Source organism: Salvelinus namaycush, chromosome 2 (genome assembly GCF_016432855.1).
Source record: "Salvelinus namaycush isolate Seneca chromosome 2, SaNama_1.0, whole genome shotgun sequence".
In the NCBI taxonomy this organism is placed as follows: Eukaryota; Metazoa; Chordata; class Actinopteri; order Salmoniformes; family Salmonidae; genus Salvelinus; species Salvelinus namaycush.
In genome coordinates this window covers 55,458,062-55,530,150 of record NC_052308.1, presented here as the reverse complement: position 1 = coordinate 55,530,150, position 72,089 = coordinate 55,458,062, and the positions used below count along the sequence as shown (strand labels likewise).

General features: G+C 43.0%; 1 protein-coding gene across 1 annotated transcript; it reads right to left on the bottom strand.

The window, feature by feature from the left end:
- Positions 1-17,203: 17,203 nt before the first annotated feature.
- Positions 17,204-59,634, bottom strand: angpt4 (angiopoietin 4). Its single transcript, XM_038971427.1, has 9 exons — positions 59,104-59,634; positions 29,440-29,595; positions 27,865-27,986; positions 24,703-24,935; positions 23,534-23,646; positions 23,243-23,344; positions 22,782-22,948; positions 21,001-21,131; positions 17,204-18,330 (listed from the first exon to the last, which is right to left on the bottom strand). Exons 1-9 carry the CDS (start codon positions 59,419-59,421, stop codon positions 18,170-18,172), a joined length of 1,503 nt encoding a protein of 500 aa, XP_038827355.1. The 5' UTR covers positions 59,422-59,634; the 3' UTR covers positions 17,204-18,169.
- Positions 59,635-72,089: the final 12,455 nt, after the last annotated feature.

Here is a 72,089-nt window from a genome sequence, read left to right as displayed (position 1 = left end):
ATCAAGGTTAGTCAAAAATTATATATCTTTTGCTGGTTTGTTACGATCGCTAACTTTTGCTGCTGGGAAATGGCTTGTGTTTCTGGCTATTGTGGTAAGCTAATATAACGCTATATTGTGTTTTCGCTGTAAAACACTTAAGAAATCGGAAATATTGGCTGGAATCACAAGATGCCTGTCTTTCATTTGCTGTACACCATGTATTTTTCAGAAATGTTTTATGATGAGTATTTAGGTATTTGACGTTGGTGTCTGTAATTATTATGGCTGCTTTCGGTGCAATTTCTGATTGTAGCTGCAATGTAAACTATGATTTATACCTCAAATATGCACATTTTTCGAACAAAACATAGATTTATTGAATAACATGTTATAAGACTGTCATCTGATGAAGTTGTTTGTTGGTTAGTTTGGTTGGTTCTTGGTTAGTTAGGTTGGCTTTGTGCATGCTACCTGTGCTGTGAAAAATGTCTGTCCTTTTTTGTATTTGGTGGTGAGCTAACATAAATATACATGCTGTTTTCGCTGTAAAACATTTTAAAAATCGGACATGTTGGCTGGATTCACAAGATGTGTACCTTTCATTTGCTGTATTGGACTTGTTAATGTGTGAAAGTTAAATATTTCAAAAAAATATATTTTGAATTTCGCGCTCTGCCTTTTCAGTGGAATGTGGGAGGAGTTCCGCTGGCGGAACGCCAGAGCAGTACAGGGTAAAAGAGGATCAGCGATGGCTAGAAGTTTGGTGACTTCGACCGCCGAACGCCGCCCGAACAAGGAGAGGGACCAACTTCGGCGGAAGTCGTGACAGTACCCCCCCCCCCCCGATCCGGACGAAGACGGTGGAACTCCTGCAGCATAGATGGGTCCAACACGTCCTCGACCGGAACCCAGCACCTCTCCTCCTGGCCGTACCCCTCCCACTCCACGAGATACTGAAGGCCCTTCACCCGGCTCCTCGAATCCAGTATGGAGCGAACGGAGTACACCGGGGTCCCCCCGTTGTCCAGAGGGGGCGGAGGAACCTCCCGCACCTCAGACTCCTGGAGCGGGCCAGCCACCACCGGCCTGAGGAGAGACACATGGAACGAGGGGTTAATACGGTAATCGGGTGGAAGCTGTAACCTATAACAATCATCGTTCACTCTCCTCAGGACTTTAAATGGCACCACAAACCGCGGACCCAGATTCCTGCAGGGAAGGCGGAGGGGCAGGTTTCGGGTCGAGAGCCAGACCCGTCCCCCGTCTCACTGCGGTGGCGATCTGCATTCCTCTTTTGGTGCGTCACGGCCTGCTGAAGGTGGACACGGACGGCTTCCCATGTCTCCTCCGCACGCCTGAACCAGTCGTCCACTGCAGGAACCTCGGTCTGACCCTGATGCCAAGGTGCCAGAACCGGCTGGTACCCCAGTACACACTGGAAGGGAGAAAGATTAGTGGAGGAGTGGCGGAGCGAGTTCTGTGCCATCTCGGCCCAGGGCACGAACGCCGCCCACTCCCCCGGCTGGTCCTGGCAATACCTCTGGGTAGGTGCCTCGGAGCCTTACACTTGAGGAGGAAACATAAACCCTCACGTCCTTAGCCAAGGTAGGCCACCAGTACCTCCCGCTCAAACAGCGCACTGTCCGACCGATCCCAGGATGACCAGAGGAGGGTGACGTGTGGGCCCAATAGATCAACCGGTCACGAACAGCAGACGGGACGTACAGACGCCCAGCGGGACACTGGACGGGAGCGGGCTCTGCACGTAACGCCTGCTCAATGTCCGTGTCCAGCTCCCACACTGCCGGCGCCACCAGGCAGGAGGCAGGGAGTATGGGAGTGGGATCCATGGGCCGCTCCTTTGTGTCATACAGCTGGGACAATGCGTCTGCCTTAACGTTCTGGGAGCCTGGTCTGTAGGAAAGGGTAAACACAAAACGGGTGAAAAACATTGCCTGGTGAGGGTTCAGTCTCCTCGCTGCCCGGATGTACTCCAGTTTGCGGTGGTCAGTCCAGATGAGAAAAGGGTGTCTAGCCCCCTCAAGCCAATGCAAAAGGGTTTTCTAATGATCAATTAGCCTTTTAAAATGATCAACTTGGATTAGCTAACACAACATGCCATTGGAGCACAGATGGTTGCTGATAATGGGCCTCTGTACGCCTATGTAGAGATTCAATTAAAAATCTGCAATAGAATAGTCGTTTACAACATTAACAATGTCTACACTGTATTTCTGATCAATTTGATGTTATTTTAAATGGACAAATAATGTGATTTTCTTTCAAAAACAAGGACATTTCTAAGTGACCTCAAACTTTTGAACAGTAGTGTATATATATTTGTTTTCAGAACATTAACTGTGTGTAGGTAGATATGTGTGTGTAGGTGGATGTGGAAAGGTAGATATAAATGATTTGTTGTAAGTTGGGGGGGGTTCCCACCTAGCTCAAATTGGGGGGGTGTTCAAACCTAGGTTGGCTATGAGTCAATTCTTTAGTAAAGGTTGAGTAGTCTATTGTTCAGCTAAAAGCCCATCCTAGAAACATTGTTAGCAGAATTCACAGCCTGCTATGCTTGTGAAAAAACGAAGAATAGTTTTTCCCCTTTCCACTCGCTAAAGACTCCAATAGATAAAGTGTTTTTAGCAACAATCGGCCCCAACCCCAGTTAATACATTTGGGCACAGTCGATAGCGTGCTGGACTTCGGGCTAGAATGTTGAGGGTTCAAAACCTGCTCCCTGTTTGTTTCATTACATCATTATGCCGGTCTCAGAGCAAATAGCCTGGATTGTTACTCCCATCTCGTCTCTCGCCCTCTTCCATGCGTCATTCTCCGCCTGAGTGGCTAGCTTGTGGGCGTGCTGGCAGGATATGGCAGCATCTTCGGTTGTGCGTCAAGAATTCAGCATAGAAAGTTTGTATGAAGGTCTGGTTATTCACAGGCAAATAATAATATGCTCTAAACCTCTCTGGTGACAAACAAACTTTGCTGCCCTGTTTTTAATCATCCACATGGCTGGGAGAACCTCCTCAGATTAATGCAGATGAAGGGAGTTAGATATGCATAGGAAGTGTAGTGTACTGTTTATTTTCTGTATACAGTTGAAGTCGTATACACCTTAGCCAAATACATTTAAACTCAGTTTTTCAGAATTCCTGACATTTAATCCCAGTAAAAATTCCCTGTCTTAGGTCAGTTAGGATCACCACTTTATTTTAGAATGTGAAATGTCAGAATAATAGTAGAGAGAATGATTTATTTCAGCTTTTATTTCTTTCATCACCTTACCAGTGGGTCAAAAGTTTACATACACTCAATTAGTATTTTGTAGCATTGTCTTTAAATTGTTTAACTTAGGTCAAACGTTTCGGGTATGTAACGGCATTCCTTCTCCTCTTCATACGAAGAGGAGGAGTAGTGATTCGACCAAAGTGCAGCGGGTTGTGAATACATAATGATTTATTAAAGACAAGACAAAAAACGAACTATACTTGACTAACTAACAAAATAACAAAACGGAGTGTAGACTGACCTAAACCATGAGAACTTACAATTAACACAAAGCACGTAGGAACAGGTACAGACTATAACAAACGAACGAACAAACGCTACAGTCCCGTGTGGTGCGCAGACACAGACACGGACGACAATCACCCACAAACAAACAGTGAGAACAACCTACCTTAATATGACTCTCAATCAGAGGAAACGTCAAACACCTGCCTCTAATTGAGAGCCATACCAGGCAACCCCAAAACCAACATAGAAACAGAAAACATAGACTGCCCACCCAAAACTCACGCCCTGACCAATAAACACATACCAAACAACAGAAAACAGGTCAGGAACATGACAGAACCCCCCCCTCAAGGTGCGAACTCCGGGCGCACCCCTACAACTCAAGGGGAGGGTCTGGGTGGGCATCTGTCCGCGGTGGCGGCTCCGGCGGTGGACGAGGACACCACTCCACCACTGTCTTTGTCCCCCTCCTTAGCGTCCTTTGAGTGGCGACCCTCGCCCCCGACCATGGTCCAGGAACCTTCACTAAGGCCCCTCCTACATAGAGGAGACAGCTCAGGACAGAGAGGTAGCTCAGGACAGAGAGGTAGCTCAGGACAGAGAGGTAGCTCCGGACAGAGAGGTAGCTCCGGACAGAGAGGTAGCTCCGGACAGAGAGGTAGCTTAGGACAGAGGGACAACTCTGTACTAATGGCAGCTCCGGACTGAGTGGCAGCTCCGGACTGGGTGGCAGCTCCGGACTGAGTGGCAGCTCCGGACTGAGTGGCAGCTCCGGACTGAGTGGCAGCTCCGGACTGAGTGGCAGCTCATGACTGAGTGGCAGCTCATGACTGGAGGGCAGCTCATGACTGGAGGGCAGCTCATGACTGGAGGGCAGCTCATGACTGGAGGGCAGCTCATGACTGGAGGGCAGCTCATGACTGTAGGGCAGCTCATGACTGGAGGGCAGCTCATGACTGAAGGGCAGCTCATGACTGAAGGGCAGCTCATGACTGAAGGGCAGCTCATGACTGTAGGGCAGCTCATGACTGTAGGGCAGCTCATGACTGTCTGGCGGCTCTGGCAGCTCCTGACTGGCTGGCGGCTCTGGCAGCTCCTGACTGGCTGGCGGCTCTGGCAGCTCCTGACTGACGGACGGCTCTAATGGCTCGGGACAGACGGGCGGCTCTAATGGCTCGTGGCAGACGGATGGCTCAGAAGGCGCTGGGCAGACGGATGGCTCAGAAGGCGCTGGGCAGACGGATGGCTCAGAAGGCGCTGGGCAGACGGATGGCTCCGAAGGCGCTGGGCAGACAGATGGCTCAGACGGCGCTGGGCAGACAGATGGCTCAGACGGTGCTGGGCAGACGAGCAGTGCAGGCGGCGTTGGGCAGACAGCCGACTCTGACCTGCTGAGGCGCACAGTAGGCCTGGTGCGTGGTGCCGGAACTGGTGGTACCGGACTGGAGACACGCACCTCAAGGCTAGTGCGGGGAGCAGGAACAGGGCACACTGGACTCTCGATGCGCACTATAGGACTGGTGCGTGGTACCGGAACTGGAGGTACCGGGCTGAGGGCACGCACCTCAGGGCGAGTACGTGGAGAAGGAACAGTGCGTACAGGGCTCTGAGGACGCACATGAGGCTTGATGCGTGGTGCAGGCACTGGTGGTACTGAGCTGGGGCGGGAAGGTGGCGCCGGATATACCGGACCGTGTAGGCGTACTGGCTCCCTTGAGCACTGAACCTGCCCAACCTTACCTGGTTGTATGCTCCCCGTCGCCTGACCAGTGCGGGGAGGTGGAATAACCCGCACCGGGCTATGTAGGCGAACCGGGGACACCATGCGTAAGGCTGGTGCCATGTAAGCCGGCCCGAGGAGACGTACTGGTGGCCAGATATGTAGGGCCGGCTTCATGACATTTGGCTCAATGCCCAATCTAGCCCTACCAGTGCGGGGAGGTGGAATAACCCGCACCGGGCTATGAACACGTACAGGAGACACCGTGCGCTCTACTGCGTAACACGGTGTCTGCCCGTACTCCCGCTCTCCACGGTTAGCCTGGGAAGTGGGCGCAGGTCTCCTACCTGCCCTCGGCCCACTACCTCTTAGCCCCCCCCCCAAGAAATTTTTGGGTAGTACTCACGGGCTTTTCGGGCTTCCGTGCTAGACGCGTCCCCTCATAACGCCGGTTCCTCTCTCCGGTTTCCTCCGCTCTCCGAGCTGCCTCCAGCTGTTCCCATGGGAGGCGATCCTTTCCAGCCAGGATCTCCTCCCATGTGTAGCAACCCTTACCGTCCAAAACATCCTCCCATGTCCATTCCTCCTTCTTGCGCTGTCGTTGCTGTCCGTTAACCCGCTGCTTGATCTGGGTTTGGTGGGTGATTCTGTAACGGCATTCCTCCTCCTCTTCATACGAAGAGGAGGAGTAGTGATTCGACCAAAGTGCAGCGGGTTGTGAATACATAATGATTTATTAAAGACAAGACAAAAAACGAACTATACTTGACTTACTAACAAAATAACAAAACGGAGTGTAGACTGACCTAAACCATGAGAACTTACAATTAACACGAAGCACGTAGGAACAGGTACAGACTATAACAAACGAACGAACAAACGCTACAGTCCCGTGTGGTGCGCAGACACAGACACGGACGACAATCACCCACAAACAAACAGTGAGAACAACCTACCTTAATATGACTCTCAATCAGAGGAAACGTCAAACACCTGCCTCTAATTGAGAGCCATACCAGGCAACCCCAAAACCAACATAGAAACAGAAAACATAGACTGCCCACCCAAAACTCACGCCCTGACCAATAAACACATACCAAACAACAGAAAACAGGTCAGGAACGTGACAGGGTAGCCTTCCACAAGCTTTCCACAATAAGTTGGGTGAATTTTGGCCCATTCCTCCTGACAGAGCTGGTGTAACTGAGTCAGGTTTGTAGGCCTCCTTGCTCGCACACGCTTTTTCAGTTCTGGCCACAAATTTTCTATGGGATTGAGGTCAGGGCTTTTGTCACGTTCCTGACCTGTTTTCCCTTGTTTTTGTATTTATTTAGTATGGTCAGGGCGTGAGTTGAGTGGGTTGTCGATGTGTGATTTTTATGTTGGGATTTTGTGTGTTCGGCCTGGTATGATTCTCAATCAGAGGCAGCTGTCAATTGTTGTCCCTGATTGAGAATCATACTTAGGCAGCCTGGGTTTCACGTGTGTTTTGTGGGTGTTTGTTCTTGTGTCAGTGTTTCGCCACACGGGACTGTCACGGTAATTATTTTGTTATTTTGTATCGCATATTGTTTTGTTATATATTAAATCACTATGGACACTAACCACTCTGCGTATTGGTCCGATCCTTCTCGCCTCTCCTCGCCCGAGGAGGAGGAAGAAAATGACTATCGTTACAGAAACACCCACCACCAAAGGACCAAGCGGAGTGGAAAAGGGCAGCGACAGCAGCAGCAGAAACAGACACAGGACTCCTGGACGTGGGAGGAGATCCTGGACGGCAAGGGACCCTGGGCTCAGCCAGGGGAATATCGCCGTCCCAAGGCGGAGTTGGAGGCAGCGAAGGCAGAGAGGCGCTGGTATGAGGAGGCAGCGCGGCGACGCGGTTGGGAGCCCGAGAGTCACACCCAAAAATTTCTTGGGGGGGGGCACACGCGGAGTGTGGCAAAGCCGGGTAGGAGACCTGAGCCAACTCCCCGTGCTTACCGTGGAGTGAGAGGGCGTCGTACTGGTCAGACACCGTGTTATGTGGTGGAGCGCACGGTGTCCCCAGTACGCGTGCTTAGCCCAGTGCGGGCTATTCCACCTCGCCGCACTGGTAGGGCTAGGTTGGGCATCGAGCCGGGTGTCATGAAGCCGGCCCAACGCATCTGGTCTCCAGTGCGTCTCCTCGGGCCGGCGTACATGGCACCAGCCTTACAAATGGTGTCCCCGGTTCGCCAGCATAGCCCAGTGCGGGCTATTCCACCTCGCCGCACTGGCAGGGCTACGGGGACCATTCAACCTGGTAAGGTTGGGCAGGCTCGGTGCTTAAGAGCGCGTGTACTCCTTCACGGTCCGGTATATCCGGTGCCACCTCCACGTACCAGTCCTCCGGTGGCAGCCCCCCGCACCAGGCTGTCTCTCCGTCTCCTCCCTACAGGTGTACCTGCCTGCCCAGCGCTGTCTGAATTGCCTGCCTGCCCAGCGCTGTCTGAGCTGCCTGCCTGCCCAGCGCTGTCTGAGCTGCCTGCCTGCCTAGCGCTGTCTGAGCTGCCCGTCTGTCCCGAGTCGTCAGAGCTGCCCATCTGTCCCGAGCCGTCAGAGCTGCCCGTCTGTCCCGAGCCGTCAGAGCTGCCCGTCTGTCCCGAGCCGTCAGAGCTGCCCGTCTGTCCCGAGCCATCAGAGCTGCCCGTCTGTCCCGAGCCGCTAGAGCCGTCCGCCAGACAGGAGCAGCCAGAGCCGTCCGCCAGACAGGAGCAGCGAGAGCCGTCCGCCAGATAGGAGCAGCCAGAGCCGTCCGCCAGACAGGAGCAGCCAGAGCCGTCCGCCAGACAGGAGCAGCCAGAGCCGTCCGCCAGACAGGAGCAGCCAGAGCCGTCCGCCAGACAGGAGCAGTCAGAGCCGTCTGCCAGACATGACCAGCCAGAGCCGTCAGCCAGCCATGACCAGCCAGAGCCGTCAGCCAGCCATGACCATCCAGAGCCGTCAGCCAGCCATGACCAGCCAGAGCCGTCAGCCAGCCATGACCAGCCAGAGCCGTCAGCCAGCCAGGAGCTGCCAGAGCCAGCCAGCCAGGAGCTGCCAGAGCCGCCAGCCAGCCAGGAGCTGCCAGAGCCGCCAGCCAGCCAGGAGCTGCCAGAGCCGCCAGCCAGCCAGGAGCTGCCAGAGCCGCCAGCCAGCCAGGATCTGCCAGAGCCGCCCGCCAGCCAGGATCTGCCAGAACCGCCCGCCAGCCAGGATCTGCCCCTCAGTCCGGTGCTACCCCTTGGTTTAGTGGGGTTGATATGGAGGGTGGTTGTGGTTAGGAGGCCACAGGGGGCGATTAAGGAGGCGGGAAAAAACATTGTTTAAGTGGGGTCCATGTCCCGCGCCACAGCGGACAGACGCCCACCCAGACCCTCCCCTAGAGTTTAGGAGGTGCGCCCGAAGAAAATGACTATCGTTACAGCTTTGTGATGGCCACTCCAATACCTTGACTTTGTTGTCCTTAAGCCATTTTGCCACAACTTTGGAAGTATGCTTGGGGTCATTGTCCATTTGGAAGACCCATTTGCGACCAAGCGTTAACTTCCTGACTAATGTCTTGAGATGTTGCTTCAATATATCCACATAATTTTCCTTCCTCATGTTGCCATCTATTTTGTGAAGTGCACCAGTCCCTCCTGTAGCAAAGCACCCGCACAACATGATGCTGCCACCCCCGTGCTTCATGGTTGGGATGGTGTTCTTCGGCTTGCAAGCCTCCCCCTTTTTCCTCCAAACATAACGATGGTCATTATGGCCAAACAGTTCTATTTTTGTTTCATCAGACCAGAGGATATTTCTCCAAAAAGTACGATCTTTGTCCTCATGTGCAGTTGCAAACCGTAGTCTGGCTTTTTTATGGCGGTTTTGGAGCAGTGGCTTCTTCCTTGCTGAGCGGCTTTTCAGGTTATGTCAATATAAGACTCATTTTACTGTGGATATAGATACTTTTGTACCTGTTCCCTCCAGCATCTTCACAAGGTCATTTGCTGTTGTTCTGGGATTGATTTGCACTTTTCACACCAAAGTACGTTAATCTCTAGGAGACAGAGCGCGTCTCCTTCCTGAGCGGTATGACGGCTGCATAGTCCCATGGTGTTTCTACTTGCGTACTATTGTTTGTACAGATGAACGTTGTACCTTCAGGCGCTTGGAAATTGCTCCCAAGGATGAACCAGACTTGTGGAGGTCTACAATTTTCTTCTGAGGTCTTGGCTGGTTTCTTTTGATCTTCCTATGATGTCAATCAAAGAGGCACTGCGTTTCAAGGTATGTCTTGAAATACATTCACAGGTACACCTCCAATTGACTCAAATGATGTAAATTAGCCTATCAGAAGCTTCTAAAGCCATCACATAATTTTCTGGAATTTTCCAATCTCTTTAAAGGCACAGTCAACTTAGTGTATGTAAACTTCTGACCCACTGGAATTGTGATACAGTGAATTATAGGTGAAATAATCTGTCTGTACCTCCAAGTCCTGCGGCATAAGCTCGCAAACTTTTAAAGGAGGAACCACTGTAGATGCCTGCGCAGTGGAGCTCCCCAGCTAGCACAGTGGATCTGGAGAGTCGGGACACTCGGCTCATGTGGCCCGAGTCTGGGCCGCCTTCGGCAGTATTACTTATAGCTAGGATGCGGGGATTGAGCTTGGGCCAATTCCGGTGAGAGTTATCTGGCCCAAATGCTACTCTCGGGCAGATGATTACACAGGCTGCTTTATATAATTAACATTTCATTATTTATTTATTTTTCCATATTTTCCTCATTGTCTCTTTGGTAAAAAAAATACAATTAACATATAAATGAAATTTTTTAACAGTCCTGTGTAGTATTTTAGTATTTTGATACTTTGTGCAAGGCAATTGATAAGCATTAAAAACTTTGTTAATAGAACCTCCTGAGTGGCGCAGCGGTCAAAGACACTGCTTCGCAGTGCAAACTGTGTTGCTACAGATGCTGGTTTGAGACCCGTGCCGGCTGCGATCGGGAGGCCCATGAGGCGACCCACAATTGTCCCAGCGTAGTCCGAGTTAGGGGAGGGTTTTGCCATACGAGATGTCCTTGTCCAATTGCTCTGTAGCGGCTCCTGTGGTGGGCTAAGTGCATGCATGCTGACACAGTCACCAGGTGTATGGTGTTTCCTCTGACACAAACAGTTTTTTGTGGATGGGTATAATTTGTATGTATAAAATGTATAATAGTAATTTAAAATGTAAAATTACTAAATTGTATACATTTATTTAAATTTGCATCGGGCCGCATCTGGGGGGATTCTGTTAAGATGCCGGCAAAATCAGCTGAATTCCGATAGACGGAAACGGGCGGATGTACTTGGGCCGATTCTGGGCAGTCATTCATTTTGATTCCAGGCCTAGTCTGACACCCGATTCTGGGCCGATTCCTCATTGATAGCTGGGTCATATGATATTGAGTTGCAGTGATTTGTTTACATAGCCAGCTAACTGGTTGCTTGTTTTGTCCTGTTTCTACCTATGCAATTCATTTGGAAACTGTCCCAGCTTCGTAACTAATCTAATAGCTAACATGGGCGAACTCTGTAGTTGGTCTGGAGGCAACATTGTGCTTCGTTCGCGATGCTGTCACACTTGGGGTGCGTTCGTAAATTCAATCTGGAGTGCCAGAGTGCGCTCAGAGTGTCTCTGGGCGTTCCTAAATTCAAAGCGTTGTTATATTGTCCATTCGTAAATTCAGGGTGTTTCGCTCTCGGAGCATTCAGAACACACACTGGATGCTCTGGTCGAGGAGTACGGTTGATCTGGCCTCACCGTTCTGGCCTCACAACGGCAGTCAAGCACGCAAGCTAACTGGCTAACGTTGGCTAGCTTGCTAGCTACTTCCAGACACAAATGGGAAAACACCTCACTCTGACCATTTTACTCGCCCTAGCAGAGCTGGTTAGGCTGTTTTCATGTTATCCAGAGCGTCGGTGACTGTAACTATGCTGCTGGCAACAATTTCATTACGCTTTTTTTGCCGACGTTTACTGACACCGGCCCTATTCAATGGATGTTGAGCTTTCGTAAATTCGTCACTTATTCTGCGCTCTGGCACACTCAGATGACAGTGTGCTGAAATCTGATTAGATAGCCAGAGGGAATTTACGAACGCAACCATTATCGTCTCACTCCCTCCATACAAAGACAACCAGCAAACTATGCCCATCGATGAAGAATTATTATAGATGAAGAATTATTCTAAACCAGTTTGGCTAAGGGTGTGTTGACTTCTTACCATCTATGAAAAGTAATCTGATCATGAGTCTTGAGGTGTGTGTACACTTTATATCCTTTATAGTTATAATCTGACCCATCTATGAACATATTCATAAATTTTTTGTGTAATCTATCCTGTCTGATTATTCATCAGACTGACATACATATGCACACCATGAACTGAGAAACAATCTGGCCACTAAGGGGTTCATAAAATAACTTTCATTGATTGATTGAAAGTGCTGTATAGCATCATGATGATACTGTTTACTGTGTGTGTGTGTGTGTGTGTGTGTGTGTGTGTGTGTGTGTGTGTGTGTGTGTGTGTGTGTGTGTGTGTGTGTGTGTGTGTGTGTTAGTGTGTGTGTGTGTGTGTGTGTGTGGAATAGGAGGCGTGTAACTGTATCACACAATTATTATGGACACCTCTCAGAGGTGATTATTAGGAAGTGGGTATGTGTATGGTTGAGAAAATAGAGGAAGGAAGAGAGAGACAGTGTGAGAGGGAGAGAGATTATGTTCCTGACCACAATTGTATCCTATTTGTTGCTCCTCTCCTTTCTTTCTCTCCCTGTTCCTCTAGCTCAGTGAAAGCGAGGGAAGTGATGTGGAGAGTCAGGGCTCAGCAGCAAAAGACAGGGAGGAAGAGGAGTTAGAGATGATTGGAGGGATAGAGATGTGGAGTGAAGTGGAGGGAGGAATGGAGGGAGAGGGAAAGAGGAGAATGAAGAGGAGGGAGAGGAGAGTGGAGGGAAAGGAATATAGAGAGGAAGAGGAACATGGAGAGGAGGAATCCGAGGTAGAAGCGGAGGAAAAGGGAGAGGGAGAGGGAGAGGAAGAGGGAGAGTAGGAAGCAGAGGGAGAGGAAGAGGGAGAGCACACCAGAGAGGGGAGCCTACGTTTCCATGGATGGTGGTGTCATATTAAAGAAGAGGTTGTGCTCTTTAAAACTAAGTTAACTTGTAATTGTAATTTGTTCTTTATTTTGAGATATGTCTGTTTGTTTGAAATGTGTGAGAAATTGAGCTTTATCTTGAAAATTCTCAGTAATCTACAGCTGCATTCTAGAATTATATTGGGATCTAAAAGGTCAAGCTAGAGACACCAAACTAACTTTCACATGTTCAAGCTATTCTAACTTCCAACTCTTCAAAACTTTTATCCACTATAACCATACAAATTTGCATAAATGTGCAGAAAATAACTCACCAACAGTAATTCTTGAACCGTTGAAGTTTGAGAAACCAAACCAACTTTCATATGTTTAGGCAGAATTAAAAATGAGACGGACGATTCAATCTAATGCTACTAAAATGACTTGTTCTTTGTCAATAGTCCTTTGTTAAATTATCTAACACATGAAAGAAGTTAATCAATTGGGACAACAACAGCACTGGACAGATACAATCAATGGAGCGTAAGTACTTCCACATGGATGATATCCCCTCCATCTACACATTGGAGAGCTACATAATAGAGAGACCTGGTATTGTTCAAGTTCTGAGCGAGAAGATGACGGGATCCGTGAAATAAAGGCTCTGCCAACATGGAATTGCAATCATCGATAAGATGCATTTTCCTTGTTTCAATGATAACAAAGCCCTTTAGTGTCAATCAAAATGTTCATCACTAATGACCATTGCAAATGATCTTGACTTACAAAATATAAATGAAAATAAAAAATGTATGATGCTTTTGTTTTTATAGTTATAACACACAAGTTAAAAAGCAAACATTCAATGTCATAATACTGTTTTTATTAGCAAAGGCAGTCATCTTCACCGCAACAAAGAGCATAGAAACAATTATTTTCCAATTTAAAAGCGATATCAATATTTGACTGAGATGTTACAAGTAAACATTTTATAGCTGCAGAGAGAGATAGAATTTGTGTGTTAGGGAGATTTTTGAGTCTTAACTGTGTTTTCAACAGGGAATGTTTCATATGGTTCTGTTTGTGTTGGCTTGTACAAAATAATTTAGTACGAACAAATGGAACCACTTTTTAAGACAGAGGAATACATTACATGTCTTTACAACCCTGCTGAGCTCTTTGCAATCAACCATGCCATAATCCTCCTTAATATGACATATTGTTGGCAGGTTCAAATGTTACAGTTCAAATAAAGATTTATCATGTGCACTTATGAGAAAACAACTCACTGGAATATTGCTGTACAAAGAGACAATTTACAGTATAATACCTTTTATTCAGTGCTCCTTGTTTTTTATAGGCCTATGTTTCCAAATATTTTACTTCTGTACTGATGGTGAAGAGAATACTGCATCAGCACAATGGCGTAAGAGGCCTAATAATTAAGTTCCATACATTAGCACAGCTGACATTAACATGAGTTCACATTTATGTTTTTGCTTTTCATTCAAATCAATGACAATATTAACAATACAAAAGTGATAACATAGCTGTCAAATGTTACAATAAAATAATGTAAGGGCTGCCTCACTGTCACACTGCAATTAAAACTTATTTCGGAAGTTTGGAAGTTTGGATGACAGAGGTGCCCAAAGTAAACTGCCTGTTACTCAGGCCCAGAAGCTAGGATATGCATATGCATGGTGGTATTGGATCGAAAACACTCTAAAGTTTCTAAAACTGTTCAAATAATGTCTGTGGGTATAACAGAACTGATTTGGCAGGCGAAACCCCGAGGACAATCCATCCAGGAATATTTTTTTTTGAGGTCATTGGATTTTCCAATGCTTTTCTATGGGAAAGCCTAATTATTAGGACCCAGACTGCAGTTCCTATGGCTTCCAGTTCCTATGGCTTCAACAGTCTTTAGAAATTGTTCAATGTCTTTTTTGAAAAAATGAAGAAGTATTCATATTCTTTCTAAGTGTCACTCAGGTGGACTCTAGTGTTTTGGTGCGCGTTCCTCATTGTTTTTCTCCGGTATTGAAAACAGTTTATTCCGTCTTAAATTTTATCGATTATTTACAAATTAGGGTACCTGAGGTTGGATTAGAAACGTTGTTTGAAATGTTTGGATCATGTTTACAGGTAACTTATTAGATCCTTTGTAGGCATGTTGGGTGAGTTGGAACAGGTCTATTTCTGAATCAAACGCGCCAAATAAACTGACATTTTTGGGAAATAAAGAAGGACTTTATCAAAGATAATGGCCATTCATTGTGAAACTGGGACCTTTGGGATTGCAAAAAGATGAAGATCTTCAAAGGTAAGCAATTTATTTTATCGCTATTTCTGACTTTTGTGATGCATCTGCTTGGTTGGAAAATGTTTTTCATGCTTTTGTATGCGGGGCGCTGTCCTCAGATAATCGCATGGTATGCTTTCACTGTAAAGCCTTTTTGAAATCTGACAAAGCGGCTGGATTAACAAGAAGTTAAGCTTTTAAATGATGTAAGACACTTGTATCTTCATGAATGTTTAATATCACGAATTTAGTATTTTTGAATTTCGCGCTCTGCAATTTACCGGATGTTGTCAAATCGATCCCGGTAACAGGATTCTAGCCGTAAGGGATCCCTAAGAGGTTTTAAGAGTTGAAGAGTTATGGGGCTAATTAATGTTGCACAAAATTGGCAAACATATGGAAAAACTGGCACAACATAGACACTCCCTGCAAGAAAGTAACGTGTTTCAACTGTAACTCAATGCGAAAATGTACCTCACCCTAGTTGTAGAAACAAAGCTTTGGCCATTTACTGTATCTGATACTAACTACTCATAAAGTGCATCATCTCAAAAGTTAAGTTGGAATAATTCACTTAGGGGCCAATTCAGACTTTTACACCTTTCCTACGCACGCCTTTCATACGCACTTCTCAGTATTTGGTATTCAGACTTACCTAATTCAGTCACGTAACGCGCTCTGCAGATGTGGCTACCTTGCGTGCTCTGAATACATTTCATTCAACCACTGAAAACCCTCAAACTTGCAGGCCAAAAGATTTTCTTGTGGACTTTCAGTCAATAGGTTTTTCAATACATGTATCTTAAGCCAACCCTTTAAAGCTGCTATATGCAACTTTTTGGGTGACCTGGCCAAGTTCACATAGATATGTGATTTATAGATCTGTTATTGTCATTGAAAGCAAGTCTAAGAAGCGGTATATCTGTTCTATGTGCTCTATTTCTATGCTTCCCATTCTGAAGTTTCGTTTTTGCGTCTTTTAATTTCAGTTTTGTACACCAGCTGCATACAGCTGACAATACAATATTTTTGGTTATGGAAGATACATTTCACAGCAGTTTAAATGGTACAATGATTCTCTACACTATACTTGCTCGTCACCGAGCTTAGCACTTTAGGTCTGAACACCTCCCTCTGCAACTGGATCCTGGACTTCCTGATGGGCCGACCTCAGGTGGTGAGGGTAGGCAACATCACCTCCGCCACGCTGACCCTTAATACAGGGGCCCCACAGGGATGTGTGCTTAGTCCCCTCCTGTACTCCCTGTTCATCCACGACTGTGTGACCACGCACAACTCCAACACCATTATCACGTTCCCTGACGACACGGCAGTGGTAGGCCTGATCACCGGCGATGATGAGTCAGCCTACAGGGAGGAGGTCAGTGACTTGGCAGTGTGATGCCGGAGCAACAACCTCTCGCTCAATGTCAGCAAGACCAAGGAGCTGATCGTGGACTACAGGAAAAGAGGGTGACGTGAGCACGTCCCCATCCACATCGATGGGGCGGCAGTGGAGCAGGTAGACAGTTCCTCGGTGTCCAAATCACTAAAGACTTAAATACTTAAAATGGTCCAAACACACACACACACACACACACACACACACACACACACACACACACACACACACATAGAGAGAGTCTTGAAGAAGGCGCGACAGTGCCTCTTCCCCCTCAGAAGGTTGAAAAGTTTGGCATGGGCCCTCAAATCCTGAAAAGGTTCAACAGCTGTACCATTGAGAACATATTGACTGGCTGCATCACTGCTTGGTATGGCAATAGCACAGCCCTCGATTGCATGGAGCTACAGAGGGTTGTGTGGACAGAAATAGGTGATCAGACCCTTTGCTATGAGATACGAAATTGAACTCAGGTGCATCCTATTTCCATTGATAATCCTTGAGAAGTTTCTACAACTTGATTGGACTCCACCTGTGATAAATTCAATTGATTGGACATTATTTGGAAAGGCTATATAAGGTCCCACAGTTGACAGTGCATGTCAGAGCAAAAACCAAGCCATGAGGTCGAAGGAATTGTCTGTAGAGCTCCGAGACAGGATTGTGTCAAGGCACAGATCTGGGGAAGGGTACCAAAAAATGTATGCAGCATTGAAGGTCCCCAAGAACACAGTGACCTCAATCATTCTTAAATGGAAGAAGTTTGGAACCACCAAGACTCTTCCTAGAGCTGGCCACCCAGCCAAACTGAGCAATCGGGGAAGAAGGGCCTTGGTCAGGGAGGTGATTAAGAACCCGATGGTCACTCTGACAGAGCTCCGGAGTTCCTCTGTGGAGATGTGAGAACCTTCCAGAAGGACAACGATCTCTGCAGCATTCCACCAATCAGGCCTTTATGGTAGAGTGGGCAGACGGAAGCCACTCCTCAGTAAAAGGCACATGACAGCCGGCTTGTAGTTTGCCAAAGGCAACTGAGACTCTCAGAACATGAGAAACAAGATTCTAGATGCTTTTTCCACTTGGAACTGGTAGGGTCGCTAAACTTTATTAATGGTTTCCTCATGCATAAATGTGGTTGAATTATTAGGGAATTAAGTCAAGGTCAGAATACAGAGTATCTGTAGACACACCTCCGCCACACCTCCATTTATTTCATCTCCACTCCAAACTAATAGTGGGTGAATAGCATTCTATACTCATGCTTAAATTCAAGGTCAGAATATGCATATAGAGAAAAGTACATAAAAAGGGAATTACGTTCCTTTTATGCACACTTAACTCATGTGTGACTGTAGAGATATCCTTAATAGAAAAAACAAGCTTAGAGAAATATTAACAGATTCACACGAAATGGCAGAGCAATGAACCCAAACTTTAAACATACAATCCAGTTAGGCAAAACAATTAAGTCAAAGTTTAGATCACATTTACAGTACGCAAATACAATTTTGCAAAAAAAAGTAGGAACGTTGAAATATTTCATAAGCAGGCCTCACAGTATGATCTGTCCATATCACATCTTGTCAATCATAAAATATTCTGGCACATTCTGGCCAAAATGTCCTCCATTTCTTTGTCTTGGTGTCTTTATCTGTGGTTTATTTAAAATAGTCCTCTTGGCTCATGGATATGAAACATTCCTATATATTCATTTGACATTGTCTTGATGATGACGGCTTCAGAATGTTCTGGAATAAACACTGAGGGTGTGAGGGAGCTGTGTAGATGTGTATTTTTGACATCACTAGTACATTGTGGTAAAGCAAGACATCAGAGGACTGCGAATCTGGCACATTATAGTATATATTAAAAAGAGCTGAGGCCAGATCTACACTGCATAAAGATGCCAAGTGATGGAGACTATCAGTCTGGTCTCTTCTGCTGACTCCCAACGTTTTCGCTTGTACTAAATAACACCCAGTCATCCAGTGACTGATTGATTGTTTATTATTAAAAACGTACATTTACACCTGTTTGTCTTTGTCCTGGAGACAATGAGGCAAAGAAATGTCTGTCCCTTTCCCATTCACAGCCCTTCTCCTCTCCAAATGACTGTCCGGTCTTAGAAGTCGGATGGTCGGATCATCATGGCTGTCGAACTAAGTGAATAACTCGGTCCCCGAAAGTGATGCCACTTTATGCCGTTTAGCTTGCGGATGTTGTGGCCCACTGTGTAGTAAATGCCATTGAGGTTGGACAGGCCACAAGCGTCAAACCACCAACCTAAAGAACAGAAAGAGTGGTTGGGTTATAGCAGGATGGACTCAGGGAGATATGTCTTTGTGTTAGCAAAATGGTTACAGCAATTAAAGTGAAACCGACACTTGTGAACAGCTTGCCACACAGTCCTTAAGCCTCAATTAAGATTTTTTTCCCCCTTTTCCAACCAAATTCTTTCTCTCTCACCAAATGTGGTGTTTTGACTCATGGTAGTGGTGTGCTAACCTGCTGTGCATACGGTTCTTATTCCATTTCAAAGCAAACATGGATCCTGTTATGAGAACCACACTCACGCCTCAGAGAGATACTGCAAATTCATCTCTGATTAATCTAATATCACTTCACTGCTGTTTGCTTTGGCTGGCATGTGTCAAGAGGTTGTATCCATAAGTGGTTTGATTATGGATGACTATAGTTTCAAACATTTTAAAAGGGGTTCCAGCTGTGCTGGAGCAATTAACTTAAACAACTTTCAGAATCAATCAAAGTTCAAGTATTAAAAAGCTATTTATCTTGGAGTTTGTATGACTGAGGCGGGATGTGTTTTACATAGCACTTAAGAGATAGGAGCTGGAATGCTTGTATCTGGTGAAGATCACAGAAATTGCGTTAATGCCTTGTCTTGTTGTCTTTAGCTCTGGGCCTAGAGTCAAGACCCACTGGGCAAAAACTGATTTAATTAACGTTGTTTCCATATCATTAAAACCAAAAAATGTATATGGGATGACGTTGAATCAACGTGGAAAACTGATTGGATTTGCAATAATTCATCAACGTAAGAGAACTTCTGATTTTTTTCACCCAACTTTAAACCTAAATCCAACGACAGGGTGAACTTTTTGGTTGATTTCACATTGAATTGAAATTAGTTGACAACTCAACCCAAAGTAAATTAAAACTAGAAGTTAAAATGACGTCTGTGCCCAGTGGGGAGTCAAGAAGAGAGTAAGCCATTCAGATTGAAACTGCTGTATGGAGTACAATGAGTTTATCAGGGTGTTACACAAAAAGCACAGGAATCTCAGAGTAAAATAAAATGATCTGTGACCCTTTAAATCAGTATTTGACCAATACTATAGTACCACAAACAAACTAATAATTATATACAAACATGTAGACCTGAAAAACATATTTTTAGTATGTAGGGATTTACAGTGGGTCCGAAATGATTGACAGCCTTGATAAAGATGACGCCTTAATAAAGATGAGCAAGAATTACTGTATAAAATAAATAATTCAAATACTGAGCTACAGTATATTGTACGCTCAATAAAATTGGGAAATATATTATTTTATACTAACTAATACAATTGCTCCGAAAAATAGATTTTGTTTAAGTAAAAAATATATATATACAAAAAATGTAGGGGTTAAAATGAACATCCCTGTTTTAATAACTTTCAATAACTATCCTGGCGAGGATAACGGCACTTAGCCTTTTTCTAAAATGTTTTATGAGATTGGAGGACATATTGGGCCAAAAGAGCTCTGTTTTCATGCCATCTTACAGTAGCACCGGTTCCAATCCAAGTGCCAATGCCGTTTAGCAAACTCCAGCCGTTTACATTTGTTGAATAACATGAAAATAAAGCTCTTTGGCCATGCACACAAGTGGTTGGTTTTGGTGTCGAAAGGAGGAATCATATGCAGAAAAGAACCACATACCTACTGTAAAATATGGTGATGGATTTTTGATGTTATGGGGCTATTTTGCTTCCACTGATCCTTGGGCCCTTGTTAAGGTCAACAGCATCATGAACTTTAAAAAACCTGGTTACCTCTGCCAGGAGGCTGAAACTTGGCCGCAAGTGGATCTATCAGCAAGACAATAACCCCAAGCACATATCAAAATCCACAAAGAAATGGTTAATTGACAACAAAATCAACATTTTGCATGTCTCCGGACTTGAAAGCCATTGAAAACCTGTGGTTTGAATTGAAGAGGGCAGTCCATAAGCACAGACAAAGAAATATCAAGGATCTGGAATGATTCTGTATGGAGGCATAGTCTAATATCACTCCAAACGTGTTCTCCAATATCATAAAACATTTTATAAAAAGGCTCACTGCCATTAGCTGGTGAGGTATTGAAAATAGGGGTGTTGATAATTTTGTCCACAGTTTTTGAGAAGAAAAAAATAATCCTTGGTAAACAAAATCAATTTTTATGAGCAATTGAATTAGTATAAAATAATATAATTGTAATGTTTTGGAAATACAATATAGCTCAGTATTTCTATTATTTATTATACACTGTCATTTTTGCTAATCTTTATGATGGGTGTCAATACTTTCAGAGCCCACTGTATATGTCACACCAAGGTACTTAACAATTAAAACAACTGATTAACTTTACTTGAGCTTATACTGTGTTTTTCTTGTCATAACACTGCTGCAAGGTCAACATAATACATGTCACAACACGTCATAAAAAACTGATGGCATGTTATGACATGTTGACACCCACGTAATTTGATGAAAACAAAAACATTATATATTTATGTCATGACTTGAAAGGCATTAGCTATGTTATTAATTTACCAGAGTTAGAAGTCATACTAGCAGCATGCCTCAAGTCAGCTAGCTGTAAGAAAAGGGGTTACTGCTTGTATGTCACTTTCACATAACATAATGCCCTAAATTCCCTCATGGAGGAGAAGTTTTAACCCTTACCCCCAGTCAGCATGAGGGCACACTTGCACAGGCAGTTGTCGTTGTCGGCGTCGCGGGTGCTGAAGCTGGTGCCATGCGATACCAGGCTGCTCTGCTCTCCTGCTGTTCCACTGTAGCCCCACAGGAACAGCCTGCAGATGGGAAAGTCAGCTTGACTGGGACTGATGGATTTCTGATGCCAAAATCACATTTTGAATTCATTCCATACAAGAAAATAGCTATGAGATAATATTGTGAGGAAAGTTGAAGCTGTAGACTTTTTTTCAAAGTAATTTTACATGGCTTTCAGATATACAATAAGCACTGTATTATTGTCCTTGTAATGGAAAGGCGATATATGATTAATAACAACATTGATATTTATTCCTATATCATTGGATCCAGGATTATTCATGTGCAATGAGTTTTGTTGTGGTGACAAAGACATAGTAAACTTGAACTGTGTACATATTTGCATAGTTCTTGCCAGAAATCCTGTGACTGTTCCCCATTTCTATACTGGCAGCCTAGCTCTAGCTTATATGCTTTATTTGTTGTGGTCCTTTGAGTCAGATAAAGAAATGACCACATCGACATTGTGACTCAGTGTTACTCGTGGTTCAGGCATTTGTCACCACACACCTCATCACAAACTCCTGACCTTGAACAAAGTGAAGCAGACAAACTTCAAGGCTTTGCTTGCCACTTCCCACACACTTCGCCTGTCAGCCAGCCAGATCAAGTCCCTACGATCCGTCTCGTACGACCATAGCCTTAGGAAGTAGTTTGGGAGTGGGAGGTCATGCCATTTCTTTCCGGGGATGCAGGAGAAAAAAATGCCTGCACTGAAGAAGTCTAAATCTGAAGAAGTCTATATTGGTCCGCTAATACAGGACTACTAAAGGCATAGTACACTACTTTTGTAAAAACATTTAAACCAAATGTATTTGAGTGTTTACTTGTGGAATATAAAAACCCTAGCATTGAAAGCCCCACGTTGGGCACTACCTTTGGGGCTCCTGAGTGGCGCAGCAGTCTAAGGCACTGCATCTCAGTGCTTGAGGCATCACCACAGACACCCTGGTTCAATTACAGGCTGTATCACAACCGGCCATGATTGGGAGTCCCATAGGGCGGCGCACAATTGGCCCAGTGTCGTCCGGGTTTTGCCAGTGTAGGCTGTCATTGTAAATAAGAATTTGTCCTTAACTGACTTGCCTAGTTAAATACCATCTGAGCCACATCCTCAAAAACCACTTGATGTCTCAATGTACTCAATTACTGTAGTGTGCATAGTTTTTCTTCATGGTGATGGAAAGTCTACGGGTACAAACCTAGATGACCAGCCTATGTACAACACAGTAATGTACATTTACATGAAGTCGTTTGTAAGGATGGTAAATTAATACTGCACAAAAGTGGTTGTTTTCCATGTTATTTGATCAAGAAAAATATTTAATTTGATGTGGATGTTTTGTGTCTATGCCCATAACTTTTCACCTTTTGATGTGTTTGAGGACAGGGTGTTGTTATTTCTGTATTCCATTAGAATTACAATTGCAGAGCAAGGGACAGGGCAACAACTTTTACAATTCCAACTATTGAATCCTGCAAGATACTGTTCTATCGGTCTGCTAATACTAGTAAAGGCCAAGTGCACTACTTATGTGAAAAAATTATATTATCTTTAATTGTTATATATTTTTTGATAAATATTGCTGTGTTCAGCCATGAAAAATATGTTTAGAAAGAGCTACGTTTTCCATATGGACATGGTGAAGTCATAAGGTAGAGTACTGTACCTGTATTGTTGTTTCTCACTGGCCAGTTGGAACTTGTCGTAGTGGGAGTAGGGTGTGTTCCCCTCCCAGTCTCTCAGCTCCACTCTCAGGGCATACTGGGTCTGACTGGTCATCTGAAACGCCAGCTCATTCCCAAGCCAGTGCTCTCCCGCAGGGTCCCCAAAACCCTACAGACAAACATCGGATGATCACACCATTACACAAGGGCATCTTACATCTATATTTTAAGTTCAAGTAGTCCATGTTTGATGCTTTGTCAGCTCTTGGCATCTGAACTGGTCTGCCAATGGATGAATAGGTGTCCAAGCTGTCCAATGGATGAATGGGAAAACATTTTACACAGGGACAAGAACATTATTCTCAGCACCTGCACAACAAATCTAACACAGGTAGGTACAGTACAGTAACATCCCTAACGTCAGCTGTGAATTCCAAAGTTGGAGGATGTCAGGAGTACCCACCATTTTGTATTCCTTCCATGTTCTCTGGAAGTCCACACTGCCGTTGACCCTGCGCTGGAACAATGTCCAGCCTCCACCACTAGTCTCCATGTCACAAAACACCTGGTGAAACAATAACTAAAATCTAGTCATTGCACTCAGCAACGACAGAGGCACCACTCAAAAAACTTTGATCTATCAGCTGCACTTGGAAAAACTTGACAAGAGAAACTTGACAACTTAAGAGTTGGATTGAAACATGCAGTATACTCAGGATGGATCGCGAGGATGATGACAGTGTTATTTATTCACCTGGGTGGGTTCTGTCATGTTACTGATGTATATGTAGTAGACTCCACTGATGTTGTGTCCTGCTTTATAGGCTTCTGCACAATCACAAAACCTCTGGTCTCTCAGCAATTTCCCTGCACACACACACACACACACACACACACACACACACACACACACACACACACACACACACACACACACACACATTTTGAAACAAAGCCACAAGTAAGTGTTTTGTTTAAAATCTACAAAGGGTAGACAACCATCTTATGACAATAATTGAAAGCAGTCTCATTTGAGTTGGGAATGTCTTCAGAAACAGATGCTGACATGTCCTACTCAGGCAAGATGTTGATTGGGAAGTTCAAATGGGAGTTATCAAAGTGTGTGGTTCTGAAGCATGTGAAGTGAATCCAAGACTTGACTCAACACGGCCAAAAACATCATGAAGACAGCTCCCAACCACCTCTCTCTCTATCTCCTTCTCTCGTTCTCTGTATCATTAACGACTGGATGTCATTAAGACCGCACAATTTTCCAGAATGTTAGTTTCATCTGAATTTATGAATGTGCAATGGTCCCCAAACTTGTACACATTGTGGCCCACCCAAAGTCTTTACATTTTCATGTTGACCCATCAAACAAACAAGCCACGTCTTTAGCTCCAACCCAGCCTTAAGCTGTGACTCTAGAGAGGAACTGGCTCGGATCCATCAGTGGATTCTATTTCCCCAGAAGGGACGTAGGTGTTGATGTTTGATAATGTTTGATCTTTTCATTGCCGTGAAAGTGTGCACTAATGGTGGTTTACAGCATGTCTACTGACTGTCCGTCTGTAGACAGTTGTCACAATGACATTATGAACATTCTATCTATCTGGAGTTAGACACTGGAGTGTACTGGATTTGAATTGACACTTCAACAGAGTGCCGGAGTCTGGTTGAGTTATAACACTCGACTCCCGGACCACCGCTGCAATGTGGTTTGAGCCTTGGTTCGGTCGTTGTCTGTGGCCTTCCTTCCCGTCATTCCTGATTTATTGTCTGTTCCCCTAACTTCATACTGTTCTGTCGAAAAACCAATTAAAACAACAAAAGGTTGTTCGACTCTGATCTCTTCAGCCGAGTGTGGACTTATCAGAAAGCAACTGCATTTGACAAAACCTGAGCTTCTGAATGTGTTCCTACCTGTACCGGTAGACACCATGTTGATGAGCGTGTGAACCGACTCCATGAGCTGCTGATGCTGCCTTTGCAGGGCTGAGTTGTTGGTGCTGGCCACCCTCAGCTGTCTCTCTAGAGCCTCGATGGCTGTCATCTGGGTCCTCACCAATCCTTGTAGCCTATTCTTCTCCTCCCTCATGTCCTCCAGCTCGTCCCGCTGCTGTGACTCCAACACCTGCACCTTGTTCTCCAAATGACTGAGAAGATAGTTGAAAAGTATATTTCGTAGTATTTTGATTATCAAGCCTTCTTTTGTCGCTTGTTCTCTAAATTGCTCAGCAAAAGGGGCCGGGGGATTATTTGGATAGTCCATCTGTAGATGCTCTACAAACTATCAGCAACATGTGAACTGCATGTCTATTGACTTTCAATGATATACTATGTGCTTTGATAAAGCATTCTACCTCCCTACTGTACCTGCCCTACGTTGATTAATCATTAATCTACAGTTTTGGTGTAAACTTGAACCCTTGCTTTACCAGAATAACCACATTTAAGGTGATAATCACAATGATAGAATAACAAATTGTCACGCCCTGATCTTAGAAATCCTTATATATTCTCTATGTTTGGTTAGGTCAGGGTGTGACTCGGGTGGGAAAGTCTATGTTTTCTATTTCTTTGTTTTTGGCCGAGTGTGGTTCCCAATCAGAGGCAGTCTATCTGATTGGGGATCATATATAAGTTGTCATTTTCCTTTTGGGTTTTGTGGGATCTTGTTTTCTGTTTAGTGTCTGTGCCTGACAGAACTGTTCACTTTTGTTTTTTTGTCTTTGTTATTTTGTTTTGGTGTCATCAATAAAAAGACGATGTAGGCCTACCACGCTGCGCCTTGGTCCACTCTTCATTCTACACACGAGAGCCGTTACACAAATAAGTATTTGAACAGGCCCCGTAGTCTCTTGACAACCAAGCTAACTAATTAACTTTCACTGCTTCCATCTGTAAGTAACTCCAAAAAAACACTAACCATCGAGTAGATAAACCCATGCTCTAGGGTCGTAGCTGAAAATAGATGTGGACTCTGGTTGACTAAACATTGAAACAAGCTAAATGTATGTAACTTGATGAGAGGATAGCAAAGTGAAGATAGCACTAGATGAACAACACTGCAACTGAATGTTTGGCCAAAGCACACATCTGGTGATTCTAAATTTAGCTCAAAGAGTGGATGAAACAGTGTATGTCAGAGGTTTTATAAAGATGTAACCTGCTTCAACTACATCTTTCACAACTGCTGTTGGAGTGAAACAAGGCTGACCTTGAATTGTGCTTCTAAAACAACATATTTACATGGGCAGGTTGTTACGTCCTGAGCTGTTTCACCTGTCTTTGTGCTTGTTTCCACCCCCCTCCAGGTGTCGCCCATCTTCCCCATAATTCCCTGTGTATTTATACCTGTGTTCTCTGTTTGTCTGTTGCCAGTTTGTTTTGTTCGTAGAACCTACCAGCGTTTTGTTCCCCTGTTCCTTGCTCCTGTTTTCTAGTTTCCCGTTTCTGACCGTTCTGCCTGCCCTGACCCTGAGCCTGCCTGTCGTCCTCTACATTTGCCACACTACTCTGGATTACTGACCTCTGCCTGACCTGACCTGTCGTTTGCCTGCCCCTGTTTAAATAATAAACTTTTGTTTCTTCAACACTGTCTGCACCTGGGTCATACCTTAAAATGTGATACAGGCATAATGTAACTAAATGCATAGCTCTGTAAACCTGTTGACATTCATACATAGACATCACATTGACGTTACACATACTGTATATGAAAATATCTCAAACAGGGGTAAGATCCTAGCAGGGTAATTATGAGTTTGGTTGAAACTGCACACAGATATTATTGTTGTAATCCCTACATGTAACAATTTGTACATTCACTGTAATTACACCGGAACAATGTAAAAATGATGTAAATACCAAAAACCATGTAAATATTAGTTATAGCAACACTAAGTGACTTGGGCATTCAAAACCCTTACATTGGCACAGTGAGATCTGAGTTGAGGTACCCATTGTATCATTATCCTATACCGCATACCATATGAGTGATTTCATAGCTTTACAGTAGTGGATGTCAGAGCCAAACTAAATTTGTGCAAAATTATAAATTCAACATGCTGACCATTGCAAAGCAACATAAATTGTGAAAATTATGATTATTCCTAATGCAAATTTATGAGCAGTGAATTATTTTTATGTTGCTGTGGCCTGCTGCTGTTGATTATGGGCACCAGTTCAGTTGTAATGGTGATCAAGAAGCTGAGAAAGGATCCCCTTATAGTCAATTTCCGTAGGATGTAGTGGCCCATTATATTTGTCTACAGTACCCCATATGGACTGCGGTGTACCCAAAACAGAGTGCAAAACAAGATTCAGCTGTGAGCCCCATGTTCTCATTTAAGACAAATTACATCAGTCTATCTGTTACATCCAGAACTTTTATGGGAAATCTATCTGTCACATTTCTCAATGAAAACTGTACCCAACTACCTCATCCCCATATTGTTATTTATTTTTTTGCTCCTTTGCACCCCAGTATCTCTACTTGCACATCATCATCTATACATCTATCACTTCAGTGTTAATGCTAACTTGTAATTATTTCGCCACTATGGCCTATTTATTGCCTTACCACCCTAACCTTACTACATTTACACACACTGTACATAGATTTTTCTCATGTGTATTTGACTGTACGTTTATCCCATGTGTAACTCTGTGTTTTTGTTTTTGTCACACTGCTTTGCTTTATCTTGGCCAGGTCGCAGTTGTAAATGAGAACTTGTTCTCAACTGGCCTACCTGGTTAAATAAAGGTGAAATAAAAAAAAATTCTAATAGTTTTGCCAGGGGTTTACTTTTGAGAGTTTTGTTTATATTGTAGTTATTAAGCATTTTTTCGAATTTCTCATTACATACATTTTGCTGCAACGTCCACTGTCCAAGATTCCTCAGTACAGGAATAATGTTATGGTTTCAAATATGGTTCTTTGCACTGATATGTCTTTTCAACATACATTATTTTCAGCTCAAAGCTGCAGAAATATGTAACAGCTATTTCAGTTGAGATTGTACCACATGTCTTAATGAGGAAATATCAAACTTATGCAGATATCAAAATGTTATACTCTACCTGTTCTTGTCTTGCAGTTTAGTGATTTTAGAAGTCTGTACCAATAATTCCTTTTCCAGTTTGTTTGTAGATAATGAGTTCTCCAACAACTTGATCTCAATTCTTGATGTCTGGTTCATAACCTACACATAATGACAATAAATGGTAACACTTTACTTAGAGTGGTGATATGTAGCATTCATAAAGCCTCGTCTCACTGCATCGTCAATTATTTCCAAGGTAATGTACAGAACGTCATCCTTTATCATCCTTAATGATTACTATGTCACCAAACGTGTTACCAAATAAACAGATTCCACCAACTTGTGAGCAATGTTTAAAAAAATTACATTCCACAGTTTTATTCTGTTGACCAGAGAGACAAAATAGCATTATGAGGCTATGCAGAACTTTTACCTCTGATGGTGTTCTTGAGCCAAAAGGGGTCCTATAATTGGACAGAAATATTTACCAGAAATGACCTTATTGGACAGAGAGCGGTAATCTTCCCTAAACAAATGAGCAAACATTTTGCCTAAAACTAAGGATTGGTGTGGTTTCATGAGATAATAAATTGATTTATATTATACTGAACTAAAATATAAACGCAACATGCAACAATTTCAAAGATTTTACTGCGTTACAGTTCATATGATAAATCAATCAATTGAAATAAATTAATTAGAACCCAATCTATGGATTTCGCATTGACTGGAAATACAGATATGCATCTGCTCACAGATACCTTCACAATGGGTCTCAGGATTTCGTAACGGTATTTTTGTGCATTCAAATTGCCATCAATAAAATGCAATTGTGTTCATTGTCCGTAGCTTATGCCCGCCTGCCTGCCTGCCCATACCATAACCCCACCATGTGGCACTCTGTTCACAACGTTGACATCAGCAAACCGCTCTCCCACACGACGCCATAAACAAGATCTGTTGTTGTGAGGCCGGTTGGATGTACTGCAAAATTCTCTAAAACAATGTTTGGTAGAGAAATTAATATTAAATTATCTGGCAATAGCTCTGGTGGAAATTCCTGCAGTCAGCATGCCAATCTGTGGCAACGTGTTGTGTGACAAAATCGCACATCTTAGAGCCTTTTATTGTCTTTTATTAGCCTTTTATTGTCCCCAGCACAAGGTGCACCTGTGTAATGATCATGCAGTTTAATCAGCTTCTTGATATGCCCCACCTGTCAGGTGGATGGATTATCTTGGCAAAGGAGAAATGCTTATTAACAGGGATGTAAACAAATTTGTGCACAACATTTTAGAGAAATAAACTTTGTGTGTATCAAACATTTCTGGGATCTTTTATTTCAGCTCATGAAATATGGGACCAACACTTTACATGTTGTGTTTATATTTTTGTGTAGTGTATATCATTTGAACCAAACAGCAGACATTCAAGCCTAATATTAACGTCTATTAGCAACTTAAGTTCCATAGTGTGTCTCTTAGGATATATTTTTGTAGAGTATAAGTTTTTGTTTCATGCATATCCTCGTTGTTAATTCGTTTTATAGAACATCTCATTTAAGAAGCATCTTTGAGATTATGATCACATATAACTCAGATGTAGCCATTACCTTAGCCTCGACAGCGTTTAACTTGTGGGTCTGTTCTGCAGTCTGAGTCAACAGGTTAGTTCCGATTTCCAGCATGGTAGCAGTCTGGTTGTGTACTGCATGGTCTTGAATATGCCCCATCTCCATCTTGATGTTTTCCTGGATATACTTTTCTAGCTGCAGACACACAAAAACAAATGTTTAACTTCTAGAGCCCCAGGTTTTTGTATTCTACAGTAGATTCATTTCAGTTTACCTTCCAACCTTGTGCAGTAATTGTTCCATATTTTGGAGGGTAAGTATGGAAACAAATTATGCATAAATTAGGAAAAGGTTGTTGTGAAAAATGTATATTTTAAAATATTTTTTATCTCTCACATACAGTGACAGATGATCTGAAATCTCAACATTTCCAGTCATTGAGTTCAGTCAGAGTGGCACAAATTTCTACATTGCTTTAAATAACCACAATGCCTGAGCACCCCAGGGTGAGGACAGGCTGTTTGTTATAAGAGACATACTGCATCCCTCTTTGGAGTCATCCTATGACCTGGGCTCTTTGGGAACATGCACTGGTGCCAGCAAAGGTGCGGAGAAGTGGCCTCTAACTCAAACTCAGCACAAATAAATACTCGTTCCCCACGATATCAGAAAACACTGAGAAACAGAGGGAGCAGATACATTTATCTTAACTGTAACAAACACAGGAATCCCTGGGGTATATTTCTAATGTGGTCAGTAGAACATTAGAGTGATAGCGTTTTAAAGTTATTCACAGGCATCAGTGTGCCCTTGGTTTGTTGACAAGACAAAAACGACAAGAGGAAGTAGATGGAATATGGCCAATTTTCCTCGTCAAGGTTCCCTTGACACTCTAATTACTTTTGCAATGGCTAATAACTCCACCTGATTCAGCCATGGCAGGGACCGGAGGTTTAGTGGGGGGAAATTAATTGACATAAACAAGAAACAAAAAGGTCACGTTTTTTTGTTGGTTCCCCAAAGACACAGTGTGCTTTTACTGGTTAATTGACCCTTGCTTCCTGCCTTTGGATTAAAATTACACAAGACCTGCCCATAATATGAGTTTGGGAACACAGCTACACTTTCTAAGGGTCTGTTAAACTGCTGTTAATTTAAACCAGATGTCTCGTTCTTTCTGATCCTAGTACCTCGGAGTGACTGTGTGACCAAACAGCCCTAATAAAAAAGGGAACTGGCACTGATAAAGAACTAGGTACCAACTGCATAGAAGTGTGTCTGGAACTATTGCAGGGGAGTCATTTAAGCTAAACCTAGGGTATGGCAGTGTGACAGGGAATTTCCCTCCAAGGAATTGTAATAAAATTGAAGCTCATTTACTGCATTTCTACACAATTTAAAAACTTTGAGAACAGCAAAAACAAGCAAAATTGACTCCAGCCATTATCACCTTGTTGATGTAGCTTCATTCACCTCAGTCAATAGGGGACTTAACATTCTACAAACCCATGTCATACAAGAATTATCTGCTACGCACTAGCTCAGCATCTGCTCTGTTTTGAGAGAAGCTGCAGCTGAAGTTTCCTGCAGCTGAGTCGATGGGCTCTCCATAAAGCCAGCCAGCCAGCCATACAAACAGCCTTCCCTCCCGCTCCCAGGTGTTTGCATGGTCCTAAAGTCAGTGGTGCTAATACCGCTAAATTATATTTGTCTATTTATCAAGATTGTAATGATTTTAGTAGCCTATTTTAAACTGTTGGTGTTGCTAGGGTATGGTGACTGCCCTGCCACACCCAATTGACGACCCATATTTTATTAGCACTTACTTGTAACCTTCAAGCTGTTGTGAAGGCTGGTATCACATACAATAAATCTCCATCCCAGCATTAGTGAGACATTACAGGTCAATCATACACAGTCATACCAAATGGTCTCATTGCATGACAAGTGAACACATCAAGATGATCACTCAAAGAATGCACACATTAGTTGAAAATCACTGCCACACTGCCAAAAACCTGCATATTCAAAACGTCCAATTTAGCAAGTAAGTGAGTGGTTAGCGAATGGTTAGGGGTGGGTTAGGGATTAGTTAGTGATTTAGGGTAAAGCATGGAAACTAGTTAAGGTTAGGATTAGAGATAGGCCTAGATTAGATTTTTTTTAACCGTTAGGGTACATCAAAAAATGTAAACAGGCATGGATTCATACCACCATCACGCATACCTGGGTTCAAATAAAGAGTGTTTGCTCGAGCGTGTCTGGGGTGCCAGATGGGTGAGTTTGTACTTTTTTTGACTATTCGATTGGTTCCATTGTACAAGGCAAACTCAATCAAGCACAGGTAAAGTATTTTAAAGATTTCTAATACTATTTGAAGCCAGGTTTGTCGTGAACTGTGAAACACCGTTGTAAATACTCTCAGAATTAATTTGCTATAATTCATTGTATGATTATTACATTTGAAAAGACAATTCCTGAAATTGGGGACACAGGGTAACCGAAACAAAAGTTCTCCAACTTAAGACATTTTGCAATTGAGTCCAAAGCTAAAACACATACAGTGTCCTTGGCCAGTCGCACATGTTTCTCTGTAATCCCCCCAAATCCTTAATATCTTTGGGGTTTGCCTCTGTCTAGGTTGCTGCCTGAAGTCAACCACTCCACTCGGCTGAAAAATAACTTCCTGCTCCTGGGCTCTTGACTGCTTTCCAGTAGAACTATTAGTAGTAAAACCATTTTAATCCTCCATCACTTCACTCTCATATGACAAGCCCAAACAAGGACTGAAGCAATGGCCTGAGGTTCTGTTGCTAAATTCATTTCCAGTGGCATGGAGGAAGGCCTCCGTTAAACTAGGAAAGTTAGATAGATTTGAATAATTAATTTCCTAATAAAGATAAGAAAGTGTGGTAAGAAGGGGTTTCCTTAAACCTCAGATTAATTGGGATAAGAGTGGATATTCCAATAACTTGATTAAAAACTAATGTTGCATTATGTGTTCACTGGTATTCATGAAGACATGGTGGAATCGAGGGAAGTATTTTAGACACTTAGTCGTTAGAGTCATTCAAATTTCAGGTAGGCTGATTTGATTTTGTAGACTATGACTGTATCAATTTAAAATATATTAAAGCCTCCAGCTTTGACATTAAACCCCTTGTCTGCATCATCTAATTGCAATACCACACATTATACCTTCAGCTACAATGACATATTTTGTTATAAGTAATAAGCCCAGACAGCAAACGTCTGCGGGGCATATCTGGTTGTTTTGTGACACAAATGGGTCAGTGCACATCATATGGCTCAGATATTGTCTGAATGTGGGATATTCACACTTTCCTATGGGCCAGATCTGGCTTGAGGTAAGTGGCCCGAACAGCTTCCTGTAGTTGCTGGCCCACTTTTGGAATGAATGTGAGCTGCATTTATCTTGCTGGGAAAGTTCTGGCCTTTTCATGGCCAAGATCTGGTTTGGTTATAACTGTGAGCTTAAGCCATTGCATTAGTTTGTGGAGCTAACGCAACTATTCTGGTCTCAGGCAAGGTTACTCAACACGTTACAAGGACATCAATGGCAAAAGTGCATAAAGATGGCTGAATACAGATATGACGTCATTGTGTTAGCACTATGTGTTAAGACGATTGTTATGAATGATACTGCAACACTCAAAGGTCTTATGGCTGATTTCATAAAGGTGTTATTTTTTCCTCTCTTTTTATGTCTCATAGAGAGAAAATGGATAGGTTTAAAAGATAAGCTGGTTCTACATGATATGGGATAAAGATGTTACTATAGAATACGGACAGAGCCATCTTGGGTGCTGCACAAACATATTCCAATTGATAAACACAGCATGAAGCATTCTTATCGCTGAAAGTCCACAATGTGGATGTTTTGGTATCATCTGGGAGATGCATGGAAAACTCCCCTGAACATTGCTCAGTTTAACCTTTAACCTCAATACAAACCAAATGTGTTTATGTTGGACGGATCGGAAATATTGTCCGCCTTCAAATGTCACTCTAAAAGAGTGTTCTGCAACAACATTATGTAAATGTTATTGTTATGTATAATGGTTTCTAAAATATTGTTTAATTTGTGTTCATAGGACAGCATAGTTTTTACAGAGAGTCATGTTGTTGAATGTTCAAGTGTCCCTCTTTTTCATCACTCAGTTAGAAAAGCACTTTCAGCATCTTTTGTATGCTGGTTTGAATCTAATTGTATGAAGTTGTGGGAGTTTTGTGGAGGCCTAATTTGGGCTAAACTTATTTTAATTTTATATGATTATCTAAACTCTAGTACATTATCCTCCACCACACACTGAAAATCAAACAATGACCAACCACTGAAGCTACAACCTTCAAAATTAGTTTAGCAACTCTTATTTTGGGTATTTCTTATTACCATGGATGTTTGAGTAAAGAAGGGCAAAAAATTTACTCCACACCAGGTGGCAGTTGGCAGGCACAAGATACAATGATGTACTGATGATTGAGAAGAGCTAGCGTGTTTACAAAGCTTTAGGGTCTTATGTATGGAAGTGGGCTATGCTAATATTGACCTAAACATACCTTCCATTTTACGTGGTGCCAAGCAACATCTAATCCCTGATGAAAAGTGACCACTGTGGATTCTTCATTACCCACAATCCTCTAGCTGAAAACTTCCCACAATAACAGGTAATCAAAAACATATTGTTATGTAGAATATTATCTGTTTAGTGTACACAGCATTCAAGTCCATTCCTATCGCATTGTACTGTTCTGTTGCTGCAACCTAAAATATATAATGACTATGACTGTTCTGTGTAAGCCTCGCAACACTCTCTGAGTATGTGGGAGGGTCAGGGGGAGGTTGCTAATCCCCTACAAACAAGCTGCAACAAACATCTCACTCATCCAGGGCCAAATCAGGACCAGATGGACAAAGTCAACAATGGGTACTGCAAGCAAGCTAAAGGTCTTGTTTTATGCCCTTTCTCTAGCTCTGTCAACATGTACAGTGCATTCGGAAAGTATTCAGACACCTTGACTTTTTCCACATTCTAAAATTGATTAAATCGTTTTTTCCCCTTCACCAATCTACACACAATGCCCCATAATGACAAAGCAGAAACAGATTTTTTGAAATATTTGCAAATGTATTACAAATATCACATTTACATAAGTATTCAGACCCTTTACTCAGTACTTTGTTGAAGCACCTTTGGCAGCGATTACAGCCTCGAGTCGTCTTGGGTATGAACCTACAAGCTTGGCACACCTATATGTGGGGAGTTTCTCCCATTCTTCTCTGCAGATCCTCTCAAGCTCTGTCAGGTTGGATGGGGAGCGTCGATGCACCGATATTTTCAGGTCTCTCCAGAGATGTTCAATTGGGTTAAAGTCCGGGCTCTGGCTGGGCCAGACAAGGACATTCATAGATTTGTCCCAAAGCCACTCCTGCATTGTCTTGGCTGTGTGCTTAGGGTCGGTGTCCTGTTGGAAGGTGAACATTCGCCCCAGTCGGAGGTCCTGAGCACTCTGGAGCAGGTTTTCATCAAGGATCTCTATGTACTTTAACCCGTTCATCTTTCCCTCGACCCTGATTAGTTGCCCAGTCCCTGCCGCTGAAAATCATGCTCAAAGCATGATGCTGCCACCACCATGCTTCACCGTAGGGATGGTGCCAGGTTTCCTCCATGCTTGGCATTCAGGACAAAGTGTTCAATTTTGGTTTCATAAGACAATAGAATCTTGTTTCTCATGGTCTGAGTCCTTAGGTACCTTTTGGCAAAGTCTCAGTGGGCTGTCATGTGCCTTTTACTGAGGAGTGGCTTCCGTCTGGCCACTCTACCATAAAGACCTGATTGCTGGAGTACTGCAGAGATGGTTGTTCTTCTGGAAGGTTCTCCCATGTCAGCAGAGGAACTCTGGAGCTCTGTCAGAGTGACCATTGGGTTCTTGGTCACCTCCCCGACCAAGGCCCTTCTCCCCTGATTGCTCAGTTTGGCTGGGCAGCCAGCTCTAGGAAGAGTCTTGGTGGTTCCAAACTTCTTCCATTTAAGATTGATGGAGGCCACTGTGTTCTTAGGGACCTTCAATGATGCCGAAATGTTTTGGTTCCCTTCCCCAGATCTGTGCCTCGACACAATCCCGTCTCGGAGTTCTACGGACAATTCCTTCGACCTCATGGCTTGGTGTTTGCTCTGACATGCACTGTCAACTGTGGGACCTGTGTGTGCCTTTCCAAATCATGTCCAATCAATTGAATTTACCACAGGTGGACTCCAATATAGTTGTAGAAACATTTCAAGAGGGATCAATGGAAACTGAATGCACCTGAGCTCAATTTCGAGTCTCATAGCAAAGTGTCCGAATACTTAATAAGGTATTTCAGTTTTTATTTTTAATACATTTGCAAAAATGTCTAAAAACCCTGTTTTTCGCTTTGTTATTATGGGGTATTGTGTGTAGATTGATGAGGGGAAAAAAGTAATTTCAGAATAAGGCTGTAATGTAACAAAATGTGGAAAAGTCAAGGGGTCTGAATTCTTTCCGAATGTACCGTATATAGTGCATTGCCTTGTGCCCTCTATGTCTCTTGCCTACAGTGCCTTGTTTCAAAGACCAGTGTAATAATACATAAATCTCAGACCCCCTTTGTCCTCCTCAGCTTCCATTCATGGCAAATGTTACCCGAAGAGGGAAGTAGGTGATGGTTGCGTGAGAAAGGCATTATTTGCTATGGTGCAGGGCCATAACCCGCATACTATACTATATGAATGCCTGGTTGGGGGCAGGGGTGGGTATGTTACTTTCTAAATGTAATCCATTACAGTTACTAGTTACTGTCCAAAATTGAAACCAGTAACGTAACTTTTGGATTACCCAAACTCAGTAACATAATCTGACTACTTTCAGTTACTTTTGGATTACTTTACTCAAGAGGCATTAGAAGAAGACAAAGAGGATCCATCAAACGTATTTGGTGTGTCATCATAGTAGTCTCTGACTTGTTGTCAGACTTGCTCAGGTGGAACAAACTTAAACTTCCACCTTTTTATAATAATTAATTGAATGTCATTGAGAAAACAGACAGGTGTCAAAGTATTTTTTTGCAAAAACATCCTTGCCAAATTTAAAAGTAATCAAAGAAGTAATCATCTAGTTTTTTGAAAGTATCTGTAATCTGATTACAAATACTTTTGCTGGTAACGTAACTGATTACAGTAAAAACATTTTTAACTCAGATTACATGTAACTGATTACAGTTACGTAATCAGATTACATGTAATCAGTTAGACTCAAACCCTGGTTGGGAGGATATGGTTTTAAGATGACCATAGGGGATGATACTGTGTATATGCATATGGAGTTCAAACCCAAAACACATATAAGGTCCTGTTTATCAATCTTGTTAATCAAAGACCTATTATTTCAAGCCATTTGATTTGGCACACAGATTACCTCATTTTTGAAACACGGGATTTGACGTTACATGTAGCCCTACTTATTTTATTAACTATGATAATAAATAGCCCCCACATGACTATTAATACTAGCTATTAACAAACTCCGTTGTCAATGTGTTTTCACAGATGGCATTTGACGGACATCTAAGATTAACAACATTTTGTAACTCAGGTACTGTTGAGTCTGTCCATCTACAGATGTAGGATCTGTCACGACTTCCGCCGAAGTTGGCTCCCCTGCCTGTTCGGGCGGTGCTCGGCGGTCGTCGTCACCGTCCTACTAGCCGCCACCGATCCCTTTTTCGTTTGTCTGTTTGTTTTGTCTTATTAGTTTCACCTGTGTTTCTGTTGTTTGGTTTAATGAGCTTCCCTATTTTTAGTAGGTGGACCCGCCCTTGTTTTGTGCGGGATTGTCTTTATGTTACGTGTGTGCGTTTTAGGTAGAGGTGGATTTATTTTCTTATACTTGGCACCCTGTGTTTTTTGGGTTGTCACGTTGTTGTCCGCGCCCTGTATTGTTGGGCTTATCATTTTGTGTGCCGAAGTAAAGAGCACTTTTCCCCAGTGGAACTCTCTGCGTCTGATTCCTTCACCCACCTAGTCCCGCGTGACAGGATCTTAATTTTATCACTATTTTGTTACTGAGAATTTCCCTGCAAGGCAAGAAATGCGAAGTACTAGTGCATTTGATTTTTAAAAAGGCTTCTAAAGTTTGTAATTTTCACTTTGAAATGTCAGACTTGACAAACGAAAAATGTATCAAGCCATACAGACATTTCCATTAATTATAATCCACATAATAATTCACATTTCCTGCTGTAGCAAACTGGCTCAAATTAAGATCCAACATCTCTACGCTGTTTTACCTTGCCTTGTGTCTTGAACTCATGTAACATGCTCAATTAGCCTGGATAGCATCTCAGGTAAGTACACTTTCCCCCAGAGTGGCACTACATTACACACTGAACTAGAAATCATGTTGACAACAAGGAACAGGACAAAGTCAACCTAGATCTGTCTATCTAATTAAAATCAGGGTAACACTTTATTTGGATCGTCCATCTGTAGACTATCTGTCTATCTACAGACTATCAGTAACATTTCAATTAACATTTCTATTAACCCTAACCCTTAACCTTAACCCTTATCCTAACCCTAAACTTAACCATTACCCTTAGTCTAAACCAAACCCTAACCATAACCTTAGCAAGCAGTTGCTTATCAACAGATAGTTTGTTGATAGTATGACCGTATGTAGAGCATCTACAGATGGGCTATCCGGACTACACAAATAAAGTGTGGCCAACATCAGCCATGGGGTTTCATTGTCCAACTCTCTGTTGTCCTGCTGAGGAGACCTTGCCATGGATGGTAGAGCTTGAACAAGGCTTGTTGGTTCTCTGTGATAAAAAGGGAATGTTTTAGGCACTTGGCCTGGCTCCAGGGTATGGAGAGGGAGGTCTCTAGGGACCCCTGCATGGGGTCTCTGGAGACCCTGCATGGTTGTGAGCAGACTGGCGCTCTGCCACATGAACTGTGAATCTCCCCCCGTTCCCAACCCCTCAACCCCCCCAACTCCGATGTCGCCACTGCAACACTCCCCATCTGATCATACTATTTCTATGGCTACGGAAAGCTCCTTGCCTGCCAATAAGCCTCATAGAAATAAGTTATTTTCATCAAAAAGAGGCTGACTTTTTAGCTCTGCCGCTGATAACACACGTCCATGTTAGAGACAAATACTTGGCCTTTTGGACATAGATAAATCTCACATCTTACAGCATGTGCATGTTCGACAGCACTTTCATCATATAATATGACAGTATATCTTAAAAGGGAGCCTAACATTGAAGCCACATGCACATCATACTCTGGAATGTGTCCACAATTCATTCATTGTGTAATTCAACATGATCGGAAGGACTGGAGTCCAGTTCTTGGTCTGAGAATCTTCCTTACAGAATGGAATATGTTAATGAGCCATAATGTTGCCATATAGAGCTCTTCCAATGGCTTGCCATGCAGCATTTAAAAAGCTTGTTCAGTTAAAATTGCCATGACTAATGGCTTTATCATTCTGGGACCCTCTCAGAGTTGAAGGCGCTTCAAAGAGTTGTGAAAGGATATAGGTGAAGCGTAAAATGATTCCCAAAATTCAAAGAAACAGTCAGAGACATAATATACTGTATAAAAAGGTTAAAAAAATCCAGCGAATGTAAAAGATGGTCTGAAAATATGACCCACCATCAGAGGATGTAGTCATAAAATCATCCATCACGTTCATTGATAAATATGCAGTAAAATAAGAGGAAAGAAAGTTTTAAAGTAAATATTGCATTTTTGAAATATTTTATTGTAATTTTGTTCAAGTTAACACATGTTGATCTACTCTGAATTGTAGAGAATCATCCATATTATACAATTGCTGACTGGTATATCTGTTATAACAATTGCATGGATTAGATGGGATAGACTTAAAGGCTATATTGAATGTTTTCCACGTCATGCATATGGTTGCAATATGTATGTTCATATTGGCACATTGTGTATTGATGCATGAACATTTTACTGTCTGACATAGATTCTTGAGCAATTCTTGAACATTTCTGATAGAGAAGTAACAGTTCAGTTACATCTTTTTAAACTGACTTGTTATAAGCATTTATATGAACCCATACAATGTCTTATTAGGCTTATCGGGTTAATAATATTTGAATAGACTGAAAATAGCTGTTATTTAGTCGGGATCATTATGAAATAGGAGTGAGACATTACAAGGGGTTTCTTACATGCTTATAAGAAGTTTTACATTTACTGTACCTGTCTGCTTTAAGGTAAAGTGTTACCAAAATATCTATTTAAAAAATATGTACGGACATAAAGGCATGACACATCCTCTTCTCCATTGTTCGTATCTGTTTAGGCGCACCTCTTTATTACAAAGAGTGTCACTAACAAATCAACATTCATAGGAAAAACAGTTTGTGAAAATTTTATGACGAGACACACTGAGGACACCATCACTACAATCTCGGTTTGTTTAGAGGAGAAACTAAGAGCAAAGCAAACAGTACCCCAAAACGGTTTCATTTTTTCCCTTCACTTTGAATAACTTATGAGGTGGAGGGTTAAGACCATATTTGACTGAACCAGATTCCAGCATTAATTATCATTATCAAAGTTACAAGTCAGCTTGAAGCAAACCATGTTTACTTAGCAATTGAAATCATGCTCCGGCCAATCGCAAGGCGGGGGCTGACCCTGTGCAAAGGGAAAGTGCAGTGCTATAGTGCAAGTGCAAAGATTCCTCTCCATAAGCTAACATAAACAAACACACAATGCTTAATAGACACTGCTAAGGCGAAGGCTAAGACTGAGTAAACTTCAATGGAAGAGAGCTTAAAGAGTGAAAAGAGTGAGGGGTAGTTAGAGTTTATGAGAAACACCATCATCTTTGAAAAGATGAGTACAGATCCAGAAATGGTCTGAACTACAACATAGTATTTGTGGTAAATAAATCAGAGGATACCATGCTATGGTAGCCTGGCAGAGTGAAAACTGTAAAGACCGACGCTGGAGTAGAGAAGCAGGTACGGGGAGTCAAACATTTAATCGGAACAGACATGAAACAAGACAGGAACAGCGTCAGCACACGGGTATACAAGGACAAATGACAATCAATGCTGAATCGGGGAACAGAGCGGGGGAACAGACAGATAAAGGGGAGGTAATGACAGAGGTGATTGAGTCCAGGTGAGTCCAATAATTGCTTATGCGCATGACAGGGAAGGCAGGTGTGCGTAATGATGGTGGCAGGAGTACGTAATGCTGCGCACTCGAGCGCCAGGGGGAAGAGCGGGAGCAGGCGTGACAGAAAACAACTGTTTGCAAACTATTGGATTATGTTAAAACCTGTGTTATTTTTAGTCTGATTAAACTCATATTACTGTTACATAATGTCAGATCCTTGTGAAGATGTCAACAGCTCATATATTTCTTTGAATCATGATGATAAAGACATCTTATAAGCAATACATGAAGTTTATTTCTAAAACGTTACATCCACACATTTTTCACATCTGTGTTTTTTAACCAGAAATGATTGCTTATGGGTACTTTAATGTGTGTGTAAAATATTACCGTTCTCCAATTTTTATTCATATATTTTAGGTGTGTATAATATACAGTGCCAGTCCAAAGTTTGGACACACCTACTCATTCAAGGATTTTTCTTTATTTTTACAATTTTCTTGTAACGCCTGTCGTCGGAAGGAGTGGACCAAAGCGCAGCGTGAAAAGTGTTCATGATTTTTTATTTATCAAAACACTCGAACAAAATAACAAAGTGAAAAAACAAATAGAGAACAAAAGGCTCTCTGTGGCCAGGGCATGACAGTATCCCCCCCCCCCCCCCCCCCCCAAAGGTGCGGACTCCGGCCGCAAAACCTGACTCTAAAGGGGAGGGTCCGGGTGGGCATCCCTTCACGGCGGCGGCTCCGGTACGGGACATAGATCCCTCTCTGCCCGCAGATCCCTCCGCTTTGGTGGCGGCCCTGGTGCATGGACCTTTACTGGAGGAACCGGGCCGCAGATCATCGCCGGAGGAACCATAGCACCGATCATCACTGGAGGCTTCGTGCCATGGATCATCACTGGAGGCTTCGTGCATTGGATCATCACTGGAGGCTTCGTGCCATGGATCATCACTGGAGGCTTCGTGCCATGGATCATCACTGGATGCTTCTTGCCATGGATCATCACTGGAGGCTTTGTACGTGGAGCCGGAACAGGTCTCACCGGACTGAGGAGACGTACTGGAAGCCTGGTACGTGGAGCTGCCACAACGCATCCTGTCTGGATACCCACTTTAGATCGGTGAGAGTGGAGAGCTGGCACAGGACGCACTGGGCTATGACGGCGCACTGGAGGCATAGTGCGTAGAGCCAGCGCAGGACACACTGGACCGTGGAGGCGCACCGGAGGTCTGGAGCGCAGAGCTGGCACAACTCGTCCTGGCTGGATACCCCCTGTAGCCCGGCAAGTGCGGGGAGCTGGAACAGGCCGCACTGGGCTGTGCTGGCGAACCGGGGACACCGTGCGTAGAGCTGGCGCAGGATAACCTGGGCTGAAGAGACGCACCGGAGGCCAGGAACGCTGAGCCGGCACAATCCGTCCTGGCTGAATGCCCACTCTAGCACGACCACTGCGGGGAGCTTGCACAGAGCGCACCGGGCTGTGGATGCGCACTGAAGGCATGGTGCGCAGAACCGGATAGCACAGTGCTTGACCGGTCACTCGCTCCCCACGGTAAGCACGAGGAGTTGGCTCAGGTCTGAACCCTGACTCTGCCAATGTCCCCGTGGACCCCAGGATCTCCTCCCATGTCCACTCATCCTTTTTACCACGCTGCTTGGTCCTTTGGTGGTGGGTAGTTCTGTAATGCCTGACAGCTGCCTCTGATTGGGAACCACACAAACATAGAAATAAAGAAACTAGAATGCCCACCCTAGTCACACCCTGGCCTAACCAAAATAGAGAATAAAAGCCTCTCTATGGTCAGGGCGTGACATTTCTACATTGTAGAATATTAGTGAAGACATCAACACTATGAAATAACACATATGGAATGATATAGTAACCAAATCAAAATTGAGATTATTCAAAGGAGCCACCCTTTGCCTTGACAGCTTTGCACACTCTTGGCATTCTTGTGAGACGCAGAGTAGGTGAACGGATGATCTTCGCATGTGTGGTTCCCACCGTGATGCATTGAGAAGGAGGTGTGATGGTGTGGGGGTGCTTTGCTGGTGACACTGTCAGTGATTTATTTAGAATTCAAGAACGACTTAACCAGCATGGTACTACAGCATTCTGCAACGATACGCCATCCCATCTGGTTTACACATAGTGGAACTATCATTTGTCTTTCAACAGGACAATGAACCAAAACACACCTCCAGGCTGTGTACGGGCTATTTGACCAAGAAGGAGAGTGATGGAGTGGTGCATCAGATGACCTGGCCTCCACAATCACCTGACCTCAACCCCCTGGAAGCCTGTGTTTCAGACATAAGGAAGGGATGGTTGCAAATGTTTTACTTTTAAACTCAGAAAAAACAGAGATGCTAGTTCTAGGTCCCAATAAACAAAGAGAGCTGCTGTTTGATCTGACAATTAATCTTGATTGTTGTCGAGTCGTCTCAAATATAACTGTGAAGGACCTCGGCGTTACTCTGGACCCTGATCTCTCTTTTGACAAACATATTGTGGCAGACCAGGGGGTTGGGTCAAAACGTTTACACAGATCAGACACGGACAGAGTAGGATTAGCTCAGTTTCAAAGGTGTTTATTAAAATAATAGTCCAAAAGAAAATAGGTCTCCCCAAGAGACCCTCTATGGGATACCGTCTTATGGGCTCCGGGTCTTGCTGTATCCTGTGGCGATCAAAAAATGAACTCCCTCCTGTTACCTCTGGTACCATCCCCAACTATACGGGAGTCCTTTCCTCCCCCAGTCTCTCCCCCATGTGCTTCCCTTCTGGCAGCTTCATGTGAGTTGTACAGCTGGTGAGCAATCAGCCCTTGATTACTCACCAATCCCCAATCAGCCCCAATTAGTCCTGGCCGGAGAGCCCGTCGAGACCTGGCACGTCCAGCAGATGGAGCCATCGCCTCGTGATGTATACTCCGTCTGTTACCAGGCCTCGATGAGTCTCCCCCTGGTGGCTGACCTGCTGTACGCCACAATATCAAGAATATTTCAAGGACAGCTTTTTTCCATCTCCATAACATTGCGAGAATCAGAAACATTTTGTCCAAAAATGATGCAGAAAAACGAATCTGTCATTTCTAGATTAGACTACCGCAATGCTCTACTCCCCGGCTACCCAGATAAAGCACTAAATAAACTTCAGTTAGTGCTAAACACAGCTAGAACCCAAAAAATGGGATCACATTACTCCAGTGCTAGCCTCTCTACATTGGCTTCCTGTTAAGGCAAAGGCTGATTTCAAGGTTTTACTGCTAACCTACAAAGCATTACATGGGCTTTCTCCAACCTATCTCTCCGATTTGGTCCTGCCATACATACCTACACGTACGCTACAGTCACAAGATGCAGGCCTCCTTATTGTCCCTAGAATTTCTAATCAAACAGCTGGAGGCAGGGCTTTCTCCTATAGAGCTCAATTTTTATGGAATGGTCTGCCTATCCATGTGAAAGACGCAGACTCGGTCTCAACCTTCAAGTCTTTATTGAAGACCCATCTCTTCAGTAGGTCCTATGAGTGTAGTCTGGCCCAGGGGTGCGAAGGTGAATGGCAAGGCACTGGAGTGACAAACTGCCCTTGCTGTCTCTGCCAGGCCGGCTCCCCTCTCTCCACTGGGATTCTCTGCCTCTGACCCTATTACGGGGGCTGAGTCAATGGCTTACTAGTGCTCTTCCATGCCGTCCCTAGGAGGGGTGCGTCACTTGAGTGGGTTGAGTCACAGACATGATCTTCCTGTCCGGTTTTGCGCCCCCTCGGGCTCGTGCGGTGGAGGAGATATTCATGGGCTATACTCAGCCTTGTCTCAGGGTAGTAAGTTGGTGGTCTGTTGATATCGCTCTAGTGGTGTGGGGCCTGTGCTTTGGCAAAGTGGGTGGGGTTATATCCTGCTTGGTTGGCCCTGTCTGGGGGTATCGTCGGACAGGGCCACAGTGTCCCCCGACCCAACCCCGGTCTCAATCTCCAGTCTCCAGTATCTATGCTGCAATAGTCTATAAGCCGGGGGACTAGGGTCAGTCTGTTATACTTGATATAATTCTTCTGTCTTATCTGGTGTCCTGTGTGAATTTAAATATGCTCCCTCTAATTCTCTCTCTCTCCCACTCTCCCTTCCCTTCCCTCCCGGAGGACCTGAGCCATAGGATCATGCCTCAGGAATACTTGGCCTGATGACTCCTGGCTGTCCCCAGTCCACCCGGTCGTACTGCTGCTCCAGTTTGAACTCTTCTGCCTGCGGCTAGGGAACCCTGACCTGTTCACCGGATGTGCTACCTTGTCCCGAACCTGCTGTCTCTCTCTCTCTATTGCACCTGCTGTCTCGACCTTTGAATCCTCGGCTATGAAATGCCAACTGAAATTTACTTCTGAGGTACTGACCTGTTGCACCCTTTACAACCACTGTTTTTATTATTTGACCCTGCTGGTTATGACCCTGCTGGTTATCTATGAACGTTTGAACATCTCGAAGAACGATCTGGCCTTAAATGGCCATGTACTCTTATAATCTCCACCCAGCACAGTCAGAAGAAAACTGGCCACCCCTCAGAGCCTGGTTCCTCTCTAGGTTTCTTCCTAGGTTCCTGCCTTTCTAGGGAGTTTTTCCTAGCCACCATGCTTCTACATCTGCATTGCTTGCTGTTTGGGGTTTTAGGCTGGGTTTCTGTATAGCACTTTGACATCTGCTGATGTAAAAGGACTTTATGAATACATTTGATTGATTGATTGATTGGTTGATTGATTGATTGATCAGATGATCTGGCCTCCACAATCACCCGACCTCAACCCAATTGAGATGGTTAGGGATGAGTTGGACCGGAGAGTGAAGGAAAAGCAGCCAAGAAGTGCTCAGCATATGTGGGAACTCCTTCAGGACTGTTGGAAAAGCATTCCAGGTGAAGCTGGTTGAGAGAATGCCAAGAGTGTGCTAAGCTGTCATCAAGGCAAAGGGTGGCTACTTTGAACAATATAAAATCTAAAATACACTGCTCAAAAAAATAAAGGGAACACTTAAACAACACAATGTAACTCCAAGTCAATCACACTTCTGTGAAATCAAACTGTTCACTTAGGAAGCAACACTGATTGACAATACATTTCACATGCTGTTGTGCAAATGGAATAGACAAAAGGTGGAAATTATAGGCAATTAGCAAGACACCCCCAATAAAGGAATGGTTCTGCAGGTGGTGACCACAGACCACTTCTCAGATCCTATGCTTCCTGGCTGATGTTTTGGTCACTTTTGAATGCTGGCGGTGCTTTCACTCTAGTGGTAGCATGAGACGGAGTCTACAACCCACACAAGTGGCTCAGGTAGTGCAGTTCATCCAGGATGGCACATCAATGCGAGCTGTGGCAAAAAGGTTTGCTGTGTCTGTCAGCGTAGTGTCCAAAGCATGGAGGCGCTGACAGGAGACAGGCCAGTACATCAGGAGACGTGGAGGAGGCCGTAGGAGGGCAACAACCCAGCAGCAGGACCGCTACCTCCGCCTTTGTGCAAGGAGGTGCACTGCCAGAGCCCTGCAAAATGACCTCCAGCAGGCCACAAATGTGCATGTGTGCAGCAAACCTTTTTGCCACAGCTCGCATTGATGTGCCATCCTGGATGAACTGCACTACCTGAGCCACTTGTGTGGGTTGTAGACTCCGTCTCATGCTACCACTAGAGTGAAAGCACCGCCAGCATTCAAAAGTGACCAAAACATCAGCCAGGAAGCATAGGAACTGAGAAGTGGTCTGTGGTCACCACCTGCAGAACCATTCCTTTATTGGGGGTGTCTTGCTAATTGCCTATAATTTCCACCTTTTGTCTATTCCATTTGCACAACAGCATGTGACATTTATTGTCAATCAGTGTTGCTTCCTAAGTGGACAGTTTGATTTCACAGAAGTGTGATTGACTTGGAGTTACATTGTGTTGTTTAAGTGTTCCCTTTATTTTTTTGAGCAGTGTATATTTGATTTATTTAACAGTTTTTGGTTACTACATGATTCCATATGTGTTATTTCCTAGTTTTGATGTCTTCACTATTATTCTACAATGTAGAAGCCCTTGAATGAGTAGGTGTGTTCAAACTTTTGACTGGTTCTGTATATATATTATTTTGCAAAATACTATACAAAACATTAAGAACACCTGCTTTTTCCATGACATAGACTGACCAGGTGAATCCAGGTGAAAGCTATGATCCTTATTGATGTAACTTGCATATTTGACTCTCTGTGGTAGTCTCACCTAGCTATCTTAAGATTAATGCACTGTAGTTGTAAGTCGCCCTTTATAAGAGCATCTGCTAAATGACTAAAATGGCAAATGTAAATGTTTTATGTACAAAGCTCATATTACTGTTTTGACAATTTTTTTATATTGATGTCACAAATATATAGTTTTCTTTTTTTACATTTGACTGTGTTAAACCTAGTAGTACTACTTATTTCTCTGAGAGTGAGGCAGATATTTTGGTTTTGCAAAAGAAACATGATCATTAGTCTCTCTAAAATAAAACCATCAAGTGATAGATTCAAACAAATACATGTCTGTCATTGAACAAGCCCATGCCATAATTAGATAGTGACAAAACAAACCAACCTTTTTCATTAGTTCTTTTAACAATAAAAGCTAATTTACCAACATTTCTGAAAATGGATATACACTCCGTGTACAGTTTATTAGGTATCTAGTACCGTGTCGGACGCCCCTTTGCCTCCAGAACAACCTGAATTCTTCGGGGCATGGAACTGTTGCTCAATTGTTATCAAGGGACCTAACGTGTGCCAGGAAAACATTCCCCACACCATTACACCACTGCCACCAGCCTGTACCGTTGACACAGGGAGCATGGGGCGGCAAATCCTGACTCTGCCATCAGCATGACGCAACAGGAACCATGATTCGTCAGAACAGGCAATATATATTTTTTCCACTCCTCAATTGTCCAGTGTTGGTGATCGCGTGCCCACTGGAGCCGCTTCTTCTTGTTCTTAGCTGATAGGAGTGGAACACGGTGTGGTCGTCTGATGCAATAGCCCATACGTGACATGGACCGGCGAGTTGTGTGTTCCGACATGCCGTTCTGCACACCACTGTTTTGAGCCGCCTGTTAGCTTGCACAGTTCTTGCCATTCTCCTTTGACCGCTCATCACAAGCTGTTTTTGTCTACAGGACTGCCACTGACTGGACGTTTTTTGTTTGTCGCACCATTCTCTGTAAACCCCAGACACTGTTGTGTGTGAAAAGCCCAGGAGGCCGACCATTTCAGAGATACTGGAACCGGTGCGCCTGGCACAGACGATCAAAGTCGATTAGGTCACTCGTTTTGTCCATTCTAACGTTCAATCGAACAGTAACTGAATGCCTCGATGCCTCACGTGGCCACCTGACTCAATGTCTGTAGGAGCTAACCATTTTTTGTGAATGGGGTGGTGTACCTAATTAACTGGCCACTTAGTTTATAGCATATCTGTTATTTAAAGCCCTGGAAGAATGTTCTGCTACAGTAATGGCCAAATGATGGTGTTCAGTTCCTGTGTTCTTTACTTTTCTTCAACCAGAGTGTCATGTCTTGTAAAAACAGCTATTTGAATCCATCTAATGCTCCATAATATCACAGTAATGTGCAGTTTGAACTCTCAATAGAGTCATTTGGAATTCAGAAATGTCTCCTACAACGCATTCTCAAAATCAAAATTGCAGTACACCATCCATAAAATCACAAGCAGGGACACACTGGAGAAATACATTAACAGAAAACAACTACAGTTGTTCCCTTTGGCCAGAGCCTCCTAGTATAGGAGTTTCCAGTAGGGAATAGGCTTGCTGATGGTCTTTCACCAACAATGGATCATACTGTAACATTTAAAAAAAATGACACTAACATAATACCATTTGTATTTATTGTACCTGGCAAGTGGGGAAGGCAAAGCAGTTGTTGATAGATTGTCTTCATGAAACGAAACGAGAATCTATCCAAGAGCAAGTGCGTTTGCATTACTCTAATGAATGATTAAATATTAGTATCGTTGTCAAAGTCTGATTGGATGCCAGACCCTCACTGTTTGGCAGACGCACTGTTTGCTGGTAGTTGAATCTTCACAAATTTTATTCTGAGTCATGGGCTGTGTCCCAAATGGCACAAATGGCACCCTATTCCCTACATAGTGCAAAGAATAGGGTTCCATTTGGGATGCAACCATGGTGTCAGATCCATTAGCATGACACCTATTAACGTGACACAGGATTATTTACAGCTTACACTGTCTGCCTTTGGGCTACCAACCCCCACATGTACGTCACACATCCTTGGAAGTCGTGTCAGAGTCACTTGGAGTTGGTGTCAGAGTAATTTGGAGTGGGTGTCACTTGGCACCCTCAAACAGGCATTAAGGAATACCAGTTAAACTATACTCTGAGCAGTGTCTAACTTTTCAATCCAAGCAACAAACCAAGTTTATGTCTGTGTAGGGAGCTAGCATCATCAAACATACTGATAGGCCTACCTTATGCTCTGTTCCAATCCATCCTTATGGTACCCAGCCTGCACAGAGACATAGGCCTCTTGCATTACATTATTTACATGTGATCTCCAGGCATTACAGGCATAGACTCAAGATTACGTGCTTGATTAAGAGCTAATATATCTGATTTCAGATCGGATTCTGGTAGAGCAATGTCAGGCCCTGTCTGCTTCCAAGTCCTCGACGATGCTGTCAAGGAAATAATGGGAAAGTTATGTTTTTTGTCCTGAATATGTTTCTGTTTCTGCCAACTGCTTCCTTCAATAACGTTTCTATAGGAAAGGCAAATTAATTATGTTCGTACAATGGGAAATCTGTTGGTTGATTAGTGATCCAGTGTACACAGGGGTTGCTAATGTATTTGGCTATTTTAGCATTGTTTAAAAGCTAAAGGACTTTACAAAGCAGAAAGACATAAGATAAGGCAAGACCAGACAGCGTGTATAAACCCTCATTCTTGCCAGCGTACAATGACAAACAGAAGATACAGTTTAGTTTTGAGCAATGAATATCAGATATTACAGACAGTATTGTATCACCATTTTACAGTATTATCATTGATACAGTCACATATGCATTAACATCTATCTGACTTTAGAGACAACCATAGAAGCTCCAGCCTGGCTCTGTCGGTCATGGTTCGAACATAAACCAGTTGGAACGGAGACAGAAGCAACACTCAAGCCAACGATTTACGAGGGAGTTAAGAGACGTCCTTATCACTGTCTGGGAGACTGATAGTGGGGATGGTTCCTTCCACTCCAATGTTGACTGATGTCGTTGCAGGCGACCACTCTGGGAGTGCAGCCCCCCTCGACCATCACGGTCTTGGGGATTTCTGAGACACTTCCTCAAGAATGATAATCATGGGAGAAATGTTTATTTAGCACATGGAGGCCTCCTCCACTGATCTGAGCCAACCCAATGAACACAAACAGGCAGCAACAGGCAGCCCAATTCTGATCTTTTTTACACTAATTGGTCTTTTGACCAATCACATCAGATCTTTTCACATCAGATATTTCTCAGAGCCGATCTGATTGGCCAAAAGACCAATTAGTGAAAAAAATATCAGAATTGGGCTGCCTGTCGAAATTCAGCCAACGTCTGGTTGTGACTGTGACGTTGGCAAACACTGGATTAAGGCTAGGATTCAAACAAACCACAAGGGCAGACTTTTAAAGTCAAATGCTGTACAATGTTGGCGTATTGTTATGTATCATATGTATTTCACCATCTGCGCACTCTTTCTTTAATGTTGTCTGACAATGCCACATGGAAAGCAAGCTTCTAAACTTTTACTCTGGGATTGAATTTCCATTATGAGACATGTTACTGTAGGATCTTTCAGCCTCTCAAACTGTACAAATTACACAAACTACAGCAGAATCCCTCTAAGACTTCATTCTTTTCCCAGAATGAACTCCACATATTGTTAAGGGCATGGCATTACGTATGGGGCTTTGAACAAGGGTTCTCGTCATCAACATGTGGCAAATTAAAGCTGTAAGAGCTTTTGATGTGTTTCTGCAGAAGTCAGATCCTTCCGATTGATAAGCTGGTAATCAGCGGAGGCTGATCTGAGATCTGGCGTTAGAGGGGAGTCCCGTAACAAAGGCCTTTACGAGGTCATTAAAGACACTGCAAATGCACTCCCCTCTCCATAAACTCCACAGCCTGCAGTGAAAACATTCTCAAACTATTCCCAACATTTCCTCCCATTTTCAATAATCACTCCAATTCACTCCCTGCAGGGAAATGAAACCAACGAGAACCGAGAGACAAAATCTATTAACTAAGGCTTCAGGGACTAGTTAATGGACTATTATAGGAGGAGAAACTCTGCGTATTCAAAGAATCATTGCTATTAAGTATTATTAGAGCTGTCATATAGAGATTGGTAGAATCTGTTTGAAGTACACTATAAAGAATGACGGCGCTGGGACGTTGGCAAAGTATACTCAAACAGATAATCTGTGAAGGAAGAATACTACAAGGACTCAGTGATATACGTTTGAAGTTGAAGTTGATCTATTATTGAAATAGTTTGTGTTTGCTGTTTTCATATGTTCAAAGTTCAATGCACAACAAAGTATCACAGACGCAATTCATGGTTTTGTCCAAAATGATAATACAAAATAATAAACTGGGTACCAAATAAAAATGAAATGTGAGTGCACTCAATTTTCTCAGTTCAGTTCAGTTCCTACCACGATGTACCAGTCAAATGTCCCTCTAGAGATAAGGTGATGATGAGGATTGTAGAAGCTGCAGATGACGAGCCTCTGTAAAATGCGAAATGATCATCAATATCAAAAGCATTCATGCTTATGTAAATATCTTTACTGGTTTAGATCCTAAATATTATGTACACCTTAGTTATTCATCAAGACAGGTATAGAACTTAGCTAGCATAAAGCTAGCTAACTCACCATGATTCTTCGTTCACACCATCAAAGGAAAAGACTCCCAATTATCTTCTGGTTCAGCACACTGATTATCTAAGCACTTGATTCTTCTGTAGTAGTAATTATATACTTTACAACTTTGGTTTCTAGTTGGTTTCTACATTTCTTTCTGCTTCAAAGTTTGTGGGTGCTCTTCTCCAAAGGCAAGATGGAAAGAGAGCGAGATCGTTCAGACTCTAGGGGTTGCCAACAAACTCCAACCCATAAGATTTGTGTAAAGAAATTAACTTTAAGCTGTCAGTACCTGCAATTGGGCACTATAATTACTTTTAAAAATACGTACCAGTCAAAAGTTTGGACACACCTACTCATTCAAGGGTTTTTCTATATTTTTACTATTTTCTAAATTGTAGAATAATAGTGAAGACATTAAAACTATGAAATAACACACGTGGAATCATGTAGTAACCAAAAAAGCTTTAAGCAAATCAAAATAGATTTTAGATTCTTCAAAGTAGCCACCCGTTGCCTTGATGACAGCTTTGCACACTCTTGGCATTCTCTCAACCAGCTTCATGAGGTAGTCACCTGGAATGCATTTAAATTAACAGGTGTGCCTTGTTAAAAATTCATTTGTGGAATTTCCTTCCTTCTTAATACGTTTGAGCCAATTATAAGTATTGTGACAAGGTAGGGGTGGTATACAGAAGATAGCCCTATTTGGTAAAAGACCAAGTCCATATTATGGCAAGAACAGCTCAAATAAGCAAAGAGAATCGACAGTCCATCATTATTTTAAGACATGAAGGTCAGTCAATGTGGAAAATTTGTGCAGTCGCAAAAACCATCAAGCGCTGTGATGAAACTGGCTCTCATGAGGACCGCCACAGGAAAGGAAGACCCAGAGTTACCTCTACTGCAGAGGATAAGTTCATTAGAGTTAACTGCACCTCAGATTGCAGCCCAAATAAATGCTTCACAGAGTTTAAGTAGCAGACACATCTCAACATCAACTGTTTAGAGGAGACTGTATGAATCAGGCCTTCATGGTCGAATTGCTGCAAAGAAAGCACTACTAAAGGACACCAATAAGAAGAAGAGACTTGCTTGGGCCAAGAAACACGAGCAATGGACATTAGACCGGTGGAAATCTGTCCTTTGGTCTAAAGAATCCAAATATGCAATGTGTCTTTGTGAGACGTAGAGCAGGTGTACGGATAATCTCGAATGGTTCCCACCGTGAAGCATGGAGGAGGAGATGTGATGGTGTGGGGGTGTCTTTGCTGGTGACACTGTCTGTGATTTATTTAGATTTCAAGGCACACTTAACCAGCATGGCTACCACAGTATTCTGCAGTGATACGCCATCCCATCTGGTTTGCGCTTAGTGAGAATATCATTTGTTTTTCAACAGGACAATGACCCAACACACATCCAGGCTGTGTAAGGGCAATTTGACCAAGATGGAGAGGGATAAGGGGTGCATCAGATGACCTGGCCTCCACAAGCACCCGACCTCAACACATTTGAGATGGTTTGGGTTGAATTGGACCGCAGAGTCAAGAAAAAGCAGCCAACAAGTGCTCAGCATATGTGGGAACTCCTTCAAGACTGTTGGAAAAGCATTCCAGGTGAAGCTGTTTGAGAGAATGCCAAGAGTGTCATCAAGGCAAAGGGTGGCTACTTTGAAGAATCTCAAATATAACATATATTTTGATTTGTTTAACAAATGTTAATTTGTGTTGTTAATTTGTGTTGTTAATGTTAATAATTTTGATGTCTTCACTATTATTCTACAATGTAGAAAATAGTACAAATAAAGAAAAACCCTTGAAGGAGTAGGTGTGTCCAAACTTTTAACTGGTAGTGTATATCTTTACATTACTTTTTTGATTGATTTCCCACAATGTTATAAGTCAGAAGACAGCAATCCAGACCTTCCTAGGACCATGTAAATGTCCTATGTCGAATTAACTTGTTTTTGCCTCCCTCTGAAGGTTGGCTGCATCACTCCATCCGTTTCTATCACTTCACTGCAGCTTTACGTCAAAGGGGCGGCCCTTAGAAAAACATTTATCCAGCTCGACTGCTTCGTGGCAAATAGTGATGCACACTATTTAAATGGCCCAAATGTTGATTTAGACATTCACTAATTTAACAGATTTTGACTATCACTAATGTCATGATATGTTTGGTAAATAGTAAAGAAGGTGTATTATTTTGAGTGGATGTTCCTAAACCAGATAACTATACAGTGCATTCAAAAAGTATTCAGACCCCTTCACCTTTTCCACATTTTGTTACGTTACAGCATTACTCTAAAATGGATTAAATTGATTTCTTCCCTCATCAATCTACACACAATACCCCATAATAACAAAGCGGAAACAGGTTTTTAGACATTTTTGCAAATGTATGAAAATTTAAATACAGAAATAGCTTATTTATATAAGTATTCAGACCCTTTGCTATGAGACTCAAAATTTAGCTCAGGTGCATCCTGTTTCAATTGATCCTCCTTGAGATGTTTCTACAACTTGATTGGGTCCACCTGTGGTAAATTCAGTTTATTGGACATGATTTGGAAAGGCACACACCTGTCTATATAAGATCCCACAGTTGACAGTGCATGTCAGAGAAAAAGCAAGCCATGAGGTCGAAGGTATTGTCCGTAGAGCTCAGAGACAGGATTGTGTCGAGGCACAGATCTGCGGAAGGGTACAAAGGTCCCCAAGAACACAGTGGCCTCCATCATTCTTAAAAGTTTGGAACCACCAAGACTCTTCCTAGAGCTGTCCACCCGGCCAAACTGAGGGAGGTGACCAAGAACCCGATGTTCCCAGAGTTCCTCTGTGGGGATGGGAGAACCTTCCAGAAGGACAACCATCTCTATAGGACTCCACCAATCAGGCCTCTATGGACGAGTGGCCATGCAGAAGCCACTCCTCAGTAAAAGGCACATGACAGCCCGCTGAGACGTTGCCAAAAGGACTCAGATCATGAGAAACAAGATTCTCTCGTTTGATAAAACCAAGATTTAACTCTTTGGCCTGAATGCCAAGATTCACAACTGGAGGAAAACAGGCATCACCCCTACGGTGAAGCATGGTGGTGGCAGCATTATGATGCGTGGATGTTTTTCAGCGGCAGGGACTGGGAGACTGGTCAGGATCGAGGGAAAGATGAACGGAGCAAATTACAGAGAGATCTTTGATGAAAACCTGCCCCAGAGCGCTCAGTACCTCAGACAGGACAACGACACTAAGCACACAGCCAAGACAGCGCAGGAGTGGCTTCGGGCCACTCAAGGACAAGTCTCTGAATGTCCTTGAGTGGCCCAGCCAGAGCCCGGACTTGAACCCAATCTAACATCTCTGGAGAGACCTGAAAATAGCTGTGCAGCGACGCTCCCCATCTACAGAGAAGGATGTGAGTAACTCCCCAAATACAGGTGTGCCAAGCTTGATATTTCAGGTTTGTATTTTTAATACATTTGCAAACAAATACTAAAATCAGTTTTTATGGGGTATTGTGTGTAGATTGATGAGGGGAAAAAAGATTTCAATACATTTTAGAACAAGGCTGCAACGTAACAAATGTTGAAAAAGTCAAGGGGTCTGAATACTTTCCGAATGCACTGTAAATAAACAATTCCAGGTGAAAGCCAAAGGTCATATTTTTCTAGGGGGGGGACTACTACATTAATAAAATATTGCCCTCTTGCTAGATTGATGACTAAAGCCATTGCGAAACAGGGCTGTCAGCACAACTGGTTAATTAAGGACTTTCTTGTTTTGTGAAAACATTAGAGAATGTCTAAAATAGCATGGTGTGTGGTGCCATTAAAAAAATGTTAACCTTTATTTAACTAGGCAAGTCAGTTACGAATAAATTCTTATTTACAATGATGGCCTAGGAACAGTGGGTTAACTGCCTTGTTCAGGGGCAGAACAACAGATTTGTACATTTTCAGCTCGGGGATTCGATCTAGCAACCTTTCGGTTACTGGCCCAACACTCTAAAGAGCATTGTAATTTATAATGAAGCACAGGGAAATCAGCAGGTGCAAAGTAGCAAGCATATCCATGTTCTGTCACGTTCCTGACCTTATTTCCTTTGTTTTGTATTTGTTTAGTTGGTCAGGACGTGAGCTGGGTGGGCATTCTATGTTATGTGTTTCTATGGGCGGCAGGGTAGCCTAGTGATTAGAGCGTTGGGCTAGTAACCGAAAGGTTGCAAGTTCAAATCCCCGAGCTGACAAGGTACAAATCTGTCGTTCTGCCCCTGAACAAGGCAGTTAACCCACTGTTCCTAGGCCGTCATTGAAAATAAGAGTTTGTTCTTAACTGACTTGCCTAGTTAAAAAAAAAAATGTAAGTCGCTCTGGATAAGAGCGTCTGCTAAATGACTTAAATGTAAATGTATGTTGGGTTCATGTTCAATTAGCCTGATATGGTTCTCAATCAGGGGCAGGTGTTTTACGTTTCCTCTGATTGAGAACCATATTTAGGTAGGCTGTTCTCACTGTTTGGTTGTGGGTGATTGTTCCTGTGTCAGTGTTTGTGCCACACGGGACTGTTTCGTTTGTTAGTTTGTTCCTGTTCGTGCGTTCTTCGTTGTCTGTAAGTTCTCATGTTCAGGTCTGTTTACGTCGTTTGTTAAGAGTTTTTCCGTCTTCGTCTTTCGTTAATAAATCAAACATGTATTCTACCCAAGCTGCGTTTTGGTCCGATCCATGCTCCTCCTCAGACGAGGAGGAGAACGAACGTTACATGTTCATATTGAAAGTTTATGGTTCCATTACAGTATGTCACTAGAAAGAACTAATCATATGAAGTGGTGGGAATCCCGAGTGGCGCAACAGTCTAAGGCACTGCATCTCAGTGCTAGATGGTTCGAATCCAGGCTGTATCACAACCGTCTGTAGGGCCGTGCACAATTGGCCCAGTGTCGTTCGGGTTTGGCTGGTGTAGGCCGTCATTGTAAATAAGAATTAGTTCTTAACTGACTTGCCTAGTTAAATATTTGTATTTATTTTCTAACTGTGAGGGCTTGCGCATCGTAAATGTGATTTCCCCTCTTGGCAAGTGGCAGAATCTTCACTCAGTACAACCTGGGGCCCGACCATATCTCAAGCTCTTTCAAATAGGACATACAATCACCGATCCCTGTGTCTTTGATGGTGGCAGAGCTCTTTTCCAGAGAAGCCTTTGGACCACAGCCATAAAAAAAGCTGAAACTTCAAATGGCTTCTGCCTTCTCCATTCTCTCTCTCCCCATTCTTTGGAGCCGATCTACACTTTCTGTAGCCAGTGATTCGTGCTGGCTATCAGGGAAAGAGCACTCTGCCACATCAAAGGGAGACTCCACTCTGTCCATACCAGGCTGGGTCCCACGAATGGGAGCCTCATTTGAAGTCAGTCATTTGGCAGCAAGCTAAACAACCTGCTGTTAACTACCTCACTTACTGGTGTTTACAAGGAAACATGTAAATTAAATATTATTCTCCACAAACACTGATGCATTCAGAGCGTTAGGATATTCAGTAGGAAAAAGTCAAATGCAACTGTAAAATTTTTGTTGAAGGTTGGGTAAAATACCTACATTTTCTGCAGTGATTTGATATGGTGAACCCAGAAAGTCAAGAGTCATCCTTTTAGCTCTTTTACTTGACCCTTTGCATGTTTTTATCGAAGTGGGAGGTACAACGCACACAGTCGATTTGCACATGCTCAAACTCACTCACATCACACACACAGTACTTTATTCTTCTTTTCATAATTTGTTCGATGGATCCCCATAAGCATAATCCCAATTAATCCAATTGAACTGGTGTTCACACTCCAGAATGCAGAATATAGATTAGAACTGAGTTATTTCAAAGCAATTCATTTCCATTTCTTATTCTGGGTCGGTTTCTCATTGGTTGAGCACAGTTAGAATTTACTTATAGGGCCAATTATAGTGGAAATAATGAAACGTTCATTTGGTTCATTAAAGTAATTCTCCTGAGATATGATTTTCAAAAGCAGCACAGTAACAAAAAATGTGCACATTGTTCATGCTTGATTACCGTTGTTACTCTTGTGCAGCATTGTAATGATGATGAATGTAGACCGTAGGGGAGAGTGGGGTAAGTTGAGCCTTTTTTACTTTAAGCATCACTCCGTCAAGGGAAATATAATATTATTTTTACAAAGATATCTACATACAGTGCATTTGGAAAGTATTCAGACCCCTTGACTTTTTCCACATTTTGTAACGTTACAGCCTTATTCTAAAGTGGAGTATGGCCTGAATGCCATCCTTTAGAATGCACTGTAAATTTCATGATGTTGTGTATAGCTGGAAATAATCAAAATTCATGTAAACATTACAGTTTTGAAAACATAGCTTGTACAACAAAAGTGGTCTCTAGTTGAGCCAAGGGACAGGTTAAGTTAAGCTGCCTATACATTTCTGTATTAAATTAAATATTACCACTACCTTTGTAAAACCATGTTTATATTTATTTCCCAAACACAATTCAACACAATCACAATCACTTTTTTGTCTTTTAATAATTTTAAACATATTTTAACACAGGCTTAACATACACTTCATACTTTTTAACCTTTTTAACATAAGCTAGGCCCTGTTGTTACTTCATTTCCCAGCGATAATGTCTTGCATTACGCCTGGGGAGAGAAAATAATTCAATTTGCTCAATTTGCCATTTACTCAATTTGCCACAATGGTTCCACCATTGGCTCAACTTACCCCAAGGCAAACACAACTACAAGGATGCACTTTCATGCTAGGTTTAGGACCTCCTACTAAAGCTTATAGAGACCCCAACTGATGTATAGAGCAATGTTTAAATGATTTACTTTGGTTTAGATAGAAGCGTAATGAAACCTCGAACACAATAAATCCATTTGACTGGCTGAAAATCTGTTTTTCTAACCTAACTTGTTTACCACTTTTCCCATGTGTTTTTTTTCTTCACAGACTCCAAATATTTGGTCAAATTATACATTTTGTGTATGGTTTCCTTGAAACAAGGGTCTCTCAACTTACCACTTTGGCTCAACTTACCCCACTCTCCTCTATACGGATTCCATTTTAACTTTTGTTGTTGGTTATTTCATTAATTGGAAGCAAGCACAGGGAGATTCAGCCAAAACACCAGTTGGAAGCTAATGTTTTATGTGATCAAAATAAGGGAAACTTGCGTGTGGTCTACATTCACCATTGCTCACTGAGGCCCACTGCTCTTTGCTTTGCTCTTGGTCCTCTTTCTCAACTCACAATATCAGAATCATATATTTGGCTCCCGATTGGCGCAGCGGTCTAAGGCACTGCATCTCAGTGCAAGAGGGTGTCACTACAGTCCCTGGTTCAAATCCAGGCTATATCACATCCGGCTGTGATAGGGAGTCCCATAGGGCGTTACACAATTGGCCCAGTGTTGGCTGGGGTAGGCCGTCATTGTAAATAAGAATTTGTTCTTAACTGACTTGCCTAGTTAAATAAAGGAAAAATAAAAAGTACAGGTATCTGCTCTTACCTTCTGCAGCCACTGCGTGTTGTTCTCCATGGCTGTCTCCAGGTGCTGCAATTTCTGTGCAGACCAGTCACTCTCTCCAGGGGGTGGTGTGTCCCTTTGAACCATGTCGGTGCTGCCGTATTGGTCCGGGCTGGCCTGACAGCGCTCCATCTCTGGTAGGATGAAGGTGTAGCTGCAGTGGCCGTGCTGGACACGATGGAGCCCCCTGCGCTTTTCTCCTCTGCGCCTCTGCCCTCTACCTCCACTAGCACCCACTACGCTAGCCCCCATTACCCCAGCCGCCAGCATCAGCCCCCAACCCAACAGGATTTTCCTCATGGTAGTAGCACCTGTGCCGAGGTGTTGTGATACAAGTGTCCCCTCCCCCCCACTTCACTCACTCACTTGAGATATGGATGCACATGGTTCCAAGCGGAAAAGGAGAGGAAGCCCTTGTGTTCTCTTCTTCTTAATTTAGATGTATTTTGACTGTGCTTTGGTTCTTATTATTCTTGATAAAGTCCTGTTTTTCTCCCCGCAGGTCCCTGTTTCCTCTAAACTTTCCCTGGCCCCTGTGCTACGTAAGTGAACAGACACAAACATTGACCCCTAAATAGCCACAGAGAAAGAGAGAGGGAGGGGGAGAGAGACAGAAAGAGAACAAGAAAGTGAGAGAGAGAGTGAGGGAGCAGCTCCAAATGAGTCTCAATCTTCAATGTCCAAAAAAAGGGAGAAATGCTTTCCTCCCATCCCACTCCAGTGGGTCGAGTTTCAGAAATGGCCAAAGGGAAATAGTTCTGCCCCCTCTTATCTGAGGGTTGGGGGGAGGGGGAGAGCTGAGGGAGGTCTATTAGAACACCCCGTCTCTCCGCTCCACTAATCCGCTCTGTCCACTCTGGGGCTAAAGATGCCATGTATGGTCTCTCCCCGTTTCAGCACAGGTTAGGAAACATACATAAGTAAAAGTAAATCCACATGAAGCAGGGCTTGTTGCTTTTTTTTTCTAAGGCACTTTTGGTCACTTTTCACTGTTTTCTGAAGTATTGATTAATTCACATGCATCTAAACTTTTGAGAGCAAGCCAAATTAGCATATGCTTATCAGTCAACTAAATTAAAATTTGTAATTTTGCAATTTCCTGAATAAAACGTTTAACTTGTTGAAGCTTGAACTTACACAACATCAGTTGTAATAGAGTATACACCCTCATCCAGTTCTACTGTAGTCAGCAAATATACTATAGCATGCAGCTCATTGGTGAAACCATTTTTCGTATAATGCACCTCTTTGCCCTTTATTTATTTTCTACATGATCCTTATTTTTGGCATAGTTTGTCTTGTATCTTATGTTGCGGCTGTTGCAGTCCTTAGGGAGAGAGGTCACACGGAGTGACTTTTTGCCCTGCCTAAAATGATTCTCATGAGAACTGGGAGAGAAGCCTGGTGAAGGTTCTTAAATATTCTATTTTGACTGAAATCAGGACTTTCAGCAAGTGAAAATCATAAACTATCCCTTTCACCTTTCCTGTGGGAACATTAGTGATATATTTTATTCTGCATTCTTTTTCAACTCTTGCATGTGGTGGTCATCATGCTGTTTGGTGTCTTTTTATGTTGATTTTTACTTGGTTGTTTTACAGCGAAGTCATAGCCCTTATTTCAAATCACACTCCGACAGCGCTGACTCCAAGTCAATCTTCAGTGGCCTGAATCGTGGTAGGATGTGGAGGAGAAGGTGAAGGAGGAGGAGGTAGGATTTCTGTTGCCTTGATTGCTGTCTGGGGAGCAGAGCAGAGTCTCTATATCACACCCAAAGGACACATTCATAGCAACAGATTGAGACATGGAGTGAAAGGTTAACACCTTCACAATATGACTTCCTGTCTGACTGTTTCAACTGACCATTTTGTCAGTTCAAACTCTCCCTGGTAGTAAGACAAGATCTGCCAAATAAATCACAGGTTTTCTGTTTGGGATTGTGGAGTAGTAGTGTGATTTATTTTACTATTACGTGGTCATCCCTACTGCCTCTGGCCTGGCGGACTCACTAAACACAAATGCATCTTTTGTAAATAATGTCTGAGAGTTGGAGTGTGCTCCTGGCTATCTGTAAATTGTAAAAACAAGAAAATGGTGCCGTCTGCTTTGCTTAATATAAGGAATTTTAAGTGATTTATACTTTTACTTTCGATACTTAAGTATATTTTAAACCAAATACTTTTAGACTTTTACTCAAGTAGAATTTTACTGTCTGATGTTCACTACTTTTACTCAAGTATGACAATTTCATACTTTTCCCACTACTGTTGTGGACTGTAGGTCAGCATCTGTCAAAGTTCGTATTATAAATTTGATAATTTCATCTTTTCAAAATAAATTCCTTTCATTTTGTTGGTTGGTAATGCCTGGTAACCCTAAATCTCAATAATATTACATATGTGGCCGACCGCCTCGATTCGGTCTTTTGGAATAGTGTTTTTTACACTGGATAAAAGTATAGACTCAGCACTACAAAATGGTATATCATACACTGCAGTTGAGGAACAATGGGAAAATAATTCTGCTTTGAAAGTTGATAAACTTGTAACCCTAATTTTGAGAAAATGGCCCTTGAATGTTTTGTTACACCTACTGGAGAAGTCTTCTTTGTCTACACCTATTCAGCATCGTTCACCACCTCTTAAGCCTTATCTCCACCATCTCTTTAAGGATTCACATGTGAAGCCATGTGCTAAACAGAGTGAGTAAGGTAGTGTAGTAAACAACCAAAGATTTCAAGACCAAAAGTGATAAAAGTACTAGCCTACAATATTTTTAACTCCAGGTAAAAATACACTTTATCTAGTCCTTAGCCTATATCCTACTCTCTTTGGTTCAGGTCATGTTGTTCTTCACAATTTTATCTGGATATTGCTACTATGCAAATATGCAAGTAACCATTTCACTGTACCGTTTACACCTTCTGTATCCTGTGCATGTGACAAGTAAACTTTGATTTTGTTTGATATAGTGTGTTTTAACCAGAGATTATAATATTTTCTAATTATTAGAGGATGCTTACCCAGACACACGTGTCTAAAATGATGGGTCATGTAAAAGAAATGCTATAACCATCCCCCAGTCACCTCTAGCTAAGTGGATGGGTCACTATTGTCTAGACTATTGTACACATGTTCATGAAATACAATAGATGGCAGTAATCAACCCCAGACACACCTGACTAACTTGATGGGTCATGTAATCATCTGGCGAAGTGTAGTCTTTTGTTTAGACATGTAGCTAGCTAGCTAAACAATGAACAATAATCCCAACCCATAGCTACAGTACAAACTGATTGTCATAGCTAGCCACTATGCATGAAATGCTGTGGTATGAATCTGTAGGTAGCTAAAGCTTACCTACTAGGTTCAATATTAGCTAGCTAGCTAACATTAGGCTATAACCAGCAATGCAAATTATTTCTGTGATACGAATAATATTACTACACAGATCATACACATAACATTAGCTAGTGAGCCAGCAAGCTAACGTTAGCTAGCAGTACGCTTTAAATTGCAATGAAAATGACTTTCTGACAAAATTAGAAACGTTTAATATCTGAAAATGTAGCTAGACTCTTACCCATATACATGGATGAACACTTCACGGCAGTGTGTTTTTTTCATTTGGTTTGTAGCTAGATACAGCTCATTTGGCCCGTTTGGCTGAATCACAAGAGACACCACCTGGTGAAGTAAGTTTAGTCTTTTTCAAGCAGCCATCTTATCTTCTACTGTAACTGTACCTCAGAGGAGGTTGTTGGGAGAGCTATGGGAGGATGGGCTCATTATAATGGCTGGAATGGAATTAATGGACCGGTATCAAACACATAAAACATATGGAAACCACGTTTGACTTCATTCCACTCATTCCATTCCAGCAATTACAATGAGCCTGTCTTACTATAGCTCCTCCCACCAGCCTCCTCTGAGGTAGAGGTACAATAGAAGATAAGATGGCCGCTTGAAAAAAACTAAACTTACTTCACCAGGTGGTGTCTCTTGTGATTCTACCATTCTTTAAGGATTGTGAATGGCTGGGTCATAACCTGCCTTACAATTCGTAATGCTCTCCACCTGCACAATCACCACTGGGGGGAAAGACTCACCACAGACTGGCAGTAACTTGAGAGGGTACCATAATATAAATGGCCTAGCTGCATGACATCCTCACTGTTTCGATTGTCTGAGTGTGATGATAAGGCTGATTTATTTTCCCGTTTTAGGTCTCAGCTCTTATGAATCAGTAGCATTTATAGACATGAGAGAGAAAATTTACTATAGGGTGGGGTACCTCGACAGCTTGGTAATTTCGTAGTCAATCTGCAATATATGACATTTACTTTTTGTCGCTCCATGGCAAAATACTGCACATGGTAATGATCATATATAGTGATATCTAATGAAATGTTCAGAAGTGCAACATTTAGATTTTTCTGAAGTCTCCTATTACAGAAGTACTAATATTATCAGTATTGCATACCTCTAAAGGGGCAACCTGACATTGCTGAATCCAGAGTTAGTGGAAATGTGTTTGTTCACATTGCAACACCATAATACCAAAAAAATGCATTTCCAATACATGTTTAAGTACAGTGTCTTCAGAAAGTATTCACACCCCTTCCACAATTTTGTTGTGTTACAGCCTGCATTTAAAATGTGTATATTTTTGTCACTGGCTTATACACAATACTCCATAATGTCAAAGTGGAAATGTTTTTCGAAAAGTTTACGAATGGAAAACGTATTGTCTTGAGTCAATAAGTATTCAAATATTTTGTTATGGCAAGCCTAAATAATTTCAGGAGTAAAATGTTGCTTAACAAGTCACAATAAGTTGCATGAACTCACTCTGTGTGCCATAGTAGTGTTAAACATGATTTTTTAAATGACTACCTCATCTCTTTACCCCACACATACAATTATCTGTAACTTCCCTCAGTCGAGCAGTGAATTTCAAACACAGATTCAACCACAAAGATCAGGGAGGTTTTCCAGTACCTCACAAAGAAGCATGGTGAAGTTATTAATTACACTTTGGATGGTGTATCAATACACCCAGTCACTACAAAGATACAGGCGTCCTGCCTAACTCAGTTGCCAGAAAAAGGAAACTGCTCAGGGATTTCACCCAGAGGCCAATGGTGACTAAAACAGTTACAGAGTTTAATGGCTGTGATAGGAGAAAACTGAGGATGGATCAACAACATTGTAGTTATTCCACAATTCTAACCTAATTGACAGAGTGAAAAGAAGGAAGCTTGTACAGAATACATGTACACTGTTTGCCACAAGGCACTTAAGTAATACTGCAAAAAATGTGGCAAAGCAATTAACTTTTTGTCCAAAATACAAAGTCTTGTGTGTTGGCAAATCCAATACAACACATTAATGAGTAACATTCTCCATATTTTCAAGTATAGTGGTGGCTGCATCATGTTATGGGTATGCTTGTAATTGTTAAGGACTGGGGAGTTTTTCAGTATAAAAAAGAAATGGAATGGAGCTAAGCACAGGCAAAATCCTAGAGGAAAACTTGGTTCAGTCTGCTTTCCACCAGACACTGGGAGATTAATTCAACTTTCAGCAGGACAATAACCTAAAACACAAGGCCAAATCTACACTGGAGTTGCTTACCAAGAAGACAGTGAATGTTCCTGAGTGGCCGAGTTACAGTTTTGACTTAAATCTACTTAATGATCAACAACTAATTAGACAGAGCTTGAATAATGGGCAAATGTTGCACTTTCCAGGTGTGGAAAGCTCTTAGAGACTTCCAAAGACTCCCAAAGTATTGACTCAGGGGTGTGAATAATTATGTAAATGAGATATTTCTGTATTTAATTTTAAATACATTTCTAAAAATATGTTTTCACTTGTCATTATGGGGTACAGCGTTGCTGTACAGCACTCATGGGTAAAGGCAGTCCACATTCTCTACACGTTAACCATATACTCACACACAGAGTGCGCAGCTGAACACTGCATGCCGGAAACACTTGGTTTGTTGTTTTTGACAAAAAATAACAAATCTTCGTAAGATATAAATAGTGAACATGTTTTTGGTTCGATTCTGTGACACGGTTAGCTTTTAACCTCTTGACGCTAGGTTTGTTATTTATTTTTTAAATAACTTTTCCAAGGTAAACGGACTATTTCTCAGGTCCAGATCGTAGAAAATGCATATAATTCACAGATTGGGATAGAAAACACTCCAAAGTTTCCAAAACTTTCCAATGGCTTCCTCAGGCTGTGACCAGGCTTTAGACATAGTTTCAGGCTTTTATTTGGAAAAATGAGCGAGATTTTTCAAAAGTAGTCATGTGTCCTCAGATTAGTTCCTGCGCGCGAGAGGGTAGCGCTCCATTTTCTTTTTCTCTCTTATTGAGTAGGTTACGGTCCGGTTGAAATATTATTGATTATGTTTGTTAAAAACAACCTGAAGATTGACTATAAAAAACATTTGACATGTTTCTACGACCATTACGGATACTTTTTGGAATTTTCGTCGAATGGAACAAGGCTTTGGTTTTCTGAACATAACGCGCAACCCAAATGGCGTTTTTTTGTTATAAAAGTAATATTTATCGAACAAAAATAACATTTGTTGTGTAACTGGGAGTCTCGTGAGTGCAAACATCCGAAGATTATCAAAGGTAAGCGATTAATTTTATTGCTTTTCTGACTTTCGTGACCATGCTAATTTGGGGCTAGCTGTTCTAGCATTGATTGATACACTCACAAAAGCTTGGATTTCTTTCTCTGTAAAGCATATTTTCAAAATCTGACACGATAGGTGGATTAACAACAAGCTAAGCTGTGTTTTGGTATATTTCACTTGTGATTGCATGATTATAAATATTTTTAGTAATATTTTGCGCCCTGCAATTCAGCGGTTGTTTAGGAAAATGATCCCGTAAAAGGGATCCGTAGCGCAGAGAAGTTAACAGTTAGGACCGCTTGTTCATGTCCCGGAATCCCGCTTAACAGACAGGTTGAAGCGTGCTTGACAGAGCCGCTAACCTTAGCTAGCTAATCTGCTAGCTAAGCTGCTTGCCATCAAGCTAACGAAGCTAGTCCCCGATGAGTATTGCAATGGAGCCCTTTTTGTCTGGAGAAGTAAATGAACGGTTTTAGTGCTGTAGGAGCTGTATCTACTAAGCTTTGTTTCGGGACAAACTGGATCACTCAGAGTTCCAACGCGGCAATTGTTTGCTTGCTGAGGATTATAGGATTGAAGTGGCTTCCTTTAACAAGCAGGTCGCCAGCCTATGTAAGAAACTGGGGAAAACGTAGACTGGAATGTTTACCTTTTCCACGCCGGTGCCTGGGCGACATTATCGCTTGTTGGATGCATCTCTGCCTTGGCGTTTGTCGTTGTCCGACTGGCCGGTATTGCCCGTAGTTCGTTCGCCAGTGGAGCCTTCGACTGCCTTTCCTCCCACATCTGATAGCGGAGTCGAAAGAGCATGCCAATCAATGATGGTCGCATGTCACGAGCCGTGGAAGCCAAAGACAGCGGTCTCTCGTAAAGCAGGCTACATTCGCAATGAGAGGCCCGGAGCGGATGCAAACAACGAATAGTTTCGCAGCCCTGGAGCCTGATCTTCCCGCACCTTCGTCGCTGGGGGTACCTGTGTCTGCGGCCGCTGTGCCCACTCCTTCCCCTACAATTTCGAACTCGATATCGACAACCTTCCATCGCTGCTCTGGATCGAGCGGAGCTTCCCCATCTCTAGGATGCCTGCACAAGGTGCTGGGAGCTATGGAATCAAGGTATCCTGCCTCTCGCCCATCCTTAAAGGGTTCTTCAAATCCTGTGAAGCAAGGAGTGGGCGGATTTCCTCGTCCTTCTCGCCAGACGTGATTTTGGGCAGCTCCATAGGAGGAAATGTCACTGTTCCTGGTGCAAAAACAATGCCCTATCCCGGAGCTCGAGTATATGACATTACTAAGCTGCTCCTAAATATTCTACGCCAGGATATGGAAATCTATTTTATCGTTGTCCATGTGGGTTTTAATGACATTATGAAGAGCAACCAGTCCGGAGCCTCCAGCGACAGCCTCCAGTCCGGAGCCTCCAGCGACGTTCTCCAGTCCGGAGCTTCCAGCGACGGCCTCCAGTCCGGAGCCTCCAGCGACGGCCTCCACTGTCACGCTCTGACCTTAGAGATCCTTTTTATGTCTCAATTTTGGTTTGGTCAGGGCGTGAGTTGGCGTGGGCATTCTATGTTTTTTGTTTCTATGATTTTCTATTTCTATGTTTTGGCCGGGTATGGTTCTCAAGCAGGGACAGCTGTCTATCGTTGTCTCTGATTGAGAACCATACTTAGGTAGCTCTTTTTTCCACCTGTGTTTGTGGGAAGTTGACTTTTGTTTAGGGCACAGCCTGTAGCTTCATGGTTAGTTTTTGTAGTGTTTGTTGTTTTGTCGGCGTCATTTTTATCAATAAAGAGAAAATGTACGCTCACCACGCTGCACCTTGGTCCTCTTTTTCCAACGGCCGTGACATTCAAACTCAATCAGCATGACAGAGTGATCTCCAGCCTCGTCCTCGTCAACACTCACACCTGTGTTAACGAGAGAATCACTGACATGATGTCAGCTGGTCCTTTTGTGGCAGTGCTGAAATGCAGTGGAAATGTTTTTGGGGGATTCAGTTCATTTGCATGGCAAAGAGGGATTTTGCAATTCATTTGATCACTCTTCATAACATTCTGGAGTATATGCAAATTGCCATCATACAAACTTAGGCAGCAGACGTTGTGAAAATTAATATTTGTGTCATTCTCAAAACTTTTGGCCACGACTGTACATCCACAGGTACACCTCCAATTGACTCAAATTATGCCAATTAGCCTATCAGAAGTTTCTAAAGCCATGACATCATTTTCTGGAATTTTCTAAGCACAGTTAACTTAGAGTATGTAATCTTCTGACCCATTGGAATTGTGATACAGTGAATTATCAGTGAAATAATCTGTCTGTAAACAATTGTTGGAAAAAGTACTTGTGTCATGCCAAACTAGATGTCCGAACCAACTTGCCAATACTATAGTTTGTTAAAAAGAAATTTGTGGAGTGGTTGAAAAATGAGTTTTAATGACTCCAACCTAAGTGTATGTAAACTTCCGACTTCAACTGTATAACCAACATGTCATTGAAGTTTTATTTATGCCATCAAACTCACTCTTGACCAATCAGAAAAAAGCGCTCCTGTTGGAGCTTCAGCTGCTAAGAAGAGACCAGAAGGATCACTAGACACGTTTCTGACATTTTAACAGTACAGACTACAGGAGGTAACCCGGTTGCCAGCGGTAACTGACAGCTTTATGGTCCTAAAGCTTTAAAGTACAACCTCCCACCCTCCAGGACAGCTTTTACCGCCGTCTATCAAATATTTGTCTCATAGTGATTGTGTTTCTGGATTTCTTGCTGTTTGATTAACCTTTTTATCGACCACAGGTACTTGATTACAAATCCCAACAACTAGCGTCTTTAAACAAGCAATCAACATGTTGTTCTAAAGAGCTCCCAGGGCTCCTCTTAAATAAATGAAGGGGTGGTTTCTTAAATTGCCACAGAATGTTGCCATATGTACTCCTGGATAGAAAATCCAGCCCTGCGTAAATCCTATCTTATCTCTGTTTTTCTTACCAGATTGGAGCCTATTTCTCTGATATCAGCCACAGTAATGAACACATTTACTCCAATACAAAGCCCTGCCAGATAACATTCATGTTTGTAAAATAAAAGGACACCCCTCCCAAGACAAAATGTGCAATTTCATTAAAAATATATATTATTAGGGTTTGGGATCAGCTGATGTTGTACAGACATTACACCGAAGAATTTTACTAGGACTGATCATAGAGGGAAATCATATTATTAGTTTGTACAAGATACATTTAGGATATTGAATTGCTAATATTTATGTCACATTTTTGCTTTAATGTTTTCTGTAAGGTTCCCATACATTAATCAATTTCTTATCTCATAAAACCCCACAAAAACTTAGTTTTAGGAAAACAATATATTATCTTGCTCATGGGTGTGGGGAGGTTTGGCCCTTTTTGTTTAATGAGGTAATTTCAGGACAATAATGTCTGTCCATTTAAGGGGACCCCTTTTGACTCAATAGCACCACCAGAGGAAAACTTCTCTGGATGAGAAGCAGGGCACTATTCCCAAGGTTGAGCTGCTGAGCACATAGGGACAGAGAAGCAAATTCTGGTTTGTTCCCAGTAAAATTAGGCTTTTTAAATACTTTCTCACTATAATGAAAAGCAGGTCCAGAGAAGAATACAGACTGGACTAGTGTGTGTCGGTGTGTATGTGTCCCTGCTGCCACAATCTATGTGGGGACAGGAAGTAAGTGGAAGTCCAGAGAGAGAGAGGGAGAGAGAGAGAGAGACAGAGAGAGAGAGAGAGACACACACACCGAGCGAGAGAGAGAGAGAGAGACACACACACACAGAGCGAGAGAGAGAGAGAGAGACACACACACACAGGGCGAGAGAGAGAGCGAGACACACACACACACACAGAGCGAGAGAGAGCGAGACACACACACACACACAGAGCGAGAGAGAGAGCGAGACACACACACACAGAGAGAGAGAGAGTGAGAGAGAGAGTGGGAGAGAGTGGGAGAGAGAGAGAGAGAGAGAGAGAGAGAGAGAGAGAGAGAGAGAGAGAGAGAGAGAGAGAGAGAGACACACACACAGAGCGAGACACACATACAGAGCGAGAGAGAGAGCGAGACACACACACACAGAGCGAGAGAGAGAGCGAGACACACACACAGAGCGAGAGAGAGAGCGACACACACACAGAGCGAGAGAGCGAGACACACACACACACAGAGCGAGAGAGAGAGCGAGACACACACACACAGAGCGAGAGAGAGAGCGAGACACACACACACAGAGCGAGAGAGAGAGCGAGACACACAGAGCGAGAGACACAGAGCGAGAGACACAGAGAGAATAGAGACAATGAGAAAGAAGAATAGAAAGAGAGTAGATAGAGAAAAAGATAGCAAGTGAGAGAGTCAAGTCCTGCAACCATATGATAAATACAACCATCAAAATCATGACAAGAACGGATACATTGCTTCAAGGGTCCTGCATGTGTTTCAAGCTGTACATTGCACACAATACACATCACTGAAACAATATCATATTTCCTCCAAGAAAATGTAATTTACTATACATGGTCATGAGTTTGATCCACTGAAAGAATTTGCTTCCATACAGAGTCTATAATACTCAAGGCCTGTCTAGTGTTAAACCTATGGCAACTAATCCTCTGACATATATTCTACTTCGTGTTGCTAACAACGCCTTCCCTCTAGGGAATGCACATTTATGGGACTCAGTGCAATTGGGCCATGAATAGCGTCTCCTAAAATGTATTAACCCAATGAGGGGTAAAATTGGTTGTTCCTCGTTGGGCCTAGCTGGGGGTTTGTGGGTAAGGTTTTATAGTTTATCGTTACGGTGACGACATGACATTGCATTGAGTGTAACTAAGACCCACCTGAGATGTTGAAGGTGTGTGTGTGTGTGTTTGTACGTGTGTGCGTGTGTCTGTGTGCGTTTGTGTGTTGAATGCGTGCCTGTGCGTCAGTTTCTGTGTGTGGGGGCAGGGGGGGGGGGGTTCTACAGGTAAAAGCATGGGGGAAATGGTTGAAACTTTGAACCTCAACACGAGCTGAAGAAATGAACTTAACTTCCATTAGAAGAGCTGCAGCTCATGTCGAGAAGCTCACTTCAGACAATCACTGGTACAGCTGATTAGCTGTCTTAAGTCAGATTTCAAGAAAAGCGAATCTAAGTGGAGACTTTTCTACTACGCTCATCACCAATGGGAACCATCGACATGGCTGGTTATCTTCCAGAGTGAACACCAGTAGAAGACGGGAAAGGGGAGACCCCTTTCGGACAATCAGAGCCATACAGCTGGAACGCCAACAACTTTCCGAGAAGGTTTGGTTCCGACCAAGACAAATGACGAACAAAGGCATTTCACACGTAAATACATTCTTGATTTCTTATTCCAAGCGGGTGGCGGTTTGTGTACAATATGGTTAATGGGACAATAGTTATAGAATGTGTGTCACGGCCGTCGTAGGGAGGAGACCAAGGCGCAGCGTGATAAGCGTACATTGTTCTTTATTTAAAGAATGAACACTGAACAAAACTAACAAAATAACAAAACGAACCGTGAAGCTAATATGGCTAGTGCAGACAGGCAACTAAACATAGAATAAGAACCCACAAATACCCAAGGGAAAATGGCAACCTAAAATGGCAACCTAAATATCCCCAATCAGAGACAACGATAAACAGCTGCCTCTGATTGGGAACCAATTCAGGTCACCATCACAACCCTAGACAATACAAAACAAGAATACCCACCCTCGTCACACCCTGACCTAACCAAAATAATAAAGAAAACATAGATAACTAAGGTCAGGGTGTGACAGTACCCCCCCAAAAGGGGCAGACTCCCGACCGCAAACCTGAATTTATAGGGGAGAGTCCGGGTGGGCATCTACCATCAGTGGCGGCTCTTGTTCTGGACGCCGCCCCCCCATCTTTACACTGATCCCTCCGCCTTTGTAGATCCGGACCGCGGATCTTCGCCGGAGGCTCTGGACTGTGGATCATCGCCGGAGGCTCTGGACTGTGGATCATCGCCGGAGGCCCCGAACTGGAGACCCTCGCTGGAGACCCTGGGCTGGGGACCGTCGCTGGAGACCCCGGGCTGGGGACCTTCGCTGGAGACCCCGGCCTGGGGACCGTCGCTGGAAACCCTGGACTGGGGACCGTCGCTGGAGATCCCGGGCTGGGGACCGTCGCTGGAAACCCCGGGCTGGGGACCTTCGCTGGAGACCCCGGGCTGGGGATCGTCGCTGGAGGCCCCGGACTGTGGCCCGTCGTTGGAGGTTCCGGACTGTGGCCC

Excerpts from the sequence above, each read along its gene's own strand:
- angpt4 (XM_038971427.1), bottom strand. The coding sequence starts at position 59,421 with ATGAGGAAAATCCTGTTGGGTTGGGGGCTGATGCTGGCGGCTGGGGTA. Across the intron at positions 29,596-59,103 it reads ACACGCAGTGGCTGCAGAAG|CTAGAAAAGTATATCCAGGA; the intron begins GTAAGAGCAGAT and ends GTGTGTCTGCAG. Across the intron at positions 23,647-24,702 it reads CATGGTGTCTACCGGTACAG|GGAAATTGCTGAGAGACCAG; the intron begins GTAGGAACACAT and ends GTGTGTGTGCAG.